We start from the raw sequence: 68,035 nt of genomic DNA, 5'->3' as shown, positions 1-68,035 counted from the left end.
GATAAAACGACTCTCCTAGTGTCATTCAAGAAGGGCCATATTTTCTGTTGAGTAAAGCAAGGCCTCATTTTTTTCTGCAACCCCCTTTTATACACTGACTGTTACTCAGAACACTTCAACTAAAAATACAGCAGCATGAAGCTGAAACCATAAAAAAACAAAAAAAAACATAAAGGCAGGCTAGCTCAAGGGCCAGCAAACTTGCTATTCTGGAAAGCGCCGAACAGTGAGTATTTTCAGCCCTGTTTGGCCCTTTCAGTGGGCCTGTGGTCTCTGTCACAACTACTCAATTCTCCCATCGCAGCCTCAAAGTAGCCAAGACAACATGTGACTGTATTCCAAGAAAATTTCACTTAGAAAAATGGGCAGAGTGCCGGACTGGGTCTGTGGCTGCAGCTTGCCAATCGTGGTCTAGACTATATGCTCTGTGAGACCAGAGACTGTGTCCACGGAAATCTCTGTTGCATTCCAAGAACTAGCCCAGGCCCTGGAGAAGGGAGGGCACTTCGTCTCAGTTGAATGAATGAGTGGATACGATTCTGCTACAGTTAGTTGTGCTGGCTTGTTTTGGAGAGAACATCCATGAAGCTCAATATCCCAAAATTCTAAGGATATTACCATTCCAAATACAATCTTAAGAAACACAGGACTGCAAGCTGGCCGTGAGCACAGCTGAGCAAGAACTGTGGCTCCCTCCTATCCTGTGCACAACCCTTTCTACACCAGGATGACACTGGCCAGAGCTGCTGGCGAGGGAGAGATGGGTGGGCCATGGACCCCACCTCCTCTGCAGCCTCACGGGCACTGTCCCTGACCAGCACTCCTGGGCACTCTGGAAGCAGGCTGTTCTCACAGGAACGAGCGCACAGCTACTGGGTAAGAGGGCACCAGGAAGGGCATGCACAGAGGCTGCGGCCAAGGCAACCCCTCAGGGCTGCCCACCGGCTCCTGCATTCTGGCACCACTTGAACACGAGACCTGGAAAGTCATCACCATGACCATGATCAGAACTGTTTTAAGAATTACATCTCCACTTCCCCGGAGCCCTGTCTGGGGTTAAGGTGAAATTTCAAATGCTGCCCAAGTATGGGCTCCAGATAATGGACCACAAAGAATATGCCTGTTTTCTTATCCTAAAAATAAAAAGCCAGTGTCTGCCAGGACTAGAAAATTGCAAATAAAAAGTTTCATTTCAGAAACTGAGTTCACCATTTATAAATACACTAAAACATAGTCAATGCAAATTTAGATTAAGCGTAGGTACAGTATTTCAACAAAACAACAACTTTTCTAAAAGGTCATAGGCAAATGAGTGATTTGTCTCACCCAGAATATTTAATTGGTTTAAAATGAGAAAATGAACCTTTTTTTTCTCTGAAGACATAATTGTTAAAATAATCTGACAACTGATACTTCATTCTGATGTCCTTGGGATTCTAAAATATCCCAGTGATGGCTGCATCTTCCCTATCATAAAAAAAATCTAAACACCTAAGGCTATTCTTACAACTGTAATATAACAAGCTTCTTCCCTGTTAATAAGCCATCTCTTCTAAAAAAATTTTACACAAATTTGATCAAACAAGGGGGTCAGTGCACACATTTTGAAAGAAGTTTCAGAGTGTGGAGATGTTGAAGCGGAGGCGTGGGGGTTTCAGCAAGGACCACCTGCCATCAGGGTGTCATCGAACGCACTGGCGAAGTGATGAGCACAGTTACAAAGGGATCACATTTCAGAGGAGCTGATGATAAACAGTTGGGGTATCTCTGAGTTAGCTGACGATGTAAAGCCTGAATGCAGAAACCTGAAATGGGAAAGTTCTCAAAATAAGCTCCATGAAACATCTAAGTTTTGTTTCCAAATGCCACGTCTCTGTCATAGTAAACAGTTACCTTCCAGAATATTATCTGTACTCTGAGGGACACTTTAGAACTTGCGGTTAAAAACTGCTCAGTCAAGATGCCTTGCCCTCCACCTCCTATTTACAGATTTCATTTGATAGCCACAAAAGCTATTCTGTTGCAATTAAAGCAATGCTTAACTAAAATACAGTAACTGATTCGTGGTTTGTACATAATTGAGTAAAAAGCCTACAGAATAAAATTGTTTACATCTTCTTTGTCATTCTAGTAAAACAAATTACTAACCCAAAACTTTAAAAAACTTTACTGTTACGAATTAAAATCTAGTCACCATATTTCATAGTTGACAGGACAAGCTATTTCTAGTGGACGTCTTAGTAAAACACCCCACGAAACTTGGCCTGAAGGAGAAGGGGTAAGGCACGTGGAGACACTGTGGTGACTGGAGAGCGGCCCTGAGAGTGCCTGGTCTGATGTCGTGCACAGCCCTGGGCGGAGCGGGTCACAGACCTGGTACAGGCTGCTAACGCTGGGGCAGCCACGCCTCTGGCCTAGTGGTGCCGTCGTGAGTTTCAATACTGAAAATATATTAAGGGAAGATTCACTTTCAAAAAGATAAGTTTTTCAAAATGTTCCATCATGAGCCTGGATTGGCCAAGGCTACCGTTCTCAGTGGGTGTGTTGAACAGCTTTTCTGAAGGGACGATGCTTGGAGGGCAGCCCAAAAATCTGACGGCCAGCGTGGACAGCTCCGGCCAGGACGCCTTCTTCAGGTTCCAGTAGATGAGTGGTCACAGCTGTGTTCAAGCACTTCCTCCTCCAGATACGCGAGCACCATGTCTTCAGGCAGCTTTTCTCTTGGGTCTTTCTTCTTCACCTTGGCCACAAGTGACCACGGGTTCTCCTCTGCGGCAGAGTCTTTCGACGGGGAGCCGGCATCACACCTGTGGGAGGCGGCCACGCCCTCTGAGGTAGAATTCATGAGTTCGAGTTCCCTGATTAAATCCTGTTTGTACTGCTCCGCCTCCTCCTCCGTAAACAGGGAGGCCTTGTAGCGAGGATCCAGCAGCGTGGCGAAGACGTACAGTGGATCGTGGAGGGTGGCAGACAGCCGGCTCACCATGGCCTCCTTCAGAGAGCGTAGCATGGTATCGATGCCCATCGTCTCCTCGAAGAGCATCTCCACCTTCCTGTTGAGGATGTGCACCATGGAGATGACCTGGCTGAGGGTGGACATCTGTGTGCTCATCTCCTGGCTTGCAGCCTCGAAGGGCTTTAGCGCACGGCACACAGACTGCATGACCTCCCACTGGTCGCAGCTGATCAGCTCTCGGAAGTTACACTTGACAGACATCTCGTTAATGGCCCTTTTCTGCGCAATGAGCCGCTCAAGCATGTGGAAGGACGTGCTCCCCTTGGACGGGACGTCCTGGATGAGGTCGTGCTGAGGCAGCGCATACTCCCTCTGCAGCTCGGCCAGTTTCTCCTTCGCCTTGGGCGACCGGTGCACCCGCTCGCAGATCTTCCGGGCGAGGCTCAGCAGGTTCTGCACCATCCGCTGGCTCTTAATGGCCTCGCCGACGATCAGTTTCACCCTATGGCTGAAGCACTGCACGCTCGAGTGCTCCCCCTCGCTCAGCGTCTTCCCGATGCTGGGGTTGTCAGTGGCAGTGATGCCCACCTGAAGGCCGGTGGAGGTCACCCACGATTCCCACCAGCACTCCAGCTGCTTCTGAATGCTGTTGCCACTGTAGTTGCAGTCCACCTGCGACACGTCCAACAGCGCCGAGCAGTGGTGGTCGTCACAGCGTGGCCGGGCTGACGACTCGAAGGAAACCCAGTGGGCCGTGAGGGTCAGGTACTCACGGATCTGGTCACTCATCCATATTCCAGACGTGAAGTGGATCACACCACTCTCAGCTTCCTTAAGGTGGGACATAATTATCTGCTTCACATTATCATACATACCTGGGATAGCTGTCCTGGAGAAGTAGGAAGGGGCGGGGAGGGAATACTGAGGTTTCAAGTATTCAAGCAGCCTGTTAAAGCCAACATTGTCTACAAAAGAATATGGCTGGAGGTCAAGTGCAATCATTTCAGCTATGAGACTTGTGATTTTTTTGGCAACTGGGTGAGAATCGTAAAACTTCTCATTGGTGTCATCGAAGGAGGAAACATCTGATAATTCTGTGCCCCGTGGCACCCGGATGTCCGGAGAGGAGGGCCAAGCCGTCTCCGAGACCTCGGTTTTCAGCACGTTGCTATGGAACCGCTGTAAATGTCTCAGAAGACAGCTGGTACCCAAGTTAGTCGGCTTCTTCCCCCGGCTGATGGTCCGGCCACAGTGCAAGCACACGACTTTTGTGGAGTCTGCGGAGCAAATAGAAAAATGATTCCACAGGTTTGAGGTCTTTTTGCTATTAACGGGAAACATAACTTGATTGTTTTTTGTGACCACTGTTGGCAAGTCAGTCAATTTGGAAGAGGAACTTGCTGCAGAGGCCAAAGTGGCATACGGAGAATTTGCCAGACTCGCACCCAGAAAGCCCTTCTGGCTCCCGACAACTTCTGGATGGCGCCGGTAGAGATGTCTCATCAGGCAGCTGGTGCCCACATCACCCTTCTTCCCCCGGCTGATGGCGCAGCCGCAGTACCGACACTCGGCCTTGAGGCTATCCATGGGGGCCAGGGAGAAGTGATGCCAGACCTCCGACTTCAGTCTCTTCATGACCTTTTTATTCTGCTGGAAGACGGCACCAGATTCAAACAATCTAGGACTCAGCCCATCAGCCTGCTGCTTCTCAGGAGAGGACGCCGAGGCCTCCCCTACGTCGTCAGAAGATGAGAAGGCCGCCGCGTCTTCCATCAGCCCATCTCCAGGGTTCAAGTGAGACTGCAGGTCCTCAGTCAGCCTGTCAGGGGAGGAGGAGGCCAAAGGGGACTCTCTGACCGGCTTTACTGGAGACGAGGACAGAGTACATTATTAAACCTCCACATATATAGATACATTTTATGAAAATTGACCGCATAAATATGAATACTTAGAAAATCATAAGGAAATAGAAAACATAGAAGAAATAATACTTGAATCAATTTGAATAAATAAAATACAGCTTAGCTCATTTATGGAAACATCTAACAGGAATAGTTAGTATTGAGGTTACACATATGTAGCAATACTCAACAGAATAATCAGAATGGAACTTTACATATACACTACAGATTGTTGAAAATCATTAGGTTGACATTCCAGGAATAAAACATATGTTTATACATATATGTGTGCATATGTGTATATATCTTTTTAAATATGATATATATTTGCATATATATTTAGATATTGCTTTCTGCATAAACTTATATAAACAGATAGTTACGTTTTAACAAAGTTATATGACCATATATGTGTGTCCATATATGTGTGTATATACACACATACACACACGGCACAAGCACATATACAAAATTATCATTGTGCCAAAGAAATGTAGTTTAGCCCTTCTAGACCCTATCTTACAGACAGTACTCAGAGGATGGAGGAATTTTAATGAAACAGATATCAAAACATCATGTGAGGCATGCATACATTTTGGAGAAAAATTTTCTTTCTACCGTCACCATTTTCTTTAAAGTTTTATAAAGTGTTGTTGTCTGGTCTCCTTTGTAATTTAGGCCTTAGGTTAAATTTGTGACCCCTGAGGAATGTTGGATTCTGGACTGAAGGTTTTTGGGTTTTGCCATTCATTTTCTTTTATTATTTTATTTTATTTTATGTTCCAGGATACATGTGCAGGATGTGCAGGTTTGTTACATTGGCAAACAGGTGCTATGGTGATTTGCTGCACCTATCAACCCATCACCTAGGTATTAAGCCCAGCATCCATTAGCTATATTTCCTGGTGCTCTTCCCCTACCCGCCCTCCCCTGAAAGGCCCCAGTGTGTGTCGCTCACCTCCTTGTGTCCATGTGTGCTCATTGTTCAGCTCCCCCTCTAAGTGAGAACATGTGGTGTCTGGTTTTCTGTTCCTGTGTTAGTTTTCTGAAGATAATGGCTTCTAGTTCCAACCACGTGCCTGCAAGGGACATGATCTCATTCCTTTTTATGGCTGCATAATATTCGATGGTGTATATATACAACATTTTATTTATCCATTCTATCATTGATGGGCATTTGGAGTGATTTCATGTCTTTGCTATTGTCAATAGTGCTGCAATGAACATACACATGCATGTATCTTTACAGTAGAATCATTTATATCCCTTTGAGTATATACCCAGTAATGGGATTGCTGAGTCAAATGGTATTTCCCATTCAAAATCTTTGAGGAATTGCCACACTGTCTTCCAGAATGCTTGAACTAATTTACATTCCCACCAACAGTGTAGAAGTGTTTCTATTTCCCTGCAACCTCGACAGCATCTATTGTTTCTTGATTTTTTAATAATCGCCATTCTGACTGGAGTGATATGGTATCTCATTGTGATTTCGATTTGCATTTTGCTGATGATCATTGATGTTGAGCTTTTTTCATGTTTGTTGGCCGCATGTATGTCTTCTTTTGAGAAGTGCCTGTTCATGTCCTTTGCCCACCTTTTAATGGTTTTTTTTTAATTTTTTTTGTAAATTTGTTTACATTTCTTATAAATTCTGGATATTATAACTTTGTCAGATGAATAAATTTCAAACATTTTCTCCCATTCTGTAGGTTGTCTGTTCACTCTGATGATAGTTTCTTTTGCTGTGCAGAGGCTCTTTAGTTTAATTAGATCACATTTGCCAAGTTTTGCTTTTGTTGCAAATGCTGTAGGCATTTTTGTCATAAAATCTTAGCCTGTGTCTATGTCCTAAATGGTATTGCCTAGATTTTCTTCTAGGGTTTTTATAGTTTGGGGTTTTATACTTAAGTCTTTAATCCATCTTGAGTTCATTTTTTATAAGGCGTAAGGAAGGGGTCCAGTTTCAACTTTCTGCATAAGGCTAGCCAATTCTCCCAGCACCATTTATTAAATAGGGAGTACTTCCCTCATTGCTTGTTTTTTTCTTTTTTTTTTTTTTTGGTCAGGTTTGTTGAAGATCAGATGGTTGTAGACGTGTAGTTTTATTTCTGAATTCTCTATTCTGTTCCGTTGGTCTATGTGTCTGTTTTTGTACCAGTAACATGTTGTTTTGGTTAGCATAGCCTTGTAGTATAGTTTGAAGTTGACTAGTGTGATGCCTCCAGTTTTATTCTTTTTGCTTAGGATTGTCCTGGCTACACAACCTCTTTTTTGGTTCTATATGAATTTTAAAATTGTCTTTTCTAGTTCTGTGATGAATGTCATGGTAGTTCATTGGGAATAGGATTGAATCTATAAATTGCTTTGGGCAGTATGGCCATTTTTGTGATATTGATTCTTCCTGTCAATGAGCATGGAATGTTTTTCTATCTGTTTGTGTCCTCTCTGATTTTCTTGAACAGCGGTTTGTAATTCTCCTTGACGAGGTCTTTCACTTTACTTGTTAGCTGTTATCCTAGGTATTTTATTCTCTTTGTGGCAATTGTGAATAGGAGTTCATTCATAATTTGGCTATTTGTCTGTTGTTGGTGTATAGAATGTTTGTCAATTGTGCACATCGATTTTGTATTCAGAGACTTTGCTGAAGTTGCTTATCAGCTTAAGAAGCTTTTGGGCTGAGTCAACGGCGTTTTCTAAATATAGAATCATGTCACCTGCAAACAAAGATAATTTGAATTTTTCTCTTCCTATTCAAATACCCTTTATTTCTTTCTCTTCCCTGATTGCCCTGGCCAGAACTTCCAATAGTGTGTTGAATAAGAGTGGTGAGAGAGGGTATCCTTTTCTTGTACTGGTTTTCAAGGGGAAGGCTTCCAGTTTTTGCCCATTCAGTATGATATTGACTGTGGGTTTGTCATAAATGGCTCTTATTATTTTGAGGTATATTTCTTCAATACCTAGTTTATTGAAATGAAGTGATGTTGAATTTTATCAAGACCTTTTCTCCATCTATTGAGATAATCATGTGAGTTTTGTCTCTAGTTCTCTTTATGTGATGAATTATGTGTATGTTGAACCAGCCTTGCATCTGGGGATGTAGCCAACTTGATCGTGGTGGATAAGCTTTATGATGTGTGGCTGGATATGGTTTGCCAGTATTTAATTGAGGATTTTTGCATCAATGTTCATTAGGGATATTGGCCTGAAGTTTTGTTTTCTTTATTGTATCTCCTCCAGGTTTTTATATCAGGATGACTCTGGCCTCTTAAAATAAGTTAGACAGGAGTCTCTCCTTTTCAATTGTTTGGAATTGTTTCGGAAGGAGTGGTACCAGCTCCTCTTTGTACCTCTGGTAGAACTTAACTGTAAATCCATCTAGTCCTGGGCTTTTTTTGGTTGATAGGCTATTTATTACTGCCTCCATTTCAGAACTTGTTATTGGTCTATTCAGGGATTCAACTTCTTCCTGGTTCAGTCTTGGATGTCCCCATTCTTTAGGTAGAAGTGATACTGCTGTTACTTAATAAAGACAATGTTTTCAATATGTTAGGTATTAACACATTGCTCTGAATGTGTGAAAAAGGAATTCAAGTGTGAAAAAGGAATTCAAGTGTGGCAAAGTGTGTATTGGTGATGTCAAACCACAAGGGTGGATGGAGATAGAAAAGACATGTAGCCATGAAAAACGATGAATCTGAAAGGGACTGAATTTAGGGATATTATCAACACAGGGAGAGCTGCAGGATAGGGGTCAGATCTCTGGTAGCTGCTGGCAGGGATGCTGTCCTTCTGTGGGCTGCAGTGAGAGGAACAGCTGTCTTCTCTGCAGGAGGCAGTCTGAATTTGGGGTCTCAGGCAGTAAGGACTCCTCTGCAGCCTGAATCGGCAGTGCAGTTTTTGAGATTGTTCCAGAGGCTTTGCCCAGAGCCTGTTCTTAAGGCTTCCCAACAAGTTTTGAGCTACTTAATATCCCATAATGAATCTCTTTATGCTTAGTGCAGTTCACATTTGTAACCAATACTAATGACCACTCCACATTGAGGGCATGGTTGCCTCCCTTTTTCCTGCTAAGTTTAATGCTTTCCAGGTGAACCTACTAGAGAAGGCCAACATGAGTAACCTTCATGTCATCAAAAGTGCATGACAAATAAGCTCAGGGGAGCCACCGGGTTCTCAGTCAGCTGCAGTGTCTCATGACATGAAAAGAGGAGACGGAGGAATCTTCCTGTAATCCTTCAGCCAGTCTTTCTGCAGCCTTAGGTAGGGTCTCCACACGCATGTACTCATCAGTGCTCTGTGGAATACTGAGGGAAGCATCTGGGAATAGCCTGGACTCTCTCTCTGTGGAACTCTCTCCTGTTTCTCTGTCTTTCTGGACCACCAGTTCATTTTCCTGTATTCAGGGATACTCCCAGGCACCTCATGGATTTCCTTTTCCTGCACAATGCTCTGGCAACTCTCCTCAGGGTCTCAGATTGATCTATCCAAATTTCATCTCCTTTGGTTTAAAATCTTCTGGGCTCAATATCCTTAATTTCTAATGTCCACTTTCTTGAAAACAATTGTTTCATGTATTTTGTGCTGTGTTTTAGTTAATCCAGGGAGGAGTGTAAATCTAGTCCATTCTAATCTGTTTTGGCTACAGGTTGAATATCTGGAAGCCCACATCTGAATTTAGATATTTTTTGCTCCTCAAGGTTCTTTACCAGCTCCTGGTAGTGCGGGGATAGCAGGTCGTGCTCTAGGGTTGCAACTGGGACTTTACTGCCATTCTCTCATCTCTTGCTTTTCCCATACCACACAAGGACTCCTGAATACATTTACAGACACTTCACAAACATTCACATGCCATCCTGCCTCCAAGCAGCAGAAACCTGGCCTTACCCTTGTGTCTGAGGGGGAATGCCTACTGCATGGCTACTCTCAGGAGAACGAGCCCAGAGAAAGGGCCAAGTCCCTGGAAGTTAGGGTTAGAGCATTTGAATTTGTAATTTCAGGGCCCCAGGTACCAGGGTGTGATGTAGAAGAAAATTAACTCGATATTAGCACAGTCTCTCTGTGTGAAAGACTGGAGGAGAGTCAGGTGAGGGGCCTTCACTTCCGGGGCCCAGAGCAAGAGGCCCCTCTTGTTGGGCATGCATGTAACTTTGGTTGATGCATTATTACTGAGACACTCTGATAGCCCCATTGAAATACAAGATTGGAGACCTCCAACCACAATGCTCTGTCAGTGTCCACAGGGGCCCTTTATGATCCAGCAGGTTGTTGAGGACTCTCTGGCCTTGATGAGCTCGCAGCAGAGCTAGATTTGTCTCCAGCCTCATCCTCCCTTCCTCTGTGTCTTCCCTGAAACTCAGAGCAATTCCCCCGGTGATGTGATCTTGTCTTCATCCTACTTTGAAGAGAATTGATCCTCAGTGATTCTGGGGTATTCAGGGTTGTACCTTTATCTTAATTAAGGCTTCAGTTTCATGGCCATCCTATTTGGTTGATGAAAGAAACTGTATTTGATTTTATTTTTATTTTTTGATAATCCAGTTTGGCATCCTTAGTCAGAACTTTCATGCTGATGAGCTGAAATAAATTTACATGGGGCGAGGCAAAGTGGCTCACACCTATAATCCCAGCATTTGAACGGCAAAGACTGGAGGATTACTTGAGCCCAGGAATTTGAGACTAGCTTAGACAACATAGAGAGACCCCACCTCCACAACAAATGAAAAAATTAGCCAGGCACGGTGGCACACACCTGTGGTTCTAGCTACTGGGGAGGCTGAGACAAGAGGATTGTTTGCCCAAGAGGTTGAGGTTAGAATAAGCTGACCTGTGATCTTGCCATTGCACTCCAGTGTAGGGGACAGAGCAGGACCCAGTCTCAAACAAAACAAAACAAACAAGTTACATTGGTAGTGAGGGGTAGACTATGGAGTTCCCCAAACCAAGAATAGGATGCCCCACTTAGTTAATGGATACTAAAGAGACCTGTGTCTTCAGATAATAATTTGTCTGTGAACTACACACCTTTGAGAAAGCACAGTATTATCTTTGTGCCTCTATGGTAAATTTCCATGTCTTATGATTGTAACAGGTGTGGCTCAGTGCCTTTACAAAATACTTTAGAATAGCTTGGGCATGCTCTTAAGAGCTGCCATTTTTATTTTTAAAATATTGAAACAATTTCACATTTACAGAAAGTTTGTAAATATAGTACAAAGTAACACTTTTCCCTCCAAACCACTGAGAGTAACTTGATGACCTCATAGCCCCACCCTTTAAGACTTTGCTATGTATTTCCTTCGGACAAGACATTTTCCTACATAACCCAATACATTTGTGGGACCAGGATATCATTATTGGTGCATCACTCCATCTAATCCTCAAGTGTATTTCAACTTTTGTTAATTGTTCCAGTAATGTCTTTTGTATGGCCTGCACCTCTGTACTTTTCTTCCATCTAGAACAATTTCACAGTCCTTGTTTGGACTCTATAAACTTATTGCTTTTGAAGATTACACACCAGTTACCATGTAGATTGTCAATTTAAATTTGGTTGGATTTTCTACAAGACTGAACTCTGTTAGTGTGCCTGTTGCAGGAATATACAGAAGCAATACTCTGCTTTCATTGCATCCTATTGGGATGTGCGTGATTTCCATCTGCCCCATGACTGATGAGGTTCAGTTTGACTCCTGCTGAAGGGGGTGTCTGCCAGGCTTCTCCCTGCACCTTCACTCTTGTTTTCCTTGAGAGAGATAAGAATTTGTGGACATGTTCTTGATACTTCATGAATATCCCCCTCCTAATCAAAATATAGACATGGATCCATATTTTAGTCAATGGGTTATAACCTGCTGTCATCATCATTTATTTTCATAGTGAACACTCCTCTGGTTTGTCCAATGGGAGCCTCATTCACATTGGCTCTGAATACCTGCTGTTTTTACCCCATCATTCTCTGAACACTTTTAGTTTCTGGCAGTAGATGGTACAGGCTCATCTTCTATTTCCCCTATTTCAGAGCTGACATCAGCCATTCCTCCAAAGATTACTGATTTCTTTTAGTAGAAATTCATATTCAGAAAAATAAGATCTACACCCTAAATGTGTTCAGTGGGACTGATGTGTCATCGCTTCTAGAGAACATTTTCTATCTATTATCTATCTATCATCTCCCTATAATCATCATCATCATCCATTCATCTATATTTTTACCTATATTGACATAAACCATGAATTGGCACTGATATAGCTACAATCAAGAATCATAGAGTTTATTCTAGTATGCTCTTTTAAAATATTTCTAACATTTCTCCCTGGGTATCTTGGCTCTAATTATCCTTACTACACTGACTTATGGGATCAACGTCTCTGTGCAACACTAATCTGCTGTCATTGCCACCTACACTCTCCTTGCAGACAACTTCCCTCTTCTACCTCACAACCTGCATTAGCCCTGATATCCTTTGCCAGCTCACTGTTAACTTTGACTCCTGCATGGGTGACCTTCTCAATCTACATGGGCATTGATTCTAATACCACTGGCTTTACCCCTTTTGAAGGGCCCTGCTCATCCTGCTTCAGCTGTGACATCTATGCTAGTAGGAGGAGGGTGTCCTACATCCTGTGCCTATGTTGGGATACCCTCCTCTCTCTGCTATAGCTTCAACTCCTCTGGTGGGCTTCCCTCTCTACTGTACAACAAGTGCCCTTTCCATACTGTGTGGGTTTCACACCCTGTGCAATATTTTGGTTTCCCCTTCATTTTGGTGCATGGTTTTCTTTCTGAACCTGCTTTGGTCAAATGCCCTAAACCCAGTCATTAAGAACTGCTTTCTCTTAAAAACTGGAAGAGATTGCCATATAGAGATATACAGTTTATGGAATAGAGTAGATTCAAGAGTAGATGTGAGCACTGGGTCTAGATAACATCTCAGCTTCTGGAAGAAATTAGCTTAAGAATGATGGAAGGCACACATATTAATCCAAGGAGCTGAGGAAATGGGAATGCAAGATGGCACACAGAGCTAGAAAGTAGCTGAGACATTTCAGAAGTGGAGGGAGAAAACTTCTGATGTTGGCCTAGATGAAAGAAGTAGGAAAGAAAATGTAGAAATAGAAGAAGACAATCACATGTCTGAGATAAGAGGTTAGCCATGCCATTTACCCAGTGGCTGGACCGTTCCTTGCAAAGCATTACACTACTTTCACATACTACGTGTTAACATTTTCCTTTTTTTGTTTTTAATAAATAAACCTGTCCTTCTATCCATCCATCTATGTATCCATCCATCTTTCTTATACCTCCTCATTGCATCTCTGGCTGATAGTGCTGAGGATTTACAGCATCAAGGGCTCTAGAGGATCAGAGCAAAGAAGAAGTTTCTCTGGCCTCAATAATATTCATCATTACCAAACGCAGGACACTTCTAAAATTTATTGCAGATTCTGGAGGTGTGCTTCTCCAACAAGCCAGGTCTTAGACGGGAAGCTAGCAAGAAAAGTAGGTCATGACCTATGAGTAGAGCAGAAGAGCAATCTCCTTCCAAGACACTAGACAGATTCTGTTCTGTGGCCCCCCAGAGAGAAACATGTTCTCTGCTGACAAGTGTATGCAGGCCTGATCAATCTCAGGACCCCTGGGGGACACTAGGCCTGTGCAATATTATGGAGATAAAGTCATTCTTGCAGCTGTTGAAATTTTCATGTTCAAAAAAGCACAGCCAGCTTCCTGAAGACTTGTACACAGGCTGGTCATACCATTTGCAAGAGTCAGTCCCAGTCAAGACACAGCATGGACATGAGGGTCCCTGCTCAGCTCCTAGGGCTCCTGCTGCTCTGGCTCCCAAATAAATAAGGAAAACACTAGAAATTTACTCAGCCAGTGTGGTCAGTACTGCCTGGCTATTCACGAAAGTCCTCTCATAACATGGTTAATAGTGTTAACAGTTTTGTTTTCCATCTCAGGTGCCAGATGTGACATCCAGATGACCCAGTCTCCATCCTCACTGTCTTCATCTCTAGGTGAGAGCCACCATCACATGCCAGGCAAGCCAGACAGGGCATTAGCCATGTTTTAGCCTGATACCAAGAGAAGCCAGTGAAAGCTTCTGAGCTCCTGATATATGATGCATCCAATTTGCAAACCTGGATCCCATTGCAGTTATGTGGCATTGGATCCAGGACAGATTTTATTCTCACCATCAGCAGGCTGCAGCCTGCAGTTGCTGCAACTTCTTATTATTGATCAACAGTATACAAGTGACCCTCTCACAGTGTTACAAACCCTATAAGCTCCCCAAGGAGGCAGATACGTGAGCCTGGGCTGCCCCAGCTGCTTCTCCTGGTGCCTCCATCGGCTGAGAGTGTTTCTCAGATGCAGCCACACTCTGAAGGTCACTGAGTTTTCATACAAGGGGTAAGAAGGTGTCTCTACACTCTCCTGCACTCTCCTCTGTGGTCTGTTATGAAGTACAGTCTATTTCCAGGAACGTTTTGCAGGGCTGGAGTCCTGAATGGGACTTCAGTCCTTTGAAAACTTTTCTTCACGACACAAATCTCTCAAACCTTAAATTCATTCTGAAATATTTCTAGCTCAAGCCTGTAAAGGACTTTATCCACAGTATAATCTTTGAATCTGTTCTCTACAGGAGGTGTTTTTAAAGGTAGAGAACTAAGCAAATAAAAAAGAGCCCATATCCAAGGAAATAATAATAATACCAGTAACAGCAACCACAGAAACACCATCTACAATACCTATTGCCATCTACTGAAGTCTTGAAGATTTCTTGTGTGTTGAATGCTGCACTAAAGGCTGAACCAACAGCCTTTTTTAACCTGACCACCTCGGCATGGGCTGCTTAGTGCACGGAGGAGGAGGCAGGTGGTCTCTGCAGTTCCGAAGCCCAGGGCCATCTGCAGCTGTTATGCATGTCTCTCCCAGCTACCCTGCTGTCCAGAGCCCATATCAATGCATGGCGTAAGTCTGTGAAAGGGCAGCACAGTTAGGACCCAGAGCGAACTATGGAAGCTGCAGCTCAGCTGCTCTGATTCTTGTTACTCTGGCTCACAGGTGCAGGAAACACTGGATGGTTCTGCATGTCAGAGAAACTTTCTCAACCTTGTTGAGTCCTGTTACCTGGCACCACCTGCTGGGAAGGCACAATGATTAAAGCTCAGTGTAGATCAATGGTCCTGGATGCACTGGGAAGACAATAGGTAGGATCTGGTCTACGTGTGTGACATTTCTGTTTTTACTCCAATTTCAGATACCACCAGAGAAACTGTGATGACACAGTCTCCAGCCTCCCTGTCTTTTTCTCTAGGGGATAAAGCCACCCTCACCTGCAGAACCAAGTAGCGTATTAGCAGCTCCTTAGCAGAGCATCAGTGGAAACCTGGGCAGGCTCTCAGGCTCCTCATCCATAGGGCATCCACCAGGACCAACAATGTCCCAGCCTGGTGGAGTGCCAGTTGGTTTGGGCCAAACTTCAGTCTCATTATCGGCAGGCTGGAGCATGAAGATTTTGCACTTTGAAACTGTTATCAGCATAGTAGTGGCTATTCCACAGGAAACCAAACCTCCACAAGATGGCTGGTGTTTTTTCCTTAAGCCTTCTGTTTACTTATGGGAAGCTACTATGGTGGCTGCTTAGTTATTGAGAGAAAACAATGGGAACTTCAATAAATAGAAGTTTATACCATATTCATGCATTATAACACTTAATATTGTAACATAATTCTCCTTTAATTAATTCAATACAGTAACAATGAAATCCCAGAAGGCTTTTGTGAAATTGAAATGATGTTTCATATCTATGTATAATATATATATATACACATACACACACACTATATATACACACACACTATATATACACACACACTATATATATGATGTATATATATAGTGATATGTATGTGTATAATACATATATATAGTGTGTGTGTGTATATATAGAGATACATACGTATCACACATGCATTTAAAAAGGTCAAAAATAGCCATTGGAATCTTGCATAAAAATAACAGGCCGGGCTGGGCACGGTGGCTCACTCCTGTGATCCCAGCAATTTGGGAGGCCGAGGCGGGTGGATCACCTGAGGTCAGGAGTCTGAGACTAGCCTGATCAACATGGAGAAACCCCATTTCTACTAAAAGTACAAAATTAGTCAGGCGTGGTGGCACATGCCTATAATCCCAGCTACTCAGGAGGCTGAGGCAGGAGAATCGTTTGAACCCAGGTGGTGGAGGTTGCAGTGAGTCGAGATCGCACCATTGCACTCAGCCTGGGGAACAGAGCCAGACTCTATCTCAAAATAAATAAATAAATAAATAATAACAATAATAATAATAACAGGGCAGGCGTGGTGGCTCATGCCTGTAATCTCAGCACTTTGGGAAGCTTAGGCAAGCGTATCTCTTGAGGTCAGGGGTTAGACCACCCTGGCCAACATGGTGAAACCTTGACTCTATTCAAAAAATACAAAAAATTAGCCAGGCATGGTGGCACATTCCTGTAGTCCCAGCTGCTCAGGAGGCTGAGGCAGGAGAATCACTTGACCCCAGGGTGCAGAGGTTGCAACGAGCCAAGATCATAGCACTGAACTCCAGTCTGGGTGACAGAGCAAGACTGTCTCAAAAAAAAAAAAAAAAAAAAGAACAAAATTGAAGGAATAACACCAGGCAATAACAAACCCTGTTATAAATAACACTAATTATTCTGTATTGGTGAAGGGTGAGGACTTTAACCCTGTGCAATGCATTAGATAATGTAAATACAGATCCACACATATGTAGTCACCCAATTTACAATAAAAATGTTACCACGGGCCAGGTACAGTGGCTCATGCCTGTAATCCCAGCACTTTGGAAAGCTGAGGTGGGCAGATCATGAGGTCAGGAGTTCGAGACCAGCCTGACCAACATGGTGAAACCCCATCTCTACTAAAAGTACAAAAATTAGCCAGGCATGGTGGCACATGCCTGTAATCCCAGCTCCTCAGGAGGCTGAGGCAGGAGAATCACTTGAACCTGGGAGGCAGAGGTTGCAGTGAGCCAAGATTGAGACTCCATCTCAAAAAAAAGTGTTACCATAGACCATTTCTACTGAAAGAGAAAAATATCTTGGTCAGGTAATTTAAAACAAGAGACATGTACTTTCTCACAGTTCTGAAGGCTGGGAAGTCCAAGGTCAAGGCACTGGCAATCTTTTTGTCCCGTGAGGGCTGCTCCAGCTTCCAAGATGGTGGCTTGTGGCTGTGTCCTCAAATTGTGGAGGTGGAAAGGCAAAAGAGACAAACTCTGTGTGAAGCCACTTTTATTGGGCGTTCATCCCATTCACAGGGGTGGAACCCTCATGAATAATCAGCTCCCAAAGTCCCCACTTTGTAATCTTGTTGCATGGGGTAAATAGGAATCATGGATGAGACACAGACATTCACACCAGTAATCAGTAGAAAAATATATAACAAGTGAACTGTATTGGATCAATAAGATATCTATATTACATCAAAATGTATCCTGACCTCTACATTTCACCTATATATTATATAAATATCAACTCTAAGTGAATCATAAACTGAAATATAAAGGCAAAATAATAAAGCTTTTAGTAAAGAGCATAAAAACATATATGATAAACAGGTGCAGAAATACATTTCTTAAAGAGGACACACAAAGCACTAGGCACAAAGACAAAGATTCATCAATTAGGTTTTATTTGTATGAATTCCTTTTTATAGGGTTTTAAACAAATAAATTCAAAATGTTATTTGATGAATACATATAGAAGAAATTAACTACAGAGAGGAAAGTCAAATTATAAAGAATACAAGATTCAGAATTCTGATTAACTGTGGGGGGGATAGGCATATGACATGGTGGAAGCCTCACCCGGAGATCACACTTTTAGGGGAAACTGTAGAATGGTAGGTCTTGTGACAGCCATCTTGAAGGGTTTAACTGGCATCAGTCAGCCTTGTGACCCAAACAATTCATATCCCTCTTACATGTTAAATGCTCTAATTCTCACCCCATCAAGCCTAAGTATTATTCCATAATAGGGTCAGGGCAAAGTTCAAAACATCATCATCAATATGATGTCCTGGGGAACTGATGTCAGCAAGATAGCAGAGTAAGAGATACCAGGCTTCACCCCTCACGAAACCCAGCAATTAGTCAGTTATCCAAGAAGGCCAATACCCTGGGAGGGCTGAAGAGTTCAATTACAAACATGCAGCAACATGATAGAGTAAAAAGCCAGGAATAACCACACGCAAAGGATGGCTGGAAGCTGATGGCACACCTGAGAGCCCTGATACCTCTAGGAACAAAGAAAGGGGAAGCAATTGTTATCAGCCAGCAGTGGTGCCACTGTGGGCCCCATACTTTGCTCTGTGGGAGGACCCTGCAGCCTTTGCTACTGATAACCTCAGCAGCCACCCAGGCAATCTCCCACCATTCAGCCTTCCCAGTGGAGGCCCTTTAATGTTTCTTGTCGAGGATCACAGCAGCCTGCTCCACAGGGGCAACTGGTGCTTTTGCCTGGACGGTCACCTGCAGCCATAGTTGTGCACTGCCCAGAGAGGGAGGTGCTGTTATATGCACTCCCCAGTAAGAAGCCATTGTTTTGTCTCCTGTGACAGGGCTACCTCCCAGCCCCTTGGCATCAACCTTACCCTCTGCACTGCCCCAGACCCAGGCCTCAGGGTCTCACCCTGCACTGGCAACTCAGACCCTAAGCCACCTCTATGTGGGCTAGCCCATGCCCAGCCTCAGACCCACTGTCACGGCAAGTGTACCCTCGCTCCAGACCTTGTCACTGTGGCTGCTCTGGAAATTGCCAAAGACATCAAAGAAATTGAGATGTGTTTATAGGCACACCTCAGAGATATTGCTGGTCTAGTTTCCAATCACTGCAATCAAATGAGTATCATCATAAAGGGAGTCACATGCATTTATGGTTTTCCGGTGCATACAAAAGTTACGTTGACACTTTTAGTCGGTTAAATGTACAATAGTATTATGCTTAAAAAATGTACATACCTTCATTTTTCAGGAAGTAAGCACCTACTGCGGAAAAATGGCACCAAAAGACTTAACTGAGGCAGAGTTGCCACAAACCTTCAGTTTGCAAAAATCACCGTATCCATAAAGCACAATAAAGCAAAACACAATAAAAGGAGATACAGCTGTATCTTGAAAAAGCATGAGACCTTTGAGTAAGGACAGTGTTAGGTTTTGAAGGGAAGGAGAGGGTTAGAGAACGATAGAGAGAGAGTTGGCGGCTCTACAGCAAAGCAGGTTTTATGTCCAGCACAAGACTCTGGAGGTGGGGAACTAGCTTAATACTGGAGCCCACTGTCGCTTACAGGCTGGGGTACTTATACGTATGGGCGGGAGGGGTCTGGGCGGTACGACTTGCTGCCCGGCAGGATGTTGACAAGATGTTCCTGTGGTCAGGCGGTTTTGCCAAGGATGTTCCCTGGGCCCTTTGCCCAGCGGGGTGTGATAAGAATGTTTCTTGGACCCACCGTCCAGCAGAAGACGATAGGGATGTTCCTGTATTCAGGTGGTTAGGCAGGATGTTTCTCACAGTTCCAACCCCCGTGGAATGTTTCACTTTGACCGAGGTCTACAAAATGGCAGGGGGGCTTACAAAATGGTGCACTTCGGACTAACAGATAAGAAAAGTCTATGGCCTTTTGCCTGGAACTGCTTTTTTTCACCCAAGCTTCGTCAACAAGAATTTTAGAACTGTAGTTTTGCAGCTGAAATGGCAGCAACAACTGGAATCTTGTCGCCAAAGGGGATTGACTTGAGCTGGGATGGACAGTAGAACAAGATCCTTCAGTGTTTTCAGCTAATGGTGCTGAACTCTGCAGGAAATGCCCAGAAAAGGCCCAGAGTTTTGCAAGTCCAAGGTGATGACCCTGGTTGGGGAGAGTGGTACACCAGCTAAAACTTGATAATGGATTACAGGAAACCACGGAGTCATAGAATTATAGAGATCATCCCTGCACACATTCTTAGAATGAGCAGATGTGACTTAGAAATTGCATATTTGAGTGACAGAGACCCAAGTGGGCCCAGTGAATAAAAGTGAAGGAGGTGTCTTTTTTGTGCACGCTTCAAGCCACACACATATACATTGGCAGAAAGTAGATTATTGAGCTCAAGGAGTTTGAGCAACACAAATGCCCAAGTTACTGTGATTACTAAACTGTGCAGACACAGGTATGGCTTCTGGCTAAAACTTACAATGAAAAAAAAGCAGAAATATCAATGACCAAACAGCTAGTGGCCAAGGATAGATTCTGCAGCATAAGTCCAGGCAAGCTATTAAGAGGAAATTCAACAATCTTAGAAAAATAAAACAGAATGCAGAATTATATATGATTTGTGAGACGTACAAAAATATATTATCAACTGACATTTTTCCATAAAAATTCCTGAAAAGAAAGAGAAAATCATAAACCATATTGAGATAAATCAGTCAGTGGAGGCTGACTCCGGACTGTTTCTAAATACTGGATTTTGCTAAGAGTTTTAAGTGGTTGTCACATAAATGCTTCAAAGAATATTCAAAACTATGAGCAAGGACTGAAAAAGGAAAATATAAAGACAATGACTCAAAGAATGGGATCTCTCAACAGAGAAAGGGAAACTACGGGAAAGGACCAAATAGGAATTCTAGATGAAAAATATAAAAACAGTATGGAAAATTCACTAGATAGGGCAACAGGAGTTTAAGTTGGCAAAAGCATCAATGAGCCTGAAGACAATTTAGTAGAAATTATCTAATCTGAAAAAGAAGCAAAACAACTAAAGAAAAATAGTCATGACCTTAGAGGTTTACAAGTCAATGTGAAGAAGACCAGAAATATGCAACGAGTCAGAAAGGAGAAGACAGAGAGACAGTGGCAAAAAAAATTTTGGAGGGATGACAAAAGCTTTCAGGAAACAATGAAACTCATTCATCTATAGAGAAAAGAAATCGAAAGAACTTATTCAGGACAAACACAATGATACACATAACTATACATATTATAATTAAAATGCTGAACCAACGACAAGGAGGAAATCTCAAATGCATCAAACATAAAATGACTCTCTATATACAGAAATACAGTGATAAAGCCATCAGCTAACTTTTCATCATGCCCAAAGGAGGCTAGAAAACAGTGGAATGACATATTTAAATGCTGGAAAACAAAACAAAACAAAACCAAGGATTCAATATCCAGTGAAAGTATGCATTCAAAATAAAAGTAAAGTAAAAACGTTTCTTGATAAAAATGAAGAGAAATAATTAAAGACATGCCTATAACAAATTCTCTCGGAAATTCTTCAGATTCACAAAAAATGACAGCAGACAGTAACTTGAATCTGTAGAGAGGAAGGAAGGCCTCAAAAGTACTAAGGGAACAAAAAAAGAGCTAGATCAAACAAACGTGTTTACTTCCATTTATATGAGGTTTCGTCTAGAGAAATCCAATCTATTTGGACAGATGTCAGAATGCCAGTTTCCTTGATTGGGATGGGGGAACAGCTGTTTCCTGGAAGGTAGGTACGTGAGGGAAGAATCTGGAGAGTATACATAAAACTTTATTTAGTTGCACTTTTTAACATTTCTGCCCCTTTGTGTGTGTTTTATTTCAATTTTTGAAAAATTGAAAGGGCCAAATCTGAACTCTTTTAAACAAAAATGAACAAAAACATAAGAATTAATAAATATTTGTGGAAACATGGCCTTATTAACAAGAAGTATAAAATGTGCCTGGGAAAGTGCTATGAAACAAGAAATCTGTTAGAGAAGACAGAAAGAAATACTTAAATTTCTCCCACACAGGCAGCATAGATTTTATGCCTATTGGTTTCCCTCCAACCAGAGAAGATATTTAAGTCATTTTGCTCACAAGAGAGGCTCCTACCCTCCCCTTGGCTCTTTCCACCCCACTGCACCCACCAGATGATTTGCATATTATCCCTTAGGGAGGACTTTCCTTGTGAGTCTGAGATAAAAGCTCAGCTCTAACCTTGCCTTGACTGATGAGGACTCCTCAGTTCACCTTCTCACAATGAGACTCCCTGCTCAGCTCCTGGGGCTGCTAATGCTCTGGGTCCCAGGTAAGGGCAGAAGAAAGATGAGGGAGGAGAGTGGCATGGAACGGTGAGCTCTCAGGGCCCCACTGCCTCCTATCAGCAGTGAGCTCTGGGGTCTCTCTACACTCCTATGTGTGTTCCTTTGCTGTATTGGACGTGCACATGTTGTCCTCCAGGATGGGGCATGTGATGATCAGATCTGTGAGACTGAGGAAGATTTAAGAAGAAACAAGGATCTGTGCTCTGGGGAAGACTGACACAGAAAGAGGGGATGGTGTGGGGACTTCTGGAGACTGCTTTGAGCCTTGGATCCCTTGAGTTCCATTTTGAAACTGTATATTCCTGAAATATGAACAAATACATATATAGCCTGAAATAAATAACAAATCAAAATTTATTAAAATTACGCATAAAGTTTATACATAACCTTGCTCTTCTTTCTATTTATTTCAGGATCCAGTGGGGATGTTGTGATGACTCAGTCTCCACTCTCCCTGCCCGTCACCCCTGGACAGCCGGCCTCCATCTCCTGCAGGTCTAGTCAAAGCCTCGTACACAGTGATGGAAAAACCTACTTGTATTGGTTTCAGCAGAGGCCAGGCCAACCTCCAAGGCGCCTAATTTATCAGGTTTCTAACCGGGACTCTGGGGTCCCAGACAGATTCATCGGCAGTGGGGCAGGGACAGATTTCACACTGAAAATCAGCAGGGTGGAGGCTGAGGATGTTGGGGTTTATTACTGCATGCAAGGTACACAATTTCCTCCCACAGTGGTACAGCCCTGAACAAAAACCTCCCTGTGGGGTGACCCAGCTGCCCACATGTGGTGCTTGTCTGGGGAGCAGCTCAGCAGGGTCTCAGAATCTGTGTAAGAGGAAGATGCTGGAGAACCAGGGGACAATTCACAGCTGAGGACTCTGGACTTTGAGAGCCCAGCCACACCTCAGGCACCACTCCTTTATGCCCTGCCAGTTGCCACAACCTTGACTGTCATAAGCAGCAGGAGAATGAGGGGTCCAAGTGCCCTGTGAGTAAACAAGCAAGAAGGAAGGGAGAGGAGAATGAAAGCTCACCGTAACTCTCCCTACCTTGTGTACATTTGTTAATTAAATGTAATCTGCAGAGCAGCCAGGCCATGGACACAGATTGTGACTACCCATGTTGGATACATCTTTGGGCTTAGCAGTTTTTGGCATATTGTTCAGAGGACATTTGATAATATTTAATATTGGTATTTTGCCAGTTTTCTAACTTCCTGCTTCCCCTATTCTCCCACTCCCAAAAGATAGTAGAGACAGCATTCTATACTATTTATCCTAAGGGGAAGCTGACTGAGGACAGTCAGTAAAAATCTTGGTTTTGGAGCATCAAATAATTTTTTGTAAATTCATAGAAGATACAAGATCCTAATGCTAAAACTGTTTAATTAGCCTTAGTTACCTCTTAATGATAGAAAAAAGGAGTCCCTGAAATTCCACAAGTTGTTTTCAAAAATAAAAAGCATATACTGGAAAATGTAGAGTATATAATTTTTCCCATAGAAAACTGGAAAAATACAGAATGATGTGAACGTTTTTATTTCCAAACGTTAAGAATTGAAGATTGGGCAGACATTAGGGATGAAAGCATGAAGGAAACACAGGAGAGGTCAGCTTCAGTTAAACTGCCCTTGGCCTTTGGTAGGTAGGGATGTGGATGGTGGTGGAGTTGGCAGTTCACGATGTGGACCCAGGAGGCCTGATGTGTTTCTTGTGAAGAATCACAGAGTTGAAGGCACCACTACCTGGCTTCCTGGGTGGAGCCTGCATCACTGCGAATTTTCTGGGAAAATAGTGCTTTGGGAAGGGTTTTAAATCTGTAATCACCAAAGGCTTAGTGAAATCCCTGTGCAAGGAGACCTGAGGTCATGAAGCTCATATCTTGTCAACCCAACACAGCCAAGCAGAGCATCTGAAACTCATTCTGCCCCTAGAGACTGCTGGTTGGGTCTGGAGATGTCACAAGCACTGACATGATGAGCAGAAGACTCAGCAAGGTCTACACCAGCAGGGGGAGCAGTGGGGATGGAGACGAGTGTCCATGATTCAGACATGTATTCGCGATGCTCTGTGTAGCCGTGGGGATTAGGGGAGCACGCTGAATCTGTGGGAGTTTTATATCCTTCTAGACCAGCACCTCCATCCCTTCCTGCTGACTCAGACCTCAACACGTGTCCCAGGGGAAGCACGGGCCATGTATAGAGGCTGCCCTGTGCAACTCCCAAGGCTTAGCTGGATTCTCCTTTCCCAGGAGAGCTGATCTGCCTGTGCCAAGTCAGAGCTTGTTTCCACAGGCAAACTTGGTGGCTATGGCAGAAGGACAAAAAGTCAGGTGAGCATCAGCTCAACAATGAAAGATTCCTTTTACTGTGGAATTTTAGAACGTTCATTCCTTATTCCTTCCACTACTTTCTAAAGTCATTTAATTCTAACTTTGGTATTTTATTATTCTAAGTGGTTTGTACCTTTTGCAATGGTTGTTTTGGCCTTTCCACTTCTATCTACATTGCTGTACCTGGGAATGAATATTCCTTTCATTTTTTTTTTAAACACAAATAAAGTTTTAGAAGTGAGTATGTTGGTACTATTTGGTCAAAAAAAGTAAAACATTTTTAAACAATAAATTAATGTATTATTTTCACCGTACCTCGTCAGTACTTGGACATAAACCTGATTCCCACATTCTAGTAATAGTGATATAAAAAAGTGTGCTTTCCATAGAGTCAGTTTAAAATAGTGCTCTATGAATATTTGTGAATTAGTAATGAGCCCATGATTTACATGCTATGGCATGGTATGACTAAAGTAAAACAATGTTGCAATCAACAGGATAAAGTAATCCAGATTTAGATTAAAGAAATATGTTACATTAGAGATAATTTTCTATTTAAGATAATGTATTCCATGACAAGCATAATTAAATCTGTAGTTTTAATCAGGCAGACCACATAGACAGTACGAATTTGGTTTACAGCAAGTGGTGTATAAGACAAAATTAATAACAAGTCTCCAGAGTATATTTTCACACATACCAACAAGTAAGGACACACATACAATCAACATTTTATTCATTTCTTCATCACAGGCACCAGTTTGGAGCCTGGAGATGCTGCACGTTCTCCTGTGAGCAGAACACTCACCAGTACCCTGCACAGCCTGAGGGCCTCAAACACAGCCTCCCTAGGAGGCTCAGCCCCTCAGTGCAGCACCAGCAACTGCAGCGCCCAGAGATGGAGTGCACAGCAGGTGGGCTCAGGTGAAGATGGCTGGAGAGCCGTTGAAGAGGCCATGAGTCCTCACTTAGAGGAATGGGCTCCACTTCTGTGCGAACAGGGCCAGAGTCCCCAGGAAGGCTCCCAGAGCCTCTTCCTTCCTCCCAACTTAGGGTGTTCAGGCCCCACAGACTCCCCAGGGAGTGGCTGCCATGTCCTCTCTGGAGCTTCAGGGACCTCGTTCATGTCACTGGGAGGGGATCTTAGTGGGTCGTGACCTCACCTGCTGCCTCTGATGACCTTCGGGGCACTTTTTCCTCCCTTTGCCAAATGACCTCATTCTCACCAACCCTCTGAGGATCGAAAGTTGTCTGCACTGCATGATTTTTGCCTGTGAGCAAGTCAAAGCTCACAGGGGTCTCACACATGCATAGCCTGTATTAATATTACACACAATTCCTATTTTCACTTTTCCTATCTTGCAATTTTCTCTGCACACTTACTCACCCTGCCCATCCACTTTCTCCTGTGAAGCTGCTAATGTGGGTTTTTATTTCCAGGCTGATGTGACTTCTTTGCTGCAATACTAGACATGTGCTCATCACATGCACACATTTTTAAGAATAAAATATTTTGAGCATTATTTGCTCTTCTTGTACTCACATGTCAGGGTGGCAGCTCAGGGGATTGGTTTGAAAATTTATTTGCTAAAATGCATGAATATTTCTAGAAATTCAGGGTTATAAATTCAATGTCTTCTTGCATCCCACAAATTTTGATATGTGTTTTCTTTCACTTAAAATTGCTTTGAAATGTCCATCTCTTGGTTTCATCTTTGTCCCAGGCTTTATTTAGTAGTATGTTACATAGTTTAAAAATATTGAGAGTTTTTTCTGATAGCTTTCTGTCATTGATTCCTAATAAATTTCCCTTGGCTTCTGAAACTTTATTTTGTATGATTGAAATCCATTTAATTTCTTTGAAATAGCTTGTGGCCCAAAGCATGATCTCTCTTAGCTAATGTTTTAAAATGACTATAGGGTCTGCTGTAGTTGTGGAGTGTTCTGTCAGTGTCAATTCTACCCACATGGTTGATAGCTTTGGCAAGTCATCCGTGTCTGCATTGGCCCAAGAGGCAGTGCCGCCTACAGTGCAGGCTGGACCTGCTGCACAGCCCTTTTCTGCCCTGGGTCTCCACTAAAGCCTGGGAAGACTTCCATGTCACCTAAATGGTGACATGATCAGTATTCCATGGTGTAGAATCTATTGCCTCCAGATTCCAAAAAGGCCACTGTGAGCTTCCTTCATTTTTTTTAAATAAAGACACTCATGAAACAGAATGGAATGGAATACATATACCTATCAGCAGGAACTCTGGTTCTCTCCAAGTTTATGGAGCACATATTACAGTTACCTTATTGATTTGGGTAAACCATTTAATGCCATTTGATGGCAGCTGTAGAGCTGAGTACCCAGAAATACAAGCTGCAGTGCAATACCAGCTGGGAGAAGTCAGCCTCCCAACCATAACCAGAGTATGACCAGGCAGTCACAAAGAGTTCTCAGGGAATTTTCTTTTAATTTTCCTTGTGTCGGGGCAGTTTCTGACCTGGCTTTCTAATGAGGAAGGGGTAAAAGTTGGCACTGTGATGTCCTGACTTCTACTGCACCAACTCTTACCCAGTCCTTCTGTCAATAACTCAGTAGGCTACACAAGTCAAATTCTCGATAGGTATATTAACCCTGTTCCAAGTTCTGGCCTAAAGTTTTTATTTCTTTTATGGATTTGCCTATTCCATTAAACATTTTAATATCTTGAATATGGTTGTGCAAATCATGCCTCTCAGTCTCTCTGCAAATATTAATATTGGGGCAAATTTAATAACAGTTTTCTCATGATGTCATATTTTCTTACCAGTCCTGAATAAGCTGAACTATATGTAATGACAAATATTATAAGCTAGTTTGAGCTCAAGACAAATTACTTTTACTGAAATTTAATACCTTAGCATCAACCTGGAAACAAAAGATATTGCTCAAGTTTAAGGGTCTCTTCAGGAGTATCATAAACTTGCACACATTTGCTACAGTATTCCACAGGATCAATAGGTTTTTATTGATCCTGTGCTAAATATTTTTATTTTAATTTTAATGTGCTAAATATAGATACTTTTAGTGCAATCAGATTTTCTGGGATAAGCAGATAACAGAGATTCTCATATTAGGCTTTAAATTCTACCTAGGGCTGCTAGGATTTCACAATACAAAAAGTCATTTTCTAGGTTGACGATGTTCTTATTTTCTAGGGTAAGAATATTAAATATGAGTAAGAGCTGGTAAAGTAAGTTTCTAAGACATGGTCATATCTACAGTCCTTTGTTACACTTTGTAATTTCATGCCCTGACTGCTTCTAGGAGGTTAAAATTTATTTTATTTTTATTTTATTACTGATCTTGCATTCTTTTCTTGCTAGGATATATTTTAGAAAAACAAATTTCTGGAAGTACTGAAATTTGAGCACAGTTGATGCTTCATAGAGCGTGTGAACTTTGGGTGATCATTGACTGCTGGCCAAGAAAGGACCAGTAAAAGTGAAATTTACTACCGTGACATGAAGCTGCTGCTTCCATAAGGCAGAGTCACCATTTCCAGGTGCCCATGTAGAGGCTGTGCAATTATTATTATTATTATTGTTGTTGTTGTTGTTGTTGTTATAACAAGGAATGAGCACCAGGTAATTTGTTCAGCCCCTGCCTCTTTCTTGTTCTGAACTTTAGATTTTTATGAACAGGAGTTGACAGGAAGAGGCTAAAAGAGAATTTCAGTTGATTTTATAAATTAAGTGATTTAATTTTGTCCCTGATTTTTCCTGAAGGACTTAACATTTCTGCATTCAAAATTCATATGAATATTTTGCTGATCTTAAAATTAATATAAAATTAGGAGTTATAAGTGTCAGAATTCTCAAATTTTATTTCTAATTTTTCTGTAGGTGAACCATGTTCTCTAAATTAAAAAGTAAGAAACAAATTTCTTTGTCTTCTTGGTATATTCATACAAATTTTCACATCACAGGCAGTTTCCACTGCAGTTTAAAAGGCTCAAATTCCCGATTCAGTCCCCAGAATCTTCTTGGGGTCTCCACCCTCCACCTCTCAATTAAACCAAGCTTTAATATAAGGTCAAAAAGACAACTTTCATGTTCAAATGGTGGAAAAAAATTAATAACCTTCCAGGCAAGTTGTGGTTTTATAGAGACCTACTTTTGAGGAGTGGTTTTATGGAGACCCTATAAAGGTGAGAATTTCGAGGGAACTTATAAGACGCAGAAGGCTCGGGGAGGCAGTGGAACTATTGTTTCACCTTTTGTATTGACGTTTGGTGAGGTGGGCTCTGCAGAAAGATTAACACGCAGGAAGGAAAACTCCAGCACCGAATCTCACGGCTCAGTCTGCTGTTTCATAGGACTTTTTTCCATTTTTTTTTTAAGAAAAAGTAAAGACAAATAATTCAAACATTTGGAAACAGATTCAGATCTGGCAGGTTTAGAACAGGGTCTGAAGACTCAGAAACATGTTACATGTGGCCTTACACGTCAAATATGTAAACAACTCTGTTTTCCCCAGTTTTGGGAGAGAGAAATTCTCAGAAGCACAAGATGTAGACATACAAGAAGCCTTCATTCCCTGAGCTCTCTGTGTACCAGAATATTTATCCATGAATCTATGCCCCAGTGGGTGACAATTTTCAGTTAGTGAGATAATGCAGACAGCTTCAATCTCAGGTGTCTGGAGCCAGGAATCCAGTCACAGGACCTGCAGCGTCACAGAGGGAAGCTCCTTTGTGGGTGACTTGGTCTTATTTTCGTCTCCATTCACGGCAAGCTCTGCCTCCCGGGTTCAAGCCATTCTCCTTCCTCAGCCTCCTGAGTAGCTGGGACTACAGGCGCCTGCCACCACACCCGGCTAATTTTTTGTATTTTTAGTAGAGATGGGGTTTCACTGTGTTAGCCAGGATGGTCTCGATCTCCTGACCTCATCATCCGCCCACCTCTTACACAGGGGCAACTCTCACTTTTAGTCAGGAAAAACCTCCACTGAGGTCCAGGTGGAGAACAGGCCTCTGTATGTCTCAGTCTCCTCCAGAACAGTGAGAGTTTGCCTGTTTGGACAAGTACAGTCTGCAGAACAAAGTTTACAGAATGTGTGACAGTGTTGTAGAAATGAGCTAAAGATGGCCAGGGCAAACTGCCCCTATGTGGTGTGTTTCTAAACTGCAGGCTATTGCTAAATGCCCTGTGCCAAACTCAAGTTTTCCAATCCAATCATTTCAAAAACAGCCCAAAGAAGATTTTTTTGTTTTTTTGAGACGGAGTCTTGCTCTGTTGCCCAGGCTAGAGTGCAGTGGCGCGATCTTTGCTCACTGCAACCTCCGCCTCCAGGGTTCAAGAGATTATCCTGCCTCAGCCTCCTGAGTAGCTGGGACTACAGGCACGTGCCACCACGCCTGGCTAATTTTTTGTATTTTTAGTAGACATGGGGTTTCACCATGTTGGCCAGGAAGGTGTCAATCTCCTGACCTCGTGATCTGCCCACTTGGCCTCCCAAAGTGCTGGGATTACAGGCATGAGCCACTGTGCCCAGCCCCAAAGAAGATTTTTAGCCATTCAGAGAATGCTTGCTTTTCATATCATGGGAAACCTCACCCACATCTGTTAGCAGTAGGTAAGATAAGCCCCAGGTGATGAAAATTGCAAACCACTCCTGCCATCTGGATATCTCGGACCCAGATTAAGCTGTTGTCTTGCTACCCCTAGACACAGAAAGCCTTTCTCCAATTTTCCTTTACCTTAGGAGTTCCCTTGTTCTCCACCTTTTCTGAGTAGCAGCCCTGAAATCTTTGATTCTAGACAGTCTCCTGCTGTGAGGGACTCCTTTGGGCAAATCTGTCAAAGCTTCACCCAATAACAGTCATGTGTGCTACTGCCACCCTATGGACGTCTCTTTCTCTTTGATCAGAAGCTCAGTTTCTCAAACTCTAAAAACAGGTCCACACTATCCGCCCTACAAACACTGACTCCAGCATAATGGACACAGTTCCGCTTCTGAGGCTGTCTTCTTAAGTCATACAAATAATACACTTGCCTTCAATTTTATGGACTCCAAACTAACAGCAGCTGTGAAGTAAGACGCACTAAACCCCACCTGTATGAGTCCTTCCTCATTCAAGTGATTATGGTCCAGATTAGAGAAATACAGAGGCCTGCTCCACACCTGGATCAAATGAACTGTTCATCTACTTTTTTATCTGTGTCCACTGTGGAGCAACCAGCTTTGTCTGCTGTTGCAAATCGTCTGCATACTCTATTAACATTCAAGAGAGAGATTCCTGTTTAGAATTAAGAATATTATTCTCTAAGTTTAATAGTATAGGGCAATTACAATGCCTTTAGTATAGGGTCATTTTACGGCCTTTTTATGAATGAAAAATTTTTACAAAGTATTACATTTTCAGATATGTAATGACAAGAGATTATGGGATAAAACAACCAATCCCAATGGTAAACTTTTTAAAGCTTTGTCATTAATTTTCAAAGGAAACAGTAGTACTCTCTGAAATTCAGCACCTTAAAGAATACTTTGTAAAACTAAGATTTTGATGAACTGACTAATAGTAAAATCAAGCCTGACAGATTTATTACTGTTATTCGTTTTCCCACAAAGCAAGTTTCTATATAGGATAGTGGGTGGAATTGATTATTCATTTAACACCTTTTCAGGCCAATCCGTTTATACCAGTGATAACATGTACCTTAATATTCTCTTTTAGATTGTGTGTTTCTTTTTTTGTGTTTACTTTTATTTCTCTTTTCAGCATCTGTTTCTGACTCTTTTAACTATGATGATGAATTAGAAGTTTGACATTTTCAAGGCTAAGAACCATATTTGACCTGATCAGCATCACAAGAAAAAAGAAGTCAATGCCAGGCACAGTGGCTCACTCCTGTAATCCCAGCACTTCGGGAGGCCAAGACAGGCAGATTGCTTGAGGTCAGGAGTTTGAGACCAGCCTTGCCAACATGTGGAAACCTCATCTCTACTAAAAATACAAAAATTAGTTGGGCATGGTGGAGAGTGCCTGTAGTCCCATCTACTCCAAAGGCATGAGAACTGCTTGAACCTGGGAGGCAGAGATTGCGGTGAGCGGAGATTGCACCACTATACTCCAGCCTCAGTGACAAAGTGACATTCTGTCAAAAAAAAAACAGTCGAATACATAAGATTTACAAAAAGTAATGAAAGAAAAGAATAAATAAAAGTTTAAATGGTGAAATATGATACATTTATTCTAATCCTACTTCCACACTATGATTTGATATTCTCAATTTAGATTACTGCCATGAAGTTCAACATTTTAAGATCAATATCATTTTTACTCAAATTTTTTTCACCAACTTTGTTAAAACATCTTATGCCAGTGCATTTACCCAGAAGATAATCAGGACAAGCTTTGTGTGGAATAATAATATCTAGAGCTCTGTTTTGTTTTTCTTGGTGTGTGTTCTTTACCAAGTGAATCAGACTTTGTATTAAATCACTGAAGATTACATAGCACTAGAAACTATTGTTTTAATTGCTCCCAGGATTTTTTTTTTTTTTCAGGACAGTGGCAGTCCCTGTGAAGTGATTTGATGTATGCGCTATTATTCAGGAGCAGCTAAATTCAATATTAAGCACATCACTGACAAATGAAGACTACTCAAGCTGTTTTCCTATTGTAACGATGAGTTGTGTGGTAGATTCATATCCCTGACCTGTGATCATCTTTCAATAAAACCTAGGAAAATGTCATCCATAGTACTGCTGACCCTGAGACTTAAAACCGTGGATTCAGTTATTGCTCTTCCTACATAGAAAATCTCCTTTTGAACTGTGGTCTCATGGCTGTGGCTGTGCAACATACAGGCCAGGGAGAGACATGGGTTCACGCTCAGAGTTGACAAGAATTTGGAAGCCCTGACATCCTATAAAATGTTACTTGCCCAAGATCGAAACTTTCAAATTCAGGTCCTTCTTCCTACTCTACTGATGAATTAGATTTTATTAGTTTCCTCCAAGGGACACTTCATATCACATTGCTCACAGAGAAGACATATCTACCCCCTTCACCTCCCACCCAGTGGCTCTTTCCACACCACTGCACCCACGAGGGGATTTGCATATTGTCCCCTAGGGAGGACCTTCCCTTGTGAGTCTGAGATAAAAGCTCAGCTCTAACCTTGACTTGACTGATCAGGACTCTTCAGTTCTTCTCACGATGAGGCTCCCTGCTCAGCTCCTGGGGTTGCTAATGCTCTGGATCCCTGGTAAGGATGGAAGGAGATGAGGGAAGAGGAGGGGGTGGGAGGGTGAGCTCTGGCGGCCCCACTGATTCCCATGTTTATTCTAACCATGTGTTAAAGGAATATGGCCTATGCTCCAGGGAGAGGAATTCATATTTTGCCCTGACAATGGTTAGAAACCTCCTAAAAGCAGTGCTCTGAATAATATCTTGAGAAATGAAAGAGCTCTTGTGCCTATTTAGTAAAGGGTTCATTTAAAAAGTTTGTTTTTATGATATGAATACAAATTTGTAAAAATAAAAAATTAGCCATTAATCAATATCATAAGGCAAATCTCAAAAGTTGCTCATTACGCTTTCACATAACCTTGCACTTCTCTCTCATAATTTCAGGATCCAGTGGGGATATTGTGATGACCCAGACTCCACTCTCCCTGTCCATCACCCCTGGAGAGCCAGCCTCCATCTCCTGCAGGTCTAGTCAGAGCCTCCGGCATAGTAATGGATACACCTATTTGGATTTGGTACCTGCAGAAGCCAGGCCAGTCTCCACAGCTCCTGATCTATTTGGGTTCTAATCGGGCCTCCGGGGTCCCAGACAGGTTCAGTGGCAGTGGGTCAGGCACTGATTTCACACTGAAAATCAGCAGGGTGGAGGCTGAGGATGTTGGGGTTTATTACTGCATGCAAGGTATACAGCTTCCTCCCACGGTGGTACAGACCAATACAGAAACCTCTCTGCTGGGGTGTCCCAGCTGCTCACTTGCACTGCTTGTCTGGGGAGTAGCTCAGCAGGGACTATGAGTCTGCAGAAGAGGAGGCTGTTGGAGAACTCAGGGGCAGGGTTTGCTGTTGAGGACTCTGGCCCATGAGAGTCTCAGCAGCACCTCAGTCCCACATGGTCAAAGCTTTATCAGTTGCCAGGCTCATCCTCACCCTGCCTGTCTTGCCCACATTCGCCAAGTACATTCAGTCAGCATAACAGCCAGAACATAGATGCAGCTTAGTGACAACACAAGTGGAATACATGTGACAAATGACCAGCTTGGGGTTTATTTTACACCAATTAATACTTGGTGACAATACTTGGAATTATTGGGAAATTGGTATTTTCCCACTTTCCTTACTTTCTATTTCACTTTACTACTCACACTAAACTGCACTTTCCAGTGTCATGTTGGAGAATGTGTTCTATACAAGCTGTCCTCAGGGGCAGTATGGATAAGAACAATCAGAAAAAAATGTTTGATTTCTGACTATTCTTAGACTTTGTAAATCCATGGCAGATATAAGATCTTAATGCCAAAAGATTTTGATTTGCCTCAATTACATTTTTCCCAGTGAAGAGGGAGTTCTTGCAACTCCAAAAGTGAGCTTCAGAAATAAGCAGCACTGGCCAGGTACAGTGGCTCACGCCTGTCATCCCAGCAATTTGGGAGGCCGAGGTGGGTGGATCACTTGAGGTCAGGAGTTCGAGACCAGCCTGACCAACATGGTGAAACCCGGTCTCTACTGAAAATACAAAATTAGCCAGGGCGTGGTGGCACACACCTGTAATCCCAGCTAGTTGGGAGGCTGATGCAGGAAAATCACTTAAACCTGGGAGGCGGAGGTTGCAGTGAGCTGAGATAGTGCCACTGCACTCCAGCCTGGGCCACAAGGAGAAACTCTGTCAAAAAAAAAAAAAAAAAAAGCAGCATAAATGAAAGATGAAAAACACAGAGTTTACTAAATATGCCATGGGAAAAATGCAGAATTATATGAGGGTTTTTTCTTTTCCTCAACCAAATTCTAATTGTAAAAGTATTTATTCTAAGTACTATTTTAGGGATGATTAATTTAGTACTATGTCATCATAATAAAAGGTTTCAAATGTTACAAAAATGTATTATATACTTATGATATCGTCATTACCAGAAAATGTATCTGGATCATCTGTTTTAGTTGTAAAAACATAGAAAATTTATTCTTTCAGTAGATTCCATGTAAAATAGTGTTCTAGTGTTAGAATATTCTATCAAGCTCAATGATGAGTTATGTCAGTTACATATTACCATATTGTGTGATAGACACAAAATGATTGAAGCAACAGAACAAGAAGCTCCTGCTTCAGATTTAAGGTTTAAAGTATATTTGAGATGATTTTCTACTCTAAGATAATGGATTTCATGGCAAGTGCAACTAAAATTCCAAAGTACCATTTCCGTTGGGTTTAGTAGATATTGCAATATTTATATAGAAATCAAGCAGACTGAGACTGTGAAAATAAGAAACATAAGACACTTAATACACTGTTTAAAATGCTAATTAATGCATCATGGAGCTTAAAAGTTATTACGGAATGCAGGGAGGGAAGACAAGCATAAGTAGCAAGGGCAGGAACTAAGCAATGTCATCACCATCTTTGGCCATCAAGTGATTGACAGCACCTAGTGACCTAAGATTCTGCTTTGATGTGAGACAGGGGGAAAGGCCCAAACCACTCAAGGTGGTTGGACACCTTTAAAAACCAAACAAACATACAGCCTACATGGTGCTGATACCTCAAGGGGCGATACTCTCAAGTCAAAATGGTGAAAAATAAATGATTCCAAATACTGAAAGGGATACAAAGAGAATCAGAGCATAATCAAATGTATTACAGAGAAGCTTCAAAATATGGTAGACTGAATGTGACAAGGTTTCTCTGTCTGTACCATGGCAGTGCAGAGGCAGGCAGGTGGCCTTGGTGGTGTGGGTGGCTCTGCTCCATGAGGTCACTCAGGTGGGCAGGAGGCACGACCACCGTCGGCACACAGCCTTCCTCCTTCCTCACAGTCTCTGCCCCCATGCCCATTCCTCAGCAGCGTGAGGTGGAGCAAAGTGAAGGGAAAGCTGTTTTCTTCTAAAGGCCAAAGAAAACTCCAGTTTTCCACCAGAGATAAATGTTCTTTTGTGCAAAGCACAGATTTGTGAAATTTTTCACCAAGGGAATCTTATGAAAAACTCACACTTTTGTTGTTTTTAATCCGAAAATGTATTTACAAGATTCCTGGAAATAATTTTTTTGAATATGTGATTATATTGTGGCAGGCGATCTAAAGTTGTCATTCACCATTGAGAATTACTGCTAAAAAGTCATTTGATAAAAAAAAGACTCATCTGTGACAGACAGTCCTCCTTTGGAAGGACTCTGTCTTTTTATCCCTTTATACCCATTTTAAGCCCTTCAATGGCCTTTGGGTTTTTCTTAAACAATCAATGTATTAAATGTAATTCATTATTTATGTTTAATAATTAATTTTCACTAACACAAAGTCAAAAATCCTGAACGTTGCTATGTCAAAGACCGGCCTCTAGATGGCAAACAAACCCCACAATAAACCAAAGAGATTGCCATGATCTAAAAATATTACTTGCATTGTAAGGGTGATGATGTCTGATTATCAACATGGAGCCCCTAAGGCTGAAATGGGGTCTCATGTGTGACCTGGAGCACCCAGGAGGAGCTTCCAGTGTGCTGTGTTGTGGGGAAACCCCTCTTTGCCCTGTGCTCCGAGAATGCAAGCCTGGCCCTATTCCCCTTATGCAGCTATAGGAGATGATTGAGGTAATTGAGGCTAAATGAGGCCAAAAGGATGGGACCATGATCCAATAGAATTAATGTCCTTATAAGAATAGAAACCAGGGCTCTCTCCTTTTCTCTTTCTCTCTCTCCTCCCTCTTGCCCCTAACTCAACTTTCTACCCATGGTGGTTATCTCCAAACCAGGAAGAAGGTCCTTACCAGAAAGTGAACCCAGTTAGACTTTGATCTTGAAATTTCCAGCCACCAGAAATGTAAAAATTAATTTCTGCAGTTTAAGCTGTCCAGCCATATCCATTTTGGTGTGGGAGTCCCAGTGGACTACTACACCATCCTTGCCAGTTCCAAGCAGAATTGGCCTCCGGAGGCTCCCCATGGACGTGGGCACCCAGCTTTGTTCCTGTTCCTCCTGCTGTTCTGATTCTCTAGTGAGGAAGGAAGATGCAGGCTTCATCCTATTTGTTTGCATTTTCTACTAGAATGTCTCCTTGAAGATGAAGTGGTTAGCCTGTTTTGCTTTCTGATCAGAACTTCTTCAAACTGAATGAACTACTTGCTTGGTATTAATACTTGGGGATGTTCATGTTTGTTCCCGACATAGATGTCAGTGGGTATGTCATGTGCACTCTGTCTCTTACCCCTTTTCCTATGTCCCCAGAGAGAAGGCCACTGTCATCTGTAGGGCCGGCCAGAGTGTTAAGAGCGTTCTACTTTAGCTTGGCTCCTGCAGAAAATAGACCCAGCTCTGAGCTCCTGTTGGCGCCCGGTTCCCTGTGGATGCAACACCTGCCCGGGTCAGGGTTCAACTGCCTGGATAGATATCACCCTGGTCACCAGCAGCCAAGCTGATCAAGGAACCCCCTTGTGAACAGGGTTCCAGCAGCCGTGTGAGTCGTGAAAGCTGGGCGGATAGATCCCACATGGCTCTAGTCAGAGGGGAGGCTGCCAACAGGCTGTGGAGGGCTTTCATCCTGTGACCACACAGCCACGGAGCCTCATGTGCTGCTCTGTCTGACAGGAGCCCCCATGGGAAGGACCTGCCCACAGGAAGCTCCGGGCACCAAATGTTCCTCCAACGTGGCCTACCTCCACTGCCTGTCTCCCTGGCACCTGCTGCTCTGTGTTCCTCAGACCCCCCTCTGGTCACTCAAAGTTCTCAGCAATGAGCAGGTCAGTGCTCAGCCCTGTAGGGACATGGAGGTAGAGCCTGAGTTTCCTCACTCTCGGGCTCTGCAGTGGGGAAGGAGCCATGGAGGGTGCATCCATTGCTGGTTTTAAATGCTCCTGCTCAATTTATCAAAATTTAAAGTCATGCATTATAACAACAAAGTTATATTTATTTCTGTATAAATAGATATTATATTGATTTATAATATAGATGCAAAATTTAAGAAGATACTTACTTTCAGAAAAAAAAAGTGAATAAAATGTCACACATCAGGATTGATATGCCCACCAAGGTTTTGACTTGTCTTGGTGCCTGATTGAATTAGGATCTAATAGAAGGAGGCAGAGAAGAAGGTTAGAAATGGACTATTATTCCTTAGGTTCTCTTAAGGGGGTGGAGGCCAAATAATTCAGGGGTTGTCAGAAAATACCCCAGGGCTCTTTCTCAGTTGTCTGGTAACAAACTGGCTAAAGTTTGGTGCTGCTTTTCCCTGGAAAGAGGTGCTATGATTTTCCATAGCTTCCAGGTTGCCAGGTGCTGAACACCTGGCATATCCAGGCACTCCTCAAAAAGCCGGTTCCTAAGCTCAGAGTGCTTGGGGCCTGCGCATAATATTCCTTCCCTGTGCTGATGGATAGCTCTAGCCTAGGAGAAGCCAGGGGAGAAGGCGAGGTTGGTGTGGGGCTAGAGAAGTGAACATTTCTCTCTGCTTATTGTTTGGTATTTTTAGTATATTTTCCATTCAATGTGTTATATATATAGTATGTGCACAATTATGTTTATTTTATGTAAATATCCTTTGAAATATGTCATTATGCTCATTGTTTTTCTACTGAGATGTATGAGTTAAAATCTTTCAGTGTTGATGAGGGTGAAACTTGTCTATTACTTCTCATTGCTGCCTGATGATCCAGTCAAGATGTCAACTACATTTAACCTATGTTCTTGATAATAGATACCCAGGTTGTCTCTAACTCCTCATCTTTAGAAATAATGATACAAAAGGTTTGTGGATATCTCCTTAGTTGGCTTCTAAGAGGTGGGTGCATTTTGGATTGTGGGGGTTATTTGGAAAATTACATGGAGCAAAACTGATGGTTCATAAGGAAATATTTAGTTGACTTGAGCAGTGCCAGAATTTTCTTTGGAAGGCTTACATTGACAGATGTTAAAGCTAGAAATTTTTATATCAAATTATATCTCTCTTACTCTCAGAAAGAGACAGCTTTAATAACAAAATTGCACAAAGATCAAAAGGTTAGCATCCTGCCTTAGAAATCTTTAATCTCCTTCTTCAGGTGAATGAAGCTTTCATGCAGAGCAAAACAAATTATCTCACATTTAACAATGGAAGAATATGTGACATATTTAAAGGCACCTTCAGCTGCAAGAGCCTCGGCAGGGCAGAACAACAGCAGAAAGGAGGACGCAGTGGGCTCTGAGCCACATCTTGCCAGAGGAAAGCCTCAATGAAAGCTCATCCTGATTCTTTCTGCCAGTGTGCAGATGCCTAACAAATACAGGTAGCAGAACAGCCAGAAAATTCAGGCTGCTTTGTAGCAAAACAAGTTGGATTCACATGCACGCATTTAACCAAAATTGGATTGATTTCACTCACGTAATTGTCAGTGTGGAGCCTAGAGACAGTGCACAGACTCCTGTGAGCAGGACACTCACCGGGGCCCTGCACAGTGTGAAGGCCCCAAACACAAACCTTCCAAAAAGGCTCAGCCTCTCAATGTGGCAGGAGCAGCTGTGGTGCCCAGAGGATGCATCCACACCAAACTCAGATGGAGGTGGCTGGAGAGCCTTTGAGTTAGGGAGGCCATGAGGCTTCAGTTGGAGGCACGGGCTCTTCTTCTGTGGGAATGGGGGCCAGAGCTTTTATCGATTTTGAATAAGGCTATTTTAAGATCCCAAGGAAGAAGAAAAGACCAAACTAAATAACTTCTGTTGATTTCCAAAATTAACAACAGTGTTCTTTCAACCATTTAATTCTATACCAAGTTACTACAAATCCAAAATTCAGAACATGAAAGAACCAAGGGCTGAATGAGTTATTCAGTGGCCATTCTTAGTCTTAAATAATAACACAAGCTCTGCACCAGCAGGTGGAAATGGTGAATTGCCTCGAATATGGTAGCAGCACCATAGTAATAAACTTCACTTTTGGAATCAGGAATACGTGAGACTGGGTAATTTATAAAGGAAAGGTGTTCAATTGGCTCGCAGTTCTGCAGGCTGTGCACACATGGTGTGGGCATCTGCTTGGATTCTGGGGAGGCCTGAGGGAGGTTTTACTTATGACAGAAGGTGAAGCAGGAGCAGGCATATCCCATGGCTTAAGTGGGAACAAGGCAGGTGGGCAGTGGCGTGAGGTACCAAACATATTTAAACAACCAGATCTCACAAAGTACTCATCATCATGACAGCACTAAACCATGAGGGATGCACCCCCATGACCCCCAAACCTCCCACCAGGCCCCATCTTCAGCATTGGGAATTATATTTCAACATGAGATTTGAGTGGGATAAATATTCAAACCATGTCAACATCTGTCTTGGCTTTTCTTGGCCGAGAGAGAATAATCCAAAGTTTAAGTTCTCCTTGAAGGGCAATTGGCCTCACCTTTTGGTACTTTTAGAAATGTACATGTTAGCTCTTCTAAAATTACCCTTATGCCAACCAAAAAACGAAATATTAGTAGTAAATGGCAATTAAATAGAATAGAATAAAATAAATAATTTTGTTTTCCCTGGAACAGTCATCTGATGAAATCACAAAGTTTACAAATAGCTGGAGGCTAGGATGACTTGCTGGTTACTTATTTAGGCAGATCTTACACATGTTTCCTATTCTTGGTTTTGAAACTAGTGAACTCCAAAACTCAAAGATTATTTGATTCTTGCATAGGATGGAATGTAGCAGCCCTGGAAAAAATTTAAACCCAATTATGGGAATTTATATTAAACAGCTTACTGGGGAGCTCTGATTGCACCAAAATTATCTAAGACAAAAGAAAAAGAAGAAACCTGCTGATTAACTTGTTAAATTAAAGGAAATATTTACTGAGAATTTATATTCTTGAGTATGCTTCCAAAAAAGATCAAGCTTTTACGGCTGGCATATGGTTTTGAGATTTAGCAAAGGTAATTTGCTTGGAATAGAAATTAATTCTTAATAGTGGTCAGAATAGCAGCTCAACAGTGGAAAAACCTTATAAACACCCAGGGAAGCTGTGGTTTTCTGGCGACCTTATTTCAGGGACAGAGGTCCCTTTCTTTAAGGGTGAGAACTGAGAGGGAATCTTAGAGGGAATAAAGAATGTAAAGGACACTGAATGCTTAGGGATGCAACAAAATCACTGCCTCACTTTGTGCAGTCTGATGGGGGTGAGATGGGCCCCACAGAAAGATAAGCGTGCATGGAGGAAAAGCATCCATGGAAGCACAGGACTCCACTAGCTAATCTCATAGCTCAGTGTGTACTTTATATCATTTTTTTTCTGTTTTTTTTCTAAGAAAGAGGAAAATCAATTGAAACATTTGGAAACAGGCTCAGATTAGGCTGATCAAGAACAGGGTCTGAAGATTCAGAAAGGTCAAATATGTAAATATCCCTGTGTCTTCCAGTGTTTAGAGAGATTCTCAGATGCAGAAGATACCTACCCACAGAGCCCTCATTCCCTGTGTTCTCTGTGTACCTGGATATTTATCCATGAATCTGTGCTCGTCGGTCACAATTTTCAGTCGATGAGATAATGCAGACAACTTCAATCTCCTGTGCCCTAGAAGCCAGAAATCCAGTGCAGAGGACCTGCAGCTTCACAAAGTGAAGCTGCCTCTGTTCCCTCTGTGGGTGGCTTGGTCTCAATTCTCACCCAAGGGCAAACTTTCAACTTTAATAAAAAACAAAAAAGACTCCATTGAGGTCCAGGTGGGGAAAAGCCTGCAGTGTGTCTTTGGTCTCATCCATAGCAGTGTGGATTTTGTCTATCTGCACTAATACAGTCTTTAGAACAAAGTCTACACAATGAGCAACAATGATGTATAAATGAGCCAAAGGTGTCTTGTGTGAACTGCCCGTATGTTGTTTGTTTCTAAACTACAGGCTTATTTCTCTATGGACTGTGCCAAACCCAAACTTTACAATCCAATCATTTCAAAAACAGCCCCCAAAAGCAGATTTTTTGCCATGTAGAGAATGCTTACATTATATATCTCAGAGACACTCACCCACATCTGCTAGCAATAGGTAAATCCCACATTATGAAAACCCCAGACTAATATTTCCCTCTGGATCTCTCTGACCTAGAGATTCCCCACTGTGCTGCTGTATTTGGAAGAGCTGAGTGTTGGGAGAAGCTGAGGCAGGGCTTGCATGTCTGACATAATGTAAAAGAGTCTTGGAACATGTCCGGGGTCCAGGGTCTAAAACCCCTTGTGGCTTTTGGAACACCAAGCTCTGTGCTATCAAGCCCAGGGCATAAAATCCCTCGTGGCTTGGATAGAATCCAGGGCTCCTGGCTCTGGAATGTGTCTAGACTTGCTGGCTCCTTGCTCCTTGCTCTCCCGGGATCGATTGTATCTTGAGTTAAAAGAACCTGCTCTCTATTATCTCAAGTAGCAGAGCAAATGCTAAACCATCACAGCTGTAAATCTTGTGCTTAATGCAACACGCCCTTTTGACCCCCACATTCTCACCACCTGTTTCTTTGTTGGATTACCAATAAATAGCACTGGGCTCGCAGAGCTCGGGCCCTTCACAGCCTCCATGATCGCTATGGCCCCCTGGTTCCACTTTACTTCTCAAACTGTCTTTTCTCAATCCTTTGACTCCACCAGACTTGGTCACCCCCATGACCTGGTGTTGGGTCTGATCACCCTAACACTGCTGTGTGACAACATCTAGACACATAAGCCCCTTCTACAGCAAATTTCTTCCTCCTCCCCTGCTGAATAAGAACCTTGGCCCCTTGGCCTATAGACAGACTCCTGCTCTGAGGAGCTTCCGGCAAACCTGTCAAAGCTTCACCCAGTAAAAGTTGTGTGTGCTACTGCCACCCTGTGGACATCTCTTTTTCTTTGCCCAGGCTCCAAAGTCCTCAAATGATCTACAAACAACAGGATCACACTCTCCATCCAACCCCACAAACACTGACTTCCAAGGACACAAACACTTCCATTTCCACGATTATCTTCCCATGTCATACAAGTAATACACTTACTTCCAATTTTATGGGCTTTGATCTCACAGCATCAGGCAAAGGAGACACAATTACAGTCAGACCCACCTGTATCAGTCCTTCCTCATTCAGGTGACCATGGTTCAGATTACAGACACACAGAGGCCTGCTCCCCACCTGGATCAAGTGGAGACTGTTCTTACACCTTCTTACCTGTGTCCACTGTGGAGCGACCAGCTTCGTCCACTGTTATCAAAGCCTTGGCATAATGTGTTAATGTTTAGGAGACAGAGATTTCTATTTGGAATTAGAAATATTATTACTTAAGTATATAGATAGTATAGGGTAGTTTCAAAGCTTTTTTTGCACTAAATAATTTTTATAAGATTTTACATTTTCTGAATACGTAAGAGCAACAGGTTCTGAAGTAAATTACCAAATACGATGGCAGACCTTTTAAAGCTTTGCTGTTAATTTTCACAGGGAATAGCAATACTCTCTGAAATTCAAAAATATTAAATAATATTTTGTAAAAATAACATATTCTTGAATTGGCTTGCAAAAGAAAGCATGACAGATTTTTTATCATTTGTCATTTTCTCTCAATTCAAGCATCCATATTAGATAGTAGATAGAATTGATTCTTCATTTAACATACTTTCAGAGTAATCCTTTAAAACCAGACATAATGCATTCAATAGTGTTCTTTTTTGTTAATATGTTAGGTTTAGTTTGCATTTATTATTTCTTCTTTTCACCTACCAATATTTCTGACTCCTTTCACTAGCATGGTTAATTAGGAGTCTGACATTTTCAAGACTAAGAACCTGCATTGAATTGGTCAGCATCATGGGATAAAAAAGTTAAATACGTATATCTCCTAATGCTGTCCCTCCCCACTCCCCCCACCCCACAACAGTCCCCGGAGTGTGATGTTCCCCTTCCTGTGTCCATGAGTTCTCATTGTTCAATTCCCACCTATGAGTGAGAACATGCGGTGTTTGGTTTTTTTGTCCTTGCGATAGTTTACTGAGAATGATGGTTTCCAGTTTCATCCATGTCCCTACAAAGGACATGAACTCATCATTTTTTATGGCTGCATAGTATCCCATGGTGTATATGTGCCACATTTTCTTAATCCAGTCTAAAGTAATGCTAAATGATGAGTTAATGGGTGCAGCAAACCAACATGGCACATGGATACATGTGTAACAAACCTGTACATTGTGCACATGTACCCTAAAACCTAAAGTATAATAATAAAAAAAAGATAAAATAAAAAAAGTTAAATATACAAAACTTACAAAATTAAATAAAAGAAAATAATAAACATTTTAAAGACTGAAATATAAGACTCTTATTGTACTCCTACCTCCTCATGATAATTTGTGGTCATCAACTCAGAATATTAACATGGAGTTCATCATTTAAGATCAGTGTCATTTTTACTCAATTACTTTTTCCAATCTTGTTAAAAAGTCTTATTTTGGTGGATTTCCCAGAAGATATGCAGACCAAGCTTTCTTGTGGGGATCATACTTAGAATTGCATTTGTTTGTGTGTGTGTGTGTGTGTGTGTATGTGTGTGTGTGTTTTCCAATTAAGCATGACCTTGGGTTAAATTACCCGAGATTACATAGTACTGCAAAGTATTATGTCAGCTCTCCCCAGATGTTTTCTCTCCAGGACAGTGAGTGTCCTTGTGAAGGGATCTGATGTAGGCATGATCCTTCAGGAGCTGGTCAACTCAATTTTGAGCATATCATTGACAAACAAATAGCTGGATCATTTCCCTGTTTTCATGATCAGCTGTGTGGTAGATTGACATCTCTGAGCTGTGATCATCTTTACATGAAAGCTCAGGAAAATGTGTAATGTTGACCCTGAGACAGTAAAGCTGTGGATCCAGTTTGTGCTCTTCTTTTTTTTTTTTTTTTTTTTTTTTTGAGACGGAGTCTTGCTCTATCGCCCAGGCTGGAGTGCAGTGGCGCGATCTCAGCTCACTGCAAGCTCTGCCTCCCGGGTTCACGCCATTCTCCTGCCTCAGCCTCCCGAGTAGCTGGGACTACAGGCGCCCGCCACCATGCCCGGCTAATTTTTTGTATTTTGTTTAGTAGAGACAGGGTTTCACCGTGTTAACCAGGATGGTCTCGATCTCCTGACCTCATGATCCGCCCGCCTTGGCCTCCCAAAGTGCTGGGATTATATGTGTAAGCCACCATGCCCGGCCCGTGCTCTTCTTACATAGGGAATTTCCACTCAAACTGTGCACTCATGGCTGTGGCTGCACCACTTACATGCCCAGGGGACACTCAGGTCTCACTCGGAGTTGACAAGAAACTGGAAGTCCTGATAGGACCTCGTTCCACATGATGAGGAAGACTGTGGGAAGAGCTTTTCTTAACACCATTCAGAAAAACATAGTGCAAAGTTAGTTTTTGTTCATTCTATATCATTATCCTAGAAAAGTCTTCCCTTAATAAATCCTTCTGGTTAATCTCCCATATGTGAGATGATTGTGATGGGATATATACCAGATTGAACAATTGGTCACCAGGAATTTTATATTCACTGCCTGAGGAACAAATTGTTTCCCCCTTTCCTCTTACCTACACTGGGCTCTTGGATCTAAATGTAGAGACCCACATTATTTTCCCTATGAGGCCCTTGGACAGGGCACTGTTTTATGGGGCTCACTCACCAGGTGCCAGGGGAGGGCAGATTCCAACACTTGCTGTTAACATTCTTGAACAGTTATCTTGGAAACAGCAGATACCAGACAACTCTTGAACTGGCTCAAGACTATGTTTTATTTGTAGGCTCTCTGCTCATCAGTGCTTGTAGGAAAGGGTAACGTTTCCTTTTTTAGATTAGCTGGGAGGGAGCCAAGAAGAATGACATTCACCCATGTTCATTCTAGATGTATCTCTACATTGTTAGGGTTGTTATACTTTCCTAGAGTTGCATGTCCTACACAATGGGATCTACCCAAGATCCAAACTGTCACAGTCAGATCCTTCCTCCCATTTTATATTACACTGTTCACAGGACAGACATATCCCCTGCCTCCCTGCCCCATTGACTCTTTCCACACCACTGCATGCACCAGGGGATTTGCATATTGTCCCATAGGGAGGAACTTCCCTTGTGAGTCTGAGATAAAAGCTCAGCTCTAACCTTGCCTTGACTGATCAGGACTCTTCAGTTCACCTTCTCACAATGAGGCTCCCTGCTCAGCTCCTGGGGCTGCTAATGCTCTGGGTCCCTGGTAAGAAAAGAAGGAGATGAGGGAGGAGAATGGGGTGGGAGGGTGAGCTCTAGGGCTCCACAGCATGCCGTGATCCCACGTTTAGTCTAACCCTGCGTTAGAAGAGTATGATCTGTGCTGTAGAAAAGGGAACTTGATATTTTGCTCTGTGAATAATTAGAAGCCTCATAAAAAATATGATGTCTGGTGCTGTAATTAAGATCTTCAAAATATAAAGGTCTCTTACACTTTACAAAAATTGAATTGATTTTAGAATGTCTATTTTTATGGCATAAATCAGTATTTTTAAAAATTAAGTTTAAATAAATGACATAAGATAAATTATGAAAATTACTCATTAGGTTTGTACATAACTTTGCAATTCATTATTTCAGGATCCAGTGGAAATATTGTGCTGACTCAGTCTCCACTCTCCCTGCCAGTCACCCCTGGAGAGCCGGCCTCCATCTCCTGCAGGTCTAGTCAGAGCCTCCTGCATAGTAATGGATACAACTATTTGTATTGGTACCTGCAGAAGCCAGGGCAGTCTCCACAGCTCCTGATCTATTTGGGTTCTAATCGGGCCTCTGGGGTCCCTGACAGGTTCAGTGGCAGTGGATCAGGCACAGATTTTACACTGAAAATCAGCAGAGTGAAGGCTGAGGATGTTGGGGTTTATTACTGCATGCAAACTCTACAAACTCCTCCCACAGTGGTACAACCCCGAACAGAAACCTCCCTCCTGGGGTTGCCCAGTTGCTCACACGTGCTGCTTGTCTGGAGAGCAGCTCAGCAGGGTCTCTGAGTCTGCAGAAGAGGAGGCTGTTGGAGACCTCAGGGCAGAGGTTGCTGTTGAGGACTCTGGCTCATGATAGCCTCAGCTGTACTTCAGTCCCACATGTTAAGGCCCCATTAGGTGAAAAATAAATGATTCCAAAAACTGAGATGAAATACCAAGGAGAATCAGAGTACAATTAAGGCTGTTACAAAGAAGCCTCAAAATATGATGGACTAAATATGACATGGTTTCTGTGTCCGTTGCCTGGCAGTGCAGAGGCAGGTGGGTGGCTTTGGTGGTGTCGGTGGCTCTTCTCCATGAGGTCACTCAGATGGGCAGGAGACACGCCCACCCTCAGACACAGCCTTCCTCCTTCCTCAGAGTCACTTGCCCCCACGCCCATCCTCAGCAGCATGAAGTGGAATGAGTAGAGAGAAAGCTGTTTTCTTCTAAAGACCAAAGAAATTTGGAGTTTCCCATCAGGGATAAATGTTCTTTTACTTTAAGCACACACTGGAGAAATTTTCCATTGAGTGGATCTGCTGAAAAACCCACTTTGTTTTGTTTGTTTGTTTTGTTGTGTTGTGTTTTGAGATGGAGTCTCCCTCTGTCACCCAGGCTAGAGCGCAGTGACATGATCTTGGCTCACTGCAAACTGCCTCCTGGGTTCAAGTGATTCTCCTGCCTCAGCCTCTCAAGCAGCTGGGATTACAGGCGCCCACCACCATTCCAGGCTAATTTTTGTACTTTTAGTAGAGACAGTGTTTCACCATGTTGGCCAGGGTGGTGTCGAACTCCTGATCTGAAATAATCCACCTGCCTTAGCCTCCCAAAGTGCTGGGATTACAGGCGTGAGCCACTGCACCTGGCAGTTGTTTGCTTTTATATGATAATGTAAAATTATTTTGGAAAATAATTTTTTGAGTATATAGTTATGTTTGTGGCAGCCTATTTGAATTTATCATTTGATAATTTCTACTAAAATGTCTTTGTTATAAAAGTCATATGACTGTAATTGTCCTCTTCTGAAAATAATATGATTATCCTCTCAGGCTCCTTTTAGGATATTCAATTAATCTCATTTTTACACAATATATTAAGTTTAGTTTATTATTTATGATAAATTTATTAAGTAATTTTCACTATCACAAAATTTAAAATCCCATAAATTGCTATGTCAATAACCTGTCTCTGGGTGCAAACACACTCCACAATAAACAATAAAGAACACCAAGGTCTTAGAAACACTGGGAAAATAAGAGCGATAGTGTCCCATTATCAACAGGAAGTCCCTAAAGCTAGAATGGTGTCTCATGTGTGACCTGGGACATCTGGGATGAGATGCCAGTGTGCTGAGTTGTGGGGAACCTGCTCTGTGCTTGGAGGCTGAAAGCATATCCTTTCCCTCCCTACTGCCTTGCCTGTGTCCACCTGCTGTGGTCTAAATTGTGTTCCCACATTCATGTTGAAGGTCTAATCTCCAACGTGGCTGTAGGAGATAGGACCTATAAGAATATAATGGAGGTTATAAGGGTGGGACTCTGATCCAATAGGATCAGTGGTTCTCATAAGATCCAGAGATCTCTCTGTTTCCTCTCTCTAACTCCCACACTCGTATGGAAAGACCATGTGAAAGCATGGTGAGAAGGTAGCATCTACAAACCAGGAAGAATGTTTTTACCAGAAAGTGAACCCTGCTGGACCTTAATGTTGGACTTTCCAGCTATCAGAAATGTGAAAATAAATGTCTATGGTTCAAGCCACCCACCCAGAGTATTTTGGTGTTGCAGTGAAAGAAGACTCATCACTATCCCCACCTGAGCAGGATCAGCATCAAGAAGTATCTCATGGATGTGGGGACCCAGATTTGCTCCTATTCCTCCTGCTGTTCTGACTCTCTCTCAAGGAAGAAGGGAGGGTTCAGGCTTCATCTTCAGTTTGTTTGCAATAAACAGGAATGTTTCCTTGACAATCAGTTAATTAGCCTGTTTTATTTTCTGAATAGAATTTAACCAAACTGAACAAACTACGTGCTTGGTATTAATATTTGGGGTGTTCATGTTTATTCCACATTTAGATGGACAGTCTCTAGCCCCTCTTCCTGTGTACTAGTAGAGAGGGTCACTGTCACCTGCAGGGCCAGCCATAGTCTCAACAGTGTTCTAGCCTGGCACCAGCAGAAACCACGGCTGGCCCTGAGCTTCTGCTGGCCCCTACTGCCCACTCTACACAATGCCTGTTGGGTCAGGGGTGACGGGCTTGGACAGAGTTCACTAGGGCCATCAGCAGCTGAGCTGCCTTCATGGTGTCTCATTTTGTGAACAGGATGTCAGCAGCCACGTGAGCCATGATAGCTGGGCAGAGAGATCCCACATCACTGTAGTCAGAGGAGAAGCTGCCAATTGCCAAGTGGAAGGGTTTTGTCCTGTGACCCTGTGACTATGCAGCCACTGAGTCACATGTGCTGCTGTGTCTGAGAAGAGCCCCCAGGGGATGAGGGGCTCTGGGAACAAAACTTCTCTCCACTCAGGGCCGAGACCCACTGCCCATCTCCCAGCCACCTGCTGATTGCGTTCCCCACACACCCCTTGGGTCTTGGGGGCTCTCTGTCCTGCTCAGCAGGGACATGGGGAAGGGTCCTGAGCTTCCTGACCCTCAGGAAGTCAGGAGGGATCATGTTTATGGTGTGCTATTGCTGGTTTTAAATGTTCATGCTCAATTTATCAAATTTGAAATCATACCTTATACCAACAGTTATATCTATTTCTATATAAATATATATATTATATAGATGTATAATATAGATACATATTATATACAGATACATCAATAATTTATATCCATAATATTATATCTATTTAATTTAAAAGTTTACATAGTATGCCCATATATTTATTATTTTTGTAGCGTGTGTTCCTTTTATTTCTAAGCAGAACGCAGGCTCCCTGAGTAAAGTCTGTGGACATTTGTTGACTCTCCCTCTTTGGCTCCAACAGGGTCCTGGTGTCTCAGGACCAGTGAGGACAGAGCTGAAGACAGCCAGCCCCAGGAGCCCAGGCCCAGCCCTAAGGCTCTGGTCTCAGAGACTTTCATTCTGACCTCGGGCTCTGGGCTTGGTGTGGCACCCGTGTGTGTGTGAGCAGTTTCCTTCTCTGAAGCCCCTTCCATGCAGCCCAGTGGATAGGGCCTGTCGTTCCCCCCAGGTCCTCAGCCCCATGGTTCAGGAGAGAAGCTGCTACTGCCACAGACCAGGGCCAGTGCCCAGCAACTTGGGTAATGCAAACCTTAGCCCTGGACTGAGGACCTTATGCCAAATATCTCCCCCATTTATTCCAGTACCTGAAAGTCTGTCCCGGTCTTAATTGCACAGGCCACATTTCCTTAACTAGTGAAGCCAATATTGTCACTGAAAAATTAGAAATTTGGCTTCGTTGTCATCCTCAGGGTCTGGCCCACTCCAATCCCACCAGATAAAGAGGCCCTTTAACTTTCTCTTTCCCATGCAACTTAACTTAGACACATAGTGAAATATAAACATCGCAAAACTCTTGGCACCTACACAGCAGCCATCCCCTCTCCTTGGGTGTATAAGGAAACAGCTTCGTCCTGCTGCACATGGCAAGGACAGTGAACAGAAGCAGGGAGTGGGGCACATGAGCCCCACAATGAGCTGTCAGAGGTGAGCAGCACTTCAGGGAAGGACTTTGATCCCTCATAAAGGTATAGAAGGTGAAGAGCTTTGTCCTGCATTTTTTTCATGGAACAGGTATACGTGCACATTGATACTTGGAGGCACTGCAGCCCCCTTAAGATCATGAGGCATTGAACCCAAGGCTGAAAAACTGAAGTGCAAAGCAGAAATGTAGCAAAAACCTGGGTCCTTTCTGCTGTCACCAAATTGCTGCACCAACCCCAAATGTTCCAAACTTCAGACTTCTTATCTCTGCTTCAGCTATTGCTATCGTTTCTTGCAATTGCTTCTAAAATTATTTTAACTTATCCAGAAAAAATACTCAAGGGAAAGAGACTGGCTGGGCTGTTATCTGTGTTTATGGAAGTCTAAGGCACAAAAAAACAGGAAATCATAAAAAGTGATGTCTTCTCCTAACGTCTTTGTCATTCTATGCCCATGGTTAGAGAAATCCAAACCACTTTGAAGAATGTATAAATTCTGCTCTCTTCCTGTCTCCATTTCTCTTTTTATATCTTAAGCATAAAACAGCTCCTTGTTCTTCTTAATGTCTCCATCCTTCAAGATCATAAAAACAGAATCATGGTTAAGAAACAGGAAAAAAAAAGTTGGAGAAAACATGAAATCTAGGGATTATATGCATTTCCTCTACACTAATGTGGTGTTTGCAGGTTTCCCCTCCTTCTCAGTTGTTTTTGCTGGGAAGATGCTGACTGCTCCAGCCAGATTCCTGTCAGAGGTTGTGTTTGGAGGGTTTAAAAGAAAAGCTTCCAGGGGCTTAGGGCTGAATTCCAAAGAGGATAGCCGGAGAGTGGGTCTGGATTCCCAGCAAGGAGGATGCCAGATTGAGTCTTGGGAAAGGCTATGGACATACTGGATCCCAGGCAGAGACTTGTAACAGGGAGAAAGCCTCCACAGAAAATCCCTGCTAGGGCAATGTCTAGTAGAGCCGTGAAAGTGAGGCAGCCTGGGAGACCACAGAATTGTAGGGCCAGCAGCATGCAAGTCCAGCCTGGGAAAGATGCAGGCACAAGACTCCAACCCATGAAGGCTTCCGGGTGAAGTGAGCCCAGTAAAACCATAGAGGTGGAGCTGCCTGAGGCATTGGTAAACCAACTCCCACCCCAGATTGCCTCAGATATGAGACTTGAAGTCAAAGATTATTCTCCACCTTTAAGACTTAATGTTGTTTTTCCTGTTGGGTTTTGGGCTTTCCTGGGACCAGTTAACCCTTTCTTTTTACCTATCTCTCTTTTTTGGAATGAGAATGTTTATCTTATGCCTGCCCCACCATTGTACAGTTGTCCCTCAGTTTCCATGGAGAATTTGTTCCAGGGTCCTCCACAAATACCATAATTTGTGGACATTCAAGTCCTGCAGTCACCTCTGAAGAACCTGCAAACACAAAAAGTATGCCCTCTGCATCTGTGGATTCTGCATCTGCTGAATACTCTAGTTTCAATCCTTGGTTGTTGAATCTGTGGATGTGAAACCCATGGGTAGGGAGCACTAATTGTATTTTGGAAGCATGTAACTTGATAATTCACAGGCTTATAGCTGGAATTAATTTGCCTGGGAAAAACAGTGCCTCAAATCTCACCCATATGTGATTCAGATGAGGCTCTGGACTTTGGACTTTTGAGTTGATGCTGGACAAAATTGAGACTTTAGGTGCTATTGGGATAAAATGAATGTATTTTTCATGTGAAAAGGACATGAACTGGAGAGAGTAGGGTGGAATGCTGTGATTTGAATGTATCCTCCTCAGTTCATTTGTTAGAAATTTACTCCCCAATGCAGCCATGTTGAGAAATGGAAACTTTAAGAGGTAATTAGGTCACTAGAGTTTTGCCGTCATGAACGGTTAATGTCATCATGGTGGGGGTGAGTTTGTTATAGTGAGAGTGGGTTACTTATAAAAACAAGTTTGACCCCTTCTTGCTCTTGCTCACTCTGTCTTGCCTTTCCACTGTGGAGATGCAGCCAGAAGGACCTTGCCAGATACCTGCACCTTGGTATTGGACTTTCCCACCTCCAGAACTGTGAGAAATAGATTTCTAACTTAAAAGATAAATTACCCAGTTTCAAGTATTCTGTTATAACAGCACAGACTGAAACAAATATGTTACCATCATTATTTATTTTCAGAGTCAACATTCCCCTATTTTGTCCAAGGGGAGCCCCATTCAAGCTAGTTCCTAATACCTTTTTCTCTTATCCCATCATTTTCTGAGCACTTCCTTAGTTTCTGACACAGGAAGTGCAGGCTCATCTTATATTTTTTCTGTTCTAAACCTGAGATCAGACATTTTTCCAATAATTATTCTTTTTAATAGAGATTGATATTCAGTAAAACAAGATTTGAGACCCCAAGGTGTTTATTGAGACTTGTGTGTTACTGCTTCTAAGAAAAATTACCTGTCTGCATATGTTTTAATCTATATTCTTATAAAACTATCCAAAAATTAGTGAATCTACATTAATGTCTCTAATTACAATGCAAATCTACAGTTTCTCCTTTTTTATATTTGTAACTTTTTTTCCAAACTGAGGATCTTGGCTATAATTATTCATACCATATTTACTTAAATGATCAAACATTCTGTGTGACACCAGTCTCCTACTGTCCCTGTCACCTAAACTTTCCTTGCAGACAACTTCCCTCTTATGCCTCACACACCTTCATTAGTCTTGATAATCCATGCCAGTCCACCATGAACTTTGAACCCCTGCATAGCTGCCCTTTTCCCCCCTGGGCTCTGACATTAGCAACAGTGGCCTCCACCCTTGTGACTGTCCTGCTCATCCTCCTCCAGCTGTGATGTCCTGCATAAGTGGGAGGAAGGGTCTTGCATCCTGCATACCCAGGTAGGGATACTTGTCTCTGCTAACTATAGCTTCAATGCCCAGGTGGGCTTTCCTCTATACCCCACAACATGGATGCACTTTCTATACTGTGTAGGCTCAGTATCCCATACAATTCCCTGGCTTTTTGTTGCATAGTTTTCTTTCTGACCTGCTCAGGTCAAGTGCCCTAAACCCAGTCATTAAGAACTGTTTTCTCTTAAGAGCTGGAAGAGATTGGTGATTTGGAAATGCGCAGGTATAAGAAACAAAGTAGACACAGGGATGGAGGGTGACAACTTGGTTTGGAGGACACTTCAGCTTCTGAAGGGGAATGGCTTGGATAAGAGAAATAAAAGGCGTAAATAAAATTCAGGAGCACAGGGAAATATCTAGCATGAGACTGTAGGATGGCATCCAGAGCTAGAATATAGCTGAGAACTTTCAGAAGTAAAGGGAGAAAATTTATCATGTTGGCTGGCCTAGATGGAAGAGGTGGGAAAGAACATTCAGATATAGAGGATAACAATTATGTGTCTGGAGACGGCAGATTAGCTATGCCAGATAGCCAGTGGCAGGACCCTTCCTTGCTGTGGTACTATTTTCAAGTATTAGGTTGGGTTTTTTTTAGTTTTTTATTTCTTTTTTAATGAGCAAATCTATCTATCTATCTATATCTATCTATCTATCAATCAATCTATCTATCTATCTATCTATCTATCTATCTATCGATCTATCACTCATGATTATACTTTAATGCATCCATTGTTGGTGGCACTGACAATTTACAGCACTGGGGGTTCCAGGGAATTGGACCAAAAAGGAAGTCTCTCTGACCTTAATAATACTCACCTGTATCAAATGCAGGAAACTTCTAAAATTTCTTGAGTCTCTAGAGATGTTTTTCCCTAGCGGACCTTATCATAAATAGAAAGCTAGCAAGAGAAGCATGTCATGAAACACGAAGAGAGCAAAAGAACACTCCACACATAGGACAGTAGGCTGATTCTTTCCTGTAGCCCACAGGGAGAAACACATGCTCTGCAGACTTTGGACACCTGGGAGGCACTGGGCCTGTGCAGTGTTACTGAGATAAGTCATCTTTGCAGCTGTGCAGATTTGCATGTCCCACAGAGCAACGCCTACTGCCCTGAACATTTATCAATAGGCTGGTGACACCCTGTGCAGAAGTCTCTCTCAGTCAGGACACAGCATGGACATGAGGGCCCCAGCTCAGCTCCTGGGACTCCTGCTGCTCTGGCTCCCAGGTAAGGAGGGAAACAACAAAAATTTTATTCAGCCAGTGTAGCCATTAATGCCTGGCACTTCAGGAAATTCTTCTTAGAACATTATTAATCATGTGGATATGTGTTTTTATGTTTCTAATATCAGACACCAGATGTGACATCCAGATGACCCAGTCTCCATCCTCCCTGTCTGCATCTGTAGGAGACAGAGTCACCATCACTTGCCAGGCGAGTCAGAGCATTAGCAAGTGGTTAGCCTGGTATCAGCAGAAACCAGGGAAAGTTCCTAAGCTCCTGATCTATGCTGCATCCACTTTGCAATCAGGGGTCCCATCTCGGTTCAGTGGCAGTGGATCTGGGACAGATTTCACTCTCACCATTAGCAGCCTGCAGCCTGAGGATGTTGCAACTTATTACTGTCAAAAGCATGACAGTGCCCCTCACACTGTGATACAAGCCCAAACAAAAACCATGGAGGGAAGTAGATGCTTGAGGCTGGGCTACCCCAGCTGCTTCTCCTGGTGCCACCGTCTGCTGACAGCAGTTCTCAGATGCAGCCAAGGTTTGAAGCTCACTGGAAAGGTTTTTTTGTTTTGTTTTGTTTTTATTATACTTTAGGTTTTAGGGTACATGTGCACAATGTGCAGGTTTGTTACATATGTATCCATGTGCCATGTTGATTTCCTGCACCCATTAACTTGTCATTTAGCATTAGGTATATCTCCTAATGCTGTCCCTCCCCTCTCCCCCAACCCCACAACAGTCCCCGGAGTGTGATGTTCCCCTTCCTGTGTCCATGAGTTCTCATTGTTCAATTCCCACCTATGAGTGAGAACATGCAGTGTTTGGTTTTTTGTCCTTGCGATAGTTTACTGAGAATGATGTTTTCCAGTTTCATCCATGTCCCTACAAAGGACATGAACTCATCATTTTTTATGGCTGCATAGTATTCCATGGTGTATATGTGGAAAGTTTTGGTAGAAGGGGTCAGGGAGGCACATCAACATTCCATCTCTCTTCATCCTCAGCTCCATCAGCTGATATGCAAATACCTCTCCTGATTATTATCAATAAAGGACAAATAAAATTAAACCTAGGAGGTCTAGATTGCAGCAAAAGTCAGACTTATACGGCAAAGGAGAAGGTACTCTAAATATATATTTTTTTATTTTTTTTTTTTTTTTTTTTTGAGACAGACTCTCGTTCTGTCGCCCAGGCTGGAGTGCGGTGGCGCGATCTCGGCTCACTGCAAGCTCCGCCTCCCGGGTTCACGCCATTCTCCTGCCTCAGCCTCTCTGAGTAGCTGGGACTACAGGCGCCTGCCACCACGCCCGGCTAATTTTTTTTGTATTTTTAGTAGAGACGGGGTTTCACCGTGGTCTCGATCTCCTGACCTCGTGATCTGCCCGCCTCGGCCTCCCAAAGTGCTGGGATTACAAGCGTAAGCCACCGCGCCCGGCTGAAATTTTTTTTTTTATTATACTTTAAGTTTTAGGGTACATGTGCACAACGTGCAGGTTTGTTACATATGTATACATGTGCCATGTTGGTGTGCTGCACCCATTAACTCTTAACAATATCAAATCTTCTGTTCTATGAACATGAAAATGCTATTTATTTATATCTCCTTTAATCCACATTGTATGCAGAGACCTTGCTAAGTTATTATTTCTAGTGATTAAGTTTTAGATTCTTTCAGAACTTATGGACAAATTTTATCAGCAAATACAAATGTTTTGCTTATTCATTTCCAAACTCCATGGATTTTGTTTGTTTATTTGTTTTGAATTTTTGCATGTCTTAGGACCTCCATTATGATTTCGTATAGTGGATGGTTCAGTATTTTTTATAATTTGAGAAGTGAAATGTTTAATATTTTATCACTAAGTATGATGTTTGCTGTAGAATTGCCTTTACCGCTTCTCAATAATTTTAAACCTCAGTAGTTCTAAAGATGGATCATTTATAGATGCTTTATCAGAATAAGGTGCTTTTCCATTATCCCAGGCTTGCTGTGAGTTTTATTATGAATAGCTGTTGACTTCCTTCAAGTGATTTTCAGCTACTATCCAGATAATAAAAGTTATTGTTCTTAATTCTGTCAGTATGATGCATTATATGGATTGATTATGTAATGTTATAATAACCCTGCACTTCTGAAATATATTCAAGTTGGGCATGGCAGATTATCTGAGAGAGATAGAGGTAAATCTTCCCTTTTGTTTTTGAATGTTTGTGTCTATGTTTATGAGAGATATTGACTTTTAGTTTTTCTATTTGAAATGTCCTCAATAGTCTTTTGATCTTATCATTCTTATCGTGCAGTTGTCAACATAACTAATCAAACTAGACAATGAGAGATTAGAACATGAGCAACATCATTCTTAAGGCTCCCTGTGGTCATCAAGATGCTGGAGGGGATAGAGAGATAAACCTGAGAAATATTTCAGTGAGAGAGTTGATGGAACTGAGGTCTGCACAGCCAATGGCAGTTGATTTTTAAAAATTGCTTATATGTGCAACTATATTTCCCTTTATAATTTTTACCCTTTACTCTGTGTGTAGAAAAGCATATTTTATCCTGCTCTACTAGGGCATTTGTGTTTTCATTTCTTTTTATAAATCTGAAATTCATGTTTATTTGTGAATTATCACTTTGCTTAAACATGTTATACAATGCTGTTCTAGCAATTTGAGATTTTGGAGTACTATATCACTGATACTGAGTGGCAAACATAAACATCACCACTAACCGTATATTATGATCTACATAGAATACATACTGGTTGGAGTGGGGAAATTGTGCATATCATGAAGGAAAGACAAGCATTGGAAATAAAGGAAATATTTCTTAGGATATTTGATAGCTTAGGAAATATCATTTCATAACACTTATATTTTCAGAAAAATATTTGAGGTGTTTGTGTTCTATTTCTGAATTAGAAGCCAGAGTAATCACTGTGCTGACTCAGCCTCTGGTCTCCGAAAACAGCTGGATCAGTTAAGGCTGAGCAGTGACTCAGCCTGGTATTGGCAGAACCCAGTTTAGTATCCTGCGATTCTTCCAGTGTATGCCACTGTCTGACTTCACCCTAACTCGGTGGAATTGGTCTGAGATAGATGGCTTGCTCACAGGTAGGACCTGAAATTATGAGGCTCCCATGTGATAAGGAAACAGCCTTTCTTCTCTTTGTAAGATGAGTTCTGAGGGCTTTTTTACATCTGTGAATTGTGACTTCTCACAGGGAACTCACACACTTGAGTGACCTGAGAAGACCATGAAGTGTGATGTATTTAACCTCAATTACATCACCATTTCTCATGTGATTTTCTTTTTTCATTTCAGTTGTCAATGGGAACATTATGGTGCCCAATCTTACAAAACTTCCAGACAAAGCTTCATGAGAGAAGTTGAAAGGCCACCATCAGCTGAGAAGCTGTGACGATATTAGTAGCTGCCTGAATTGGAGCCAACAAAAGCCAGGTCAGGCTCTGAATCTTATTATTTATAGTAATTATGACCTGCACCTTGCTGTCCTTGCCAGGATTAGTGACAGTGGGTGGACTGATTTCATTCCCTCTATCAGCAGCCTGGAGGCTGAAGATGCAGCGTATTGTTCCCGTCAACAACATAGGAGCTTGTCTGTCATGGTGTGAGAATACTGGACAGCGAGAGGACACCAGTCCACTCCTTTCTCTTGTCAAGATGACTGATATCTAAGTGGGAAATCTAATGAACCGCTCAGAAAGGGCCTTTGGATACTACTTTATCCCATGATGAAAGACAGGAACCAAAACCATACACATTTGATGGGAATTTGGGCTCATCCACTTAACAGCTGTGTGACTTTCAGGACGTTACTTAAACTTTCTTTGCTTGGTTTTGCCATCTGTAATAATAAAAAATAAAGGAATAACTACACCATAGGGTATTATTAAGAGTTGAACTGATATATTTAAAATGTTTATAAGTAGTCAGTGTTTGATAACATTAGTTATCACTATCATTTTGCTCCAACCGGTAATTATATATATAATATTTCTCACCATATTTTAAAATTTGAACAATTTCATAATTTAAAAATTATTTTGCAACTTCCACTTTCGTAAAATGGTGGAATGGCTTATGTGGAACCAACCTGCTGGGTACAACTACAAAAAAGCTGAATAAAATATGAAAACGTGTTTGAAGGCATTAGAGCATCGCCATGTCTGAGAGTCTGATTACTTTTGATGTTTTATCCCTGACATCCTCCAAGCCCCTCCTCCTTTTTTCTCTGCCCATATCTCTATAAGCACTGGTAGGAAATTCCCCACAACCCTCCAGCCCGCAGGGAGAACATTCTCTCACTCTCTCCCCTTACCAACTCTAAAGGCCTAAACTCTGCCTCTTCAGGCAGGTCTGCACCAGCTCGCGCGCACCCCACACAGGCATCCTTCGTGGGAACAATAAACACTCTCTCAAGTTTTCTTGGCCTCAACTTAATAATTATTAATTAGGAAACCGACCTATCTACCTCCATGATGGGGCATTAAACATTACAACCCAGCAGGTCTTCAAGGAGACAAGAAAGGCAGGGAAGCATAGACAGGTGAGCACTAGTTTTGTGCCTTCAGTGTCCCTTGAGACATAAGCAGGCTCAGAAATAGAGGCCCAGGCCTGAAAATCTGAAAGAAAGGAGGGGCCAAGAGGCCTCAGAGTCCAGCAAAGCTTTAAAAAAATCTCATATGGCCACAGGTGAAAAACTGTCCCAAACTACTGCAGAAAAGGAGGGATCCTGACACATACCGAGGTCTTGAGGTGAAATCTTGCTGGGGAAACATACCAGGAGGAAGATGCACCAGGAGTAGCAAGCCTCCACCGTGCTGACACCCAGGCCCAAAGCAGTGCAGTCCTTTGATGGCATTAACTTGGTACAGCCCTAGCATTTCATTTGGCAGAATAAGAAGTAAATCCTCTCTGGAGTGTGAAAATTATTCCAGAGCCCAAAATTGCTTCTAAAATGTTGTAGGGCAAGTATCAGTTTAAATCTACATAGATATTAAGTGTATTAAACATAGTGTGATTTCAATCAACAATACCCAAATATACAAAATGGAGAGAAAAAAACAGGCAACAGAAAGGGACCAAAATAAATTGCGGATATTGGGCCAATAGTATATTATATGCTGAATGCATTCCATGACAAGGTCAAGAATTTTAGCAGAGAACCAGAAAATATAAAAAGAAATCAAACAAATGTCAAATATAAAGTAATTCAAACCAAAAACTCAATGGATGAATGTAACCATAAATTTGACAGTTAAATTTGCTCTTGCAAGTGATCCAGTGGAAGTTTGGTCAGGCCGTGAGGCAATTTGTAATAAATAAAAAGAATAAAATCATTTCTAGACAAATATGATGAATGTGATTTGATTTAATTAAGTGTAAATTATTGTCTCAAAAATTGTAAATTGATTGATCCTCAGGAGAAAGAAGCAACACTCCTTCCATTTTAGACCAAAGTGTGTGAGAATTTCCTGACCAGAGAAAGAACACAGAGCACTGGGCAAGAAAAGGAGGCTGAGTGATGAGGAGGCAGCCTGGGACCCTCGAACCCACGTGAAGCCCTAAATTACGCAGGCTTCAGTGCCTTGTGTGGAACCAGAGAGCAAAGTCATTTTCAAAAGCATTGCTCCACCTGTGATCCCAGCAATTTGGGAGGCTGAGGCAGGAGAATCGCTTGAACCCCAGAGGCAGAGGTTGCACAGTCAAGACGATGCCATTGCAGTCTAGCATGGGCAACAGGAGTGAAACTCAGTCTCAAAAAAAAAAAAAAAAAAAAGGCATTGCTCCCCACCTTCAGACACAGCTTCCAATACAGTTCTGAAAAATAATTTGAATCATTCCATAAATATTGGAATGTAAATATTCCATAAAAGTCTAGAATGTACTCCATTTAGAGAAGACAGAAGAGGCAGTCTTCCTGCTCTATAATCATCTGGAGGGCACGTCCTACTCTGAAGTTGAGCTCTAGCCAGAGCTGATAATATGAAGACGTTTCTCTGTGCAGCCATCAGCCCCGACCCCCAGCACTGCAAGGGAGCTGAGAGAGGCCAGAGGCATAGACATGGTGGAAACTGCCCACCGATTCCGATTGAGGGAACAACGAAAGAGTGGAGTAAGAAATCACCGACTGAGCCGCTGTGGGCCTCAAGTCTGATAAGCTTACGGTCACTCCATTGCTAACTAGAGAGCGTTGGACAGCAACATATTGTGTGGCCTCCAGAGCTCTTGGAAACCAGACATGAGGAAATCCCAATTCATAGGTATTAATATCTAACTGAAAGCTACCTACCACTCGCTTATGTTTCCACAGTCTTGGATAGTGCCTGAAAACCATTTATGATTGTTTTAGGCATCATAAACAAGCAAGTAAGCAAACAAACAACAAAGCGTGTTTGAGAATATGCAAAAAAAGACTTATCTTTTCACTAGGAATGACACGGTCAATTACCAGGAAAAAACACCAGGTGTCTTGGCAGAGTTGACCACAAGAGGGGGCACGTGCGCAATAGCGATCCTAGAGAGGGCTCCGGGATCTCCGATTAACAACGGCCCAGAGTCCAGGCTGGTTCTGGGTATTATTATTATTATTATTATTATTACTATTACTATTATCCCAGTTTGTAGCTTACCATTTTCATGCACTAATAATTTTACACCTCTTCGCGCTTCTCATTTTTCTAGCAGACTCTATTGTAGAAGGACAATTAACACTTAGGACTCAGAACAACCTAATCAATGGGTAATTGGTTAAACATCAGTTCCCTCTGTCACATACTGTGACGTGCAGAGTGTGTGTAAGCCTGGAGAAATGATTCACAGGAAATGTCCATGAGGAAGAGCTGTGAGTGAGAGGGTCTGTCTAGCAAAGGAGAGGAGTGAGGACCAGGTTTTTGGAGTGTGGCCTAGTAATTGAAGGGCATCAAAAGGACAAAGATCAAGATGTTCTTCATCCAGGTATGAGGAAGTGCAAAACCTGCAGGTCCTCCCAGGCCAGTGGTCTGGTATGGGAGACTTGTAGATCTAACCGTCATTTGCTCACATCTGCAGTCACTGCCTGGCTCCAAAGATAGCACTGGTGTGGGCTAGCTTCCCAGATCCTCCAGAAGTGTAGATATAGTTTATCAATGATTAAGAGGACAATGAAAATTGTATATTTGGTTAGATGTATATCTATGACTCCATTCAGGAAAGAAAAATGGGCAGAAGAAATAGCTCTCTGAACTAAATGACAAATCACAACCTAGTGACACTTTTCCTTTCCCATATTGATCCTTTAATATCATGTTTGACACTTCAGAAGGTCAGCTGACCCCCGGGATATTTATCCTTAAATCATGTTTCTGTTCAACCTGAGCCCATGATTGGACCATGCCCAGGCATCTGAGTACAGCCGGCCTGGGAGCTACAGCGAGGCATTTTCCCTCATAGGAAGCTTTGACTGAGGTTCAGAGATGAATGCCTAGCACTCAAGGTCTTTTGCATAGAAACATACATGGGCTATTTGACCACTCTATCTAAGGCGTGAAAGTGAACCTGTTATCTGATTCTGCTCATCTAGGCTGAAAACACACTTCTAGAAGATTCCCCTGCCCAGGATGGTCTTGTTGGGATGGATCCTCTTGCCCCTGGTGCTCTGCATTCATGGTACAGGATTCTTTGTACATATAAGTAATTTTCAGGATGAGAACAGTGGTGGCCACTCTTATCCAGTGGGTGAGACAGTGAAGATCAATGACCAAGTTTATACTTCAGCCTTTCATTCAGATGGCAGAGGCTTAAAAACCTGAAGAACATCTAGATATGATGCATCTTTTTTTTTTTTTTCATTCACAACCATTGTTTTTGACTTGTATTCAGACTGATCAATTGTTTTTCCACACTTTCCCATCAGGCTACTGTGCTGACTCATCCTCCATCCCTCCTGTCTGTGGCCGTGGGAGACAGGGTCTCCATCTCCCGCAAGGCCAGTCACAATCTCATCCATAGGAATGGAGACATCTACTTGAACGGGTTCCAACAGAAGTCACACCGATCTCCTCAACCACTGATCTATATGGTGACAAACAGGGCTCCTGGGTCCCAGCCCGCATCAGTGGCAGTGGGTCTGGGAGGGAGTTCACACTCACAATCACCAATATGGAGCCAGGAGATGTTGCATATTACTTCTGTGAGCAGCGCACTCACTGGGACCCTATACGGTGTGACGGCCCTAAACATACACCTCCCTGTCAGGCCTCTGAGCCCAAGCTAAGCCATCATATCCCCTGTGACCTGCACGTATACGTCCAGATGGCCTGAAACAACCGAAGATCCACAAAAGAAGTGAAAATAGCCTTAACTGATGACACTCCACCATTGTGATTTGTTCCTGCCCCACCCTAACTGATACAATACAGTCTTCCTTGCCCTTAAGAAGGTACTTTGTAATATTCTCACCACCCTTGAGAATGTACTTTGTATGCCTATCCCAAACCTATATGAACTAATAATAATCCCACCAGCCTTTGCTGACTCCTTTTTTGGACTCAGTCCACCTGCACCCAGGTGAAATAAACAGCCTTGTTGCCCACACAAAGCCTGTTGGTGGACTGTTTTTACATGGACACGCATGACACTCCCATGCAGGGTCAACCCTTCTGCTCAGCTGAGCATCTGCTTCCTCCAGGGAATCAATGTCAGAGCAGCTGCTCCTCTTAGAGAAGAAGGAAGTTGAGGTGAGGTAGAAATGGTGAGGAGCCCTTGAAGGAGGTGGGAAGATGTGGTGTGGCTCTAAGCCCAGGGGTCCCTCTCATTAAAAGATCAGTGTCCAGATAGCATCGCTGAGTCAGCTCCCAGAGGGCTCCATGCTGAGTCTCTCTTCTCAGTCCCCCTGTATCACTGGCCCTGAAGAAATAGTCTCCTGTCGTCCATGGCTCCAAGAACACAGTTTTCCCTGCCCTGACTTTGCTGCTCAACTCACAGCCACATTGCAGATTCCACTGGACCATACACAGTGTCAGATCCATAAGGAGGTACTGGTCTGTTCTAAATCAGCTGTTCTGATTCTGAACTTCCTGCCTTATGGCTCATCTCCATGAGATTCATGTGCTCCAGCCTTTCTGGCTGAGCTATGCTCTTCCTGGCTTCCCCTAATCCCAGGTTTTCCCCAGGAAGTTTGACAGCCTTCTCCTCTAAGTATGTTGTCAATTTATTTTCTTTCTTGCTTGATTCCTGAGGAAACAAGTCCTTTCAAGCCTAGGCCCTTCTGAGACCTCGGGGATGCAAGGCAAAAAGAGCAAAGCAGCTGCACGTGTATGAGACTGAATTGGTCACCTAAACTGTCATTTAACTTTTTTGCTAAGTCATTGCTTTTCTCTGGAAATAGTTTTTCAAGATGCAAGTATTTGATTTTTAAAACATGTGTGGCTTTTCCAAATGCTTTTCTTCTAAGTCTTCTTCTCCACAAGTCCAAGTTAGGCTAATTATATCCAGTAAAGTCTGGTAGCCCTTCTCTAACAGCTCCTCTTTCCATACCCCTAGCAACACTCAATCATAATCCCATTGATTCGTCAGATCACAAATGCAAAAACTTGGAAAAGTATATATTTTTTGTAACAAATGCTATATGTTTAAACTGAGGCCCTAGAATTTCATATTGTGCAATATCTTGTCTCAACTGTGTGAATTCTAATATGGCAGCAATTGTATTTCAATCACTCCAGTTAGGAGCAGCTCAGTGCTTGCAGTACCTTTCCATTTGATTTGTGTAACATTCTGAGTGGTAGAAAATTCAATTCATTTATCCAATTACATGACTTAGTAATAGCTGTCTGTTGGTGTGATACTTCTATGTTTTAATAATCCTATTCCCCTGTTCCTTTATTCAAGCTAACGACATTCCATTGGTAAATGGCATCACTGAAAATTTACTGTTTAAGAATGAACACTATTTTTTCAATATTCTTAATTGGTTAGCAGACTTCAAAAATAACTAAATTCTGAAAAAAAAAATAAGTAATCGCAGGCTCAGAGAAAAATAAATTATTTCTAATAATATGAGGACATGACCAAATAGGAAGAGCAGTGAAAGCAGTTGCCTGTGTTCCCTTTGTCCAAAACGTTTTATAAAAAGGATTTTATTCATCATAGTCCTTCATCATCACAGGTAATAAGACATGTTGACATTATGCAACTCAAGATGAAGCACTGGCTGACAAGGACCATCTCTTCTGTGATATTCTTGTCAAAAACATATAATCTGAATTAATTAATAGAGAAGATTAGAAAGGCATTCTTAAGAATCATTGGTAGTACATTTTACAAGCATCAAGGTCATGAAAGACAAAGAAAGAATAAACAATGATCACAGATTGGAGGAGATTAAGGAGACAAGAAAACTAAATGCAATATGTCATCCTGGATTTGAAACTGGAACTTGAAAGAATCTTTAGTGAAAAATTTAGTGGAATCCAAATATGGAGTAAATACTATTGTATCAATATTAACTTTTCACTTTATATCATCCCACTTTGGTTATTTAAGATGTTTAATATTAAGGGAAGGTGGAGGAGACATATATTGAAACAATCTACTACTTTTGAAACTTTGTGTAAATCTAAATTTATTTCAAAATTAATTAAAATATACAAATGAAAATATAAGTAAGGAAAGAACATGAGTTCCTAAGGAGCAATTCCACAAGTATCATTCCATTTTTCCTCATTTTCTAATTTGTGATTTCTTGAAATGACAATCCTGGTTCTATTATCTATAGCAGTGGTCCCCAACCTTTTTGGCACCAGGGACTGGTTTCATGAAAGACAATTTTTCCATGGGTCTCAGAGTGGGGGATGGTTTCGGGACTATTCAAGCACATTATATTTATTGTGCACTTTATTTCAATTATTGTTACATTGTAACATATAATGAAATAATTGCACAACTCATCATAATGTAGAATCAGTGGAAGCCCTGGGCTTGTTTTCCTGCAACTAGATGGTGCCATCTGGGGGTGATGGGAGACAGTGACAGATCATCAGGCATTAGTTGCTCATAAGGCGCACACAACCTAGATCTCTCTCACGTGCAGTTGAAAATAGGGTTTGCACTCCAGTGAAAATCTAATGCTGCTGCTGATCTGACAGACGGTGGAGCTCAGGTGGTAATGCAAGCAATGGGGAGAGGCTCTAAAGACAGAGGAAGCTTTGCTTGCTTACCTGCTGCTCACCTCCTGCCATTGTAAAAGACCAAATGAGATGTTGAATTCAATAGAGTTATTTTAAAGATGTTTAAAACATTTATTTCTTTTGATCAGTACTCTCTGATCAAGTTCTTAAAATGGCAAATATGAAAAAAATGATTAAACACATTGTACGTACCCAAGGGATTTTTCCTAACCACTGCACAAATGAAGACCATGACATTGTGTAACTGTCCAATGTGTTCACCTTGCCCACTGCCTAGACAGAGCCAATTTCTCCAGACAGGGGAATTGCAATAGAGAAAGAGTAATTCAGGCAGGGCTGGCTGTGCGGGAGACCAGAGTTTTATTATTACTCAAATCAGTCTTGCTGAGCATTTGGGGAGCAGAATTTGTAAGGACAACTTGGTGGGTGGTGGGTGAGCCAGTGAGCCGGGAGTGCTGATTGGTCAGAGATGAAATCACAGGGAGTCAAAGCTGGCTTCTTGTGCTGAGTCAGTTCCTGGTTGGGAGATCATAAGATCAGATTAGCAGTTTATTGATCTGGGTGGTGCCAGCTGATCCATCAAGTGCAAGATCTGCAAAATATCTCAAGCACTGATCTTAGGAGCAGTTACGAACAATGTTGTAGCTACCCCCTTTCAGGACGAAGGCACTCAGCAGTCACAATTCCACATAGCATAAAGCCACAGCCTCCTTTCGGGGCTTCCTGCTTCAAATGTCTGTGTTTTTTAAATGTTTTTTCTTTTTTGTCCCCCCAAACTGTACTTTTTATCCCCTCAAGCAACTTCATCAAATCAAATAACAAATAATGAGTTTTTAGCAGTGTCTTCTATGTTGATCAAAACTCTCATTATCCTGTGAGGCTGTTTAATGTAAACTGTCTTCATTAATTCTTTGCCGTTTTCACTTTATTGTGATTTTTTTTCTTGAATTTACACTGTGAGGCATGGATTTTTTATTTTCAGTTATAGTCGGTATGGCTTTTGTATAAAATTCTCCAAATTCCTCTTTTACTTTGTTTCCCTCAACTCTAAATCCCCAAATTCTGTTAGTAAGGCAACTGACCTCATAATCTTGATCCATTTTGTACGGAACACTCTCAGGTTAGGTTCATACCAAGAAAATGACTCTGTATTCAAGCCACTTGAATTAATAGCTGTATCAGTGATTATTATTTATGATGACCATGGTCTTATAAGGTTCATATAACATGCTTGTGGTCACTCGCATTAGTCATCATCAGAACAAGACCAGCTTCAGCTGAGGACTGACGAAATGTTGTGGTGACTTGCAGTATTATTAAGTGAGTGGTTCCACACAGTCCCCCTACAGACTGAAGACACTGGGGAAGGAGCATCCGTGTGTATGTGACAGCTGTGAAATAATCTGTTCTGGAACAAGAAGCTCCAAACTATCTCAGCCTGGGATGACTTTGTGTGCTTTCCATAGAGCATTTGGCTACATATCAAAGCCATCATCAATGGGCTGCTCCCTGGCTCAGGGCAGGTGTCTGCCTCAGCCATGTACATAGTGGACATAAGGAGCTCAACTCTTCTGTCTCCTGCTGCCGTGATCCCAGATGAGGAAAAGGATCATGAGGAGGTGCCACATGATGGTGAAAGTTGCTTTCTTCTCATTGTAAGTTGAATCTTTAGTACCTTTTATGGTCTGTGACATTTGATTTCTCATGGAGCACTCACAGTGTTGAGTAACATGATAAGCTCATAGAATGGGATGTGTTTAACCTCACTGACATTTGTGCTTATGTGATTTTTTTAAAAAATTCAGATGTCAATGAGAATACTGTGCTGCCTCAGTTTTATTTATTTTTATTTTTTTAACTTTTGTTTTAGGTTCAGGGATATATGTGAAGTTTTGTTACATAGCTGAACTTGTGCCATGGGGGTTCCTTGTACAGATTACTTTGTCACCCAGGTATTATTCCCAGTGCCCAATAGTTATCTTTTCTGCTCCTTTCCTTTCTTCCACTCTCCACCCTCAGGTAGACCCCAGTGTGTATTGTTCCCTTCTTTGTGTTCATGAGTTCCCAATTTTCAAGTTCTGGACAAAGGTTGAGGGGAGCAAGCCACCATCCAGAATGCTAGTGTCCCTGCATGGTTGAGTGACCACGAGTCTGAGGTAGATTTTGCTGCCACAATCAGCAGCCTGAAGCCTGAAGATGCAGCGTACTGTTACTGTCAACAACATCAAATCTTGCCTTTCTCATGTGACAAAACTGAGCAAAGGCAGTGCAATGATCCAACAATGTTATCTTGTTCAAGTTACTCATACGTAATTGATGAAATCAGGTAGAAAGCTCAGTGAAAGAGATTTTGAAATACTAGTTTCTGTGATAACAGAACACACAGATTGTAATCACATATCATTGGTTGCAATTTTGGCTCTTACACTTAATATATGTGTAAATTTGGCAAATGACTTAAACACTTTTATCTTGTTTTTTTATCTCTAATAAAGGAAAACAGAGAAGTAACTATACCATGACTATTATAATCATTAAGT

General features: G+C 42.2%; 1 pseudogene and 2 gene segments (V, D, J or C); all 3 read left to right on the top strand.

The window, feature by feature from the left end:
• Nucleotides 1-13,657: 13,657 nt before the first annotated feature.
• Nucleotides 13,658-22,749, top strand: LOC100582149. The segment is given in 4 exon segments: nucleotides 13,658-13,663; nucleotides 19,760-19,766; nucleotides 21,926-21,988; nucleotides 22,418-22,749. Coding segments are annotated over 4 exon segments (408 nt in total).
• Nucleotides 22,750-32,532: 9,783 nt separating this feature from the next.
• On the top strand, nucleotides 32,533-33,360 carry LOC100581810 (annotated as a pseudogene). Its single transcript, XR_004029029.1, has 2 exons — nucleotides 32,533-32,581; nucleotides 32,950-33,360. The product of XR_004029029.1 is annotated as an immunoglobulin kappa variable 2D-28-like (transcript).
• A 12,309-nt stretch (nucleotides 33,361-45,669) lies between these two features.
• On the top strand, nucleotides 45,670-46,526 carry LOC115833664. The segment is given in 2 exon segments: nucleotides 45,670-45,742; nucleotides 46,117-46,526. Coding segments are annotated over 2 exon segments (459 nt in total).
• The last annotated feature ends 21,509 nt before the right edge of the window (nucleotides 46,527-68,035 follow it).

Source organism: Nomascus leucogenys, unplaced genomic scaffold, assembly GCF_006542625.1.
Source record: "Nomascus leucogenys isolate Asia unplaced genomic scaffold, Asia_NLE_v1 Super-Scaffold_526, whole genome shotgun sequence".
Taxonomy (NCBI): domain Eukaryota; kingdom Metazoa; phylum Chordata; class Mammalia; order Primates; family Hylobatidae; genus Nomascus; species Nomascus leucogenys.
The sequence above is the reverse complement of the archived record's forward strand: the minus strand, read 5'-3'. Positions and strand labels throughout refer to the sequence as shown.